This window comes from Lactuca serriola, chromosome 2, assembly GCF_051521515.1.
Source record: "Lactuca serriola cultivar US96UC23 chromosome 2, Lser_US96UC23_V15, whole genome shotgun sequence".
NCBI classification, from domain to species: domain Eukaryota; kingdom Viridiplantae; phylum Streptophyta; class Magnoliopsida; order Asterales; family Asteraceae; genus Lactuca; species Lactuca serriola.
In genome coordinates, this window is record NC_136409.1 from 10275263 (window position 1) to 10347351 (window position 72089).

The 72089-nt window shown below is 35.8% G+C and overlaps 3 protein-coding genes and 1 long non-coding RNA gene across 6 annotated transcripts; all 4 read right to left on the minus strand.

Annotated features, from left to right (window-relative positions):
• Positions 1-2749: 2749 nt before the first annotated feature.
• On the minus strand, positions 2750-12195 carry LOC145085963 (uncharacterized). Of its 3 annotated transcripts, XM_079023669.1 has the most exons (7): positions 9499-12195; positions 8832-9368; positions 6634-7305; positions 4855-5595; positions 3392-4213; positions 3223-3265; positions 2750-3085 (listed from the first exon to the last, which is right to left on the minus strand). In XM_079023669.1, exons 1-6 carry the CDS (start codon positions 12172-12174, stop codon positions 3242-3244), a joined length of 5472 nt encoding a protein of 1823 aa, XP_078879795.1. In that variant the 5' UTR covers positions 12175-12195; the 3' UTR covers positions 2750-3085; positions 3223-3241. The 3 variants fall into 3 exon arrangements, with proteins under 3 accessions (XP_078879795.1, XP_078879794.1, XP_078879793.1); XM_079023668.1 differs by having other exon boundaries at positions 2750-3265; XM_079023667.1 differs by having other exon boundaries at positions 2750-4213.
• A 9776-nt stretch (positions 12196-21971) lies between these two features.
• On the minus strand, positions 21972-23835 carry LOC145089014 (uncharacterized). The gene is made up of 2 exons (XM_079027519.1): positions 22902-23835; positions 21972-22492 (listed from the first exon to the last, which is right to left on the minus strand). Exons 1-2 carry the CDS (start codon positions 23833-23835, stop codon positions 21972-21974), a joined length of 1455 nt encoding a protein of 484 aa, XP_078883645.1.
• Positions 23836-31978: 8143 nt separating this feature from the next.
• LOC145089015 (uncharacterized) lies at positions 31979-34614 on the minus strand. The gene is made up of 3 exons (XM_079027520.1): positions 34001-34614; positions 32503-33952; positions 31979-32287 (listed from the first exon to the last, which is right to left on the minus strand). The coding sequence occupies exons 1-3, from the start codon at positions 34612-34614 to the stop codon at positions 31979-31981; spliced, it is 2373 nt and encodes a 790-aa protein (XP_078883646.1).
• A 12523-nt stretch (positions 34615-47137) lies between these two features.
• LOC145090230 (uncharacterized) lies at positions 47138-49892 on the minus strand. The gene is made up of 8 exons (XR_013701448.1): positions 49354-49892; positions 49160-49225; positions 48974-49089; positions 48484-48560; positions 48356-48391; positions 47718-48264; positions 47556-47635; positions 47138-47426 (listed from the first exon to the last, which is right to left on the minus strand). It is a non-coding gene; the product is annotated as an uncharacterized LOC145090230 (long non-coding RNA).
• Between the last annotated feature and the right edge of the window lie 22197 nt (positions 49893-72089).

Consider the following 72089-nt stretch of genomic DNA (forward strand, 5'->3'; position numbering starts at 1 on the left):
GCTATGATACCGGTTTTGCCTCTGGAAAAGATGATGGGCGTGAAGTTGGATTAAAAACAGGGTTCATAAATGGTGAGGAATTAGGGTTTTATAGAAGGTGCATCGATGTTTGGACCTCTGTGATTCGAGTTAAACCCACACACTTCTCGAAAAAGGATTCAAAAGAAGATTAAATAGATGGATGAATTGGTGTCCAAGTATCCGATTTTGGAGCCTGAAAAGGAGAATGTAACGAATAATATGGGATTATTGAGGGTGAAATTTCAAGCTATTTGTGCAACATTGAATATGAAGTTGGAGTATAAAGGGTACGCGAAATCTTTGGAATTGATTGATATTCAGTTTTGAGGTATGTAAAATGATAATTAAGGAGACTTTTGGTTTGCAGAATGCTTTTTGGATGTAATGGAATCTACCAAAGGAATTAGAATCCAAGGGAATTGATGACGGAAAGGAACTCTTATGTTTAGTCCTAAATCTTTTTAAAATCCAATTCCTCTATTCAAGATTCTTTTAGAAAGTTATTTTTTTTTTTTTTTGTTTGCAATCATTTTGAATAAGAAGTAACAACCCATATTTTTTTTTCTATCAAGTCATGTCTGAATAAATAATGTTTAAATTATTTGAAAAGACGATGGGAATGAAGTGAAATTTATTAAAAAAAAAAGTTAATAATTTAATGTGGAAATCTCATGTCTATGATTCTAAGTATTAGTTAATTCCATGAAATTAGCGGATGAGATCCAACTGCAGTTGTTTTGTTGGATGAAGCACAAGGCATATGTGGGGTTCAGATCCTCTCAAAGCCTGTTCTTTGTAATCTGCAATGCAGATCATCAACAGGGGGAGAACTTTCATTTCATTTATATATTAGAGTTGTTTCTTTTTAATCTGGCATCAAGGACCTATCTTTACCTGTTTTGTTGCTCTGTTTTTTCTTCTTAATTATATTTATGTTGTTACACTTTGGATAGTATGGATAAACGAGTGGGAGGTCTAGTTGATTTGTACACCTAGTCATGTGCCAATTCATCAACATTAACAAGCCCATTGGATGAGGGGAAAAGGTTCATGAAAGACAGAGATCAGGCTGATGATTATTGGTTTTGACATTGTATTGTGTTTAAGTAACTTAAGTAAAGTGAAACAAGTTAAGTTGGGTTAAAGCATAAATAGTCACTTACTGCAATTTTCCATATGTGATTTTAAACTGTCCACTTACTTTTATAAGCTAAACTTTTTCTACTTTTACTCATTAGACATACTGTATGTTAATAATTATTATTTGAGAAAAAGAAAAAACATTTTCCAAAGTTTAAGGAAAAAAATAGTTGTTGGACCAATATAGCCATTATGCCATCTGCAAAAAATCTATGAAACGGTTTTGTTTTGAGGATTTTTGAAATATGGCCTTCTGCGAAAAAGTGGGTTCCAAAACTAGATTTGAAAGGAAAAAAAAAAAAACGTAGATCCCCATCTGCCAAAATTGAAGTTTATAAGTGAGAACTAAAAAAAAATATCATATTTTTCGAATTTTTTTTTGTGTTAGAAGCCTTCAAAAACCATTTCTACTCACTTTTTTAAGGTCAATTCAGTCTCATGTGATTTGTAGCAATTTGATTTTGAATTCTGATGAACCACATAGAGTTATTTTAGGTTTTGAAGCAGGTGATTTTGTGTTTGTAACAGGAAGCAGAGAAGCCTTGATGTAGTGGGTTTCCCACCATTTGATTCACTCACACCAGGTGTTTGATATAATGCCACAGCAAAGGAACATATTAAGAAAATGAGAATCAATTCTTATATAGATAATGTAGACTAATCAAATTTGTTATTAATTTTGCATTTAAATTAGCATATGACCAAAAGAGAAACATTTCTTTTTTTCATATTACTTAAAATGACTCACTTTTTTCATCCCTTTTCACCTTAAACCTCATCCTAACTCAACCTCAAGCAAGTTCTTATTACTAGCATCTCATATAAACCAAACAGACCCTACACATCATGGTTATAGAAACAACATTCTTAACCTGTTTTAATAACATTATCCATGAGATTTATCTTTCACCTTTTGTGTTCTTGAGCTCCAAACAATGCAAATCAAATAATCACCATAAATGCATACATAAACGCTTGAAAACAAGTGCACTACCACACTATAAATCCTCCCTCTTTTATACAAAAAATAAAATAAAATAAATAATAATAATAATAAATGTCATGTTCAACCACTTACACATGATATATAAAATTTTAAATCGAAGAAGCAAAACCTATGAAAATTGTGTAGTAATGCAAATCCTGTAAATTTATTGATCCTCAATGCATGATGAGCATAGCTTGAATAGTTCGATTTATTATAATAAAAATATAGTCCAATTTGTCAATTAACATTGTTATAGGACACTTGTATTTCTCAACTAAAACCTAATTGTTCAGTCTGAAACTCATTCAAATGTTTTGAATTTACTTTTCCAAAGCTACTGAGCTGATATCATTTTCTTATATAGCCATGAACTCTTTACTTACAGTTACTTGTGGCCTTTATACAAAAATTTGCACCGGTTTCTTTTCTTGGTTGGTAAAAAATAGAAATAACACTAAAGTTTAATCAGATTTTTGCAGGTAAGAAATAGAAACTATAAGTAGCTGAAGATGGGAATAAACTCTGCTTCTAGTTACTTTCATGATATATGCTTCCAAGATACCTAAACAGTATGTTGCATTTATTTATATACTATAGTTTCATAATATTTTTATATTGAAAATCTCAAAACTACTTTTCCATATATTTTTCACTTGTTGTTCCTAATTTTCCATACTTGAGTCAAACATTTAGCAACAACCTAATTTAGGTTAACTTACTCATCATCCCATTAACACTATTGATAAACCCATATAATGATACCAACAAATTTGAAATATTAAAATCAACATCCTCAACCAACAAACTTAGATTAGTGAGTAGCTTGCTATTTGATTCATATGTTTTCCCAACATCTTCATAGCATCCATGTTCTTCTTTAATGTCCTTCATATGATGAACAATTCTTTCCTTGAATATTCTTCCCGGCATATAGTCCTTTGGTCATCAACATTCAACAAAGCATTCAATGGGGTATTGGAACATTCACATCATCATGAAGAATACATTCAAAAAGTATGAACTAAAAGGCCATTAATTAATAGGCAACCAGCAAACATGAAAACATAATTCACCTTTAATATTTACTTCACATTAATCAAAGTCTTGTTTGAAATCCTGCATAAAGTACATAAATATAAAGTTGAAAATATAGGTTGCGGCTTTTCACAGTAACAAAAAAACTTACATGAAACTTTTCAAATGTAGTTTAAGAATTATTAAAGCAACAAATATCTGGTTTACCTGTTGTTTGATCTTTATAATAGAGGAGTTGATGTCTTTTTCCCCTGCAGCATAAAACGAGCCAAAATCTGTGTCTATTTCTTTTAGCTGTGGAGTAGCGGAATTTCCCTCGGTGAAGGTGGTTATTGCTGGGCATCTGGAAATGCTCAAAGTATCCAATAATGGGAATGAAAAATCCTCCTTCCCTAACCAAAACCCCTTAAGACGGGGAAGGCTAGCAAGTGTTACAGTTTTTAGAAAAGGTAATGTGATGTCTTTCCTTTTGTCATCATCATCTTCTTCTTCTTCTTCTACAACATCTGCATCCCTGGCTATTACCTCCTCCATATATTTGCAGTTCTCTATACGTAGCTCTTGGAGTTGCAATAGACTACCAACCATGGAACTAGTAAATACATGTTCTAATGAATTACATTCATAAATTTCAACTCTTGTTAGGTTTAGAAACTCAAATGCTGTCCACTGATTGCTCTTCCATATATACCTCAGACAATCTAGACCCCATAACTTCATTTCTCTAAGGTTTGGAAGATTGACAAGAGTAGTGGTAGTTGTTTGTGACGATTCATCAAAACCAATTCCACTATTTCCATTTCTCCCTGCTGCTTCCAATGCAGTTTCAAATACCTCCTCTACCCTTTTACACCACATTACATTAATCTTTACCAGCTTTTGCAGTTGCAGCAACTCACTGGATGGAATAATCTTTTTAACATCATCATTAAATTCCATATCTAATTCGATCAAGTTATGAAAAGACCAAGTTGTCCCTTCTGAAGTAGCAGGGCCCAAGGTGTCACCGTATAAACTTTGGAATGAGGTCTGCAAGTCCAATAAAGAAAACGCCAGAGGCATATATATGTCAAACAAAAACCTTTGAAATGTCATATATGTGCTGTACCAATTTTTATGAATTAATACAAGATATTATAATTATTAATCACAATGGTAATTGTAAGTATTAACTCCAACTAAAAGTTATCCGATGGGTTGCTATTTTTGATCTCATAAAGTAGGTTAGTTTTGACCTTTTGTCCTTGTTGAAAATGGAAAAGCTTGATTCAAGTGACAACATGCTATGAAAATAACAATCAAAAGAAGTAACAGATGAGCCACTAACTCACTTAGAACCATGAAGAACAACAATCAAATGGAGTAACAGGGAAAGATTTCATTGAAAATCATGCTAGGCTAAGAAAAATGATAAAGAAACAAGCAAATCGAGAATAATCATGCTCTTCCAGGTACTAAAAAGCCTGCAATAACAACTTTTGACAGAAAATACCTAAAATACCCTTTCCACTGAAATACACTATTTTACCCTATCTTGCTTTCCCATTTTGGCCTTCTTAGAACAACATAAACTTAGACTGAAACTAGTGTGAATGTGTTTGAAGTAAATTTACTTGGCAGGAATGATATATTTCTTAATTAGATGATGCCAATTAAAGAAATATATATACCTGATGAAAGTTAAGGCCAGATTCTTGATCAAGAGTATGTTTGCCTAATCTTGTGTGTATATACTTGAGTTGGGGAGCTGTGGACCCACCAGCTGTAAACACCATCATTTTTGGGCATTTCTTGATGATAAGTTTATCTAATGAAGGCAACCGGAACTCATTCATCCCCAAGAAGAATCCTACCAGCTCTGGTAGATTGACCAATACAATGGACTTTAGACAAGGAAAGACCACAACCTTCTTAGAAGAAGAAGAAGAAGAAGAAGAAGAAGAAGAAGAAGAAGAAGATGCCCCCTTCGTTGTTGTTGTTGTTGTTTGCTGCTCTCCATATTCATCTTCTTCCTTCTTCACAATCACTTTCATTCCGTAGCAACCCTCTATCTTTAACTCTTGGAGCTGTCTCAGGCTTTCAAGTGCAGAGAATGTGAATATATGTTCCAAACCCCCGCACATGTAGATTTGCAATGTCTTTAGATTGGGAAGCATAATAACATTGTTATTTACTCTTGGAATTCCTTCCTCACAACCACTCTTCTCGTTGTTTTTGTTGCTGCTCGTCCCTAATTGAGTTTCAAATACCTCCTTCATCCCATTGCAAGAGCCTATTTGCAGCACTTGAAGCTTTTGCATTTGTCCTGCTGCATAACATGGAATCACACTTGACAATGCATGGCATTCATATATAATTATCTCTCTAGAGTATTGGCATAAGCTCCAATAAACACCACCTGCTTCAGACAACTGCAACACCACATGGAAAAATGATGTAAAACTAATTAAACTATATACACAGCTTTTGTATAAGAAAGTTAATTCAAAATCTAGCTTTTTATATACTAAATGATACCAGTGCTCTCCACATCAAAAATGTACTTTTGTTTTTTTTTTAATTAATTTCGGGATTTATTGAAGAGAAAATCACTTTAACACCTAAAATATACGAATGCAAATTCAATGAAAACAAGAAAGCACATATTTAACAGAATAACCTTAGAAAAAATAGTTTTGGGTGATATTATATATTGTTCTATTCTACAATATCTGTCACCTGATGACCCCTGATATCTAAAATGTTACATTTAACTAAATTCTGGGTACAATGACCAGATTTTCACAAAAGGTGATATTCTCCTCTCCTACTGGCCAGTACTTGCTAAATACTGCTTTAACAGAAATAAAACTTAAATTGCCTATATTACCCATCAAAAGATGCCATTATCATTTTATTGAACTTCAATAACTGCCCTTACTAGAGTTTCTGAAGTGTAGCAGCTGTGTCATGGCATCCATCCCTCTAGGTAATTATTATCTTAGTATAGTGGGTATAAAATGCACATTAAGACTTGAATATATAACAGGTTGCAATTACAACTATATATATATAAAAAAAAAATAATAATAATAATAATAAACTGTCAAAATAAACATAGTTATGAAAATGGATAAATAATCTAAGATGCTTGATTACAGACTGAATAGAGGTTTCACATAGAATGGAAAACCTAATTAGACATGTGGACCTTTTCTAATTAGAAAAATAAAAAAGAAATGTTATCAGTAAATGTTATGAAAATGATAAATAACAAATAAAAGGTAATACTTGTTCAAATGAATGTAACTTTATATGCCTCCAAATCCCATTCTTGAGTTCGCATGGGTGTGAAATAAAAGTTTAAATCTCTTATTTGTGATTTGGTGATTTTTTTTCATAGAATATTGCAAAGAAAAAAGGAAATTAACAAGGAAATTAAATAAATAATTGAATATGTACAAACATACCTCAAATTGATCAAGAACAGCAGTAGTTGCAGTGGTATTATTGAAAGATATTTCATTGCTCCCCTCATCCTTGGCACCACCTCCACCAATACACTTCAGATTCTCCAGGAAACTTAGAGTGAGAGAATCAAGATGAGGGAACAAGATGGTGGTTGTGTGGGTAGATGTAAATGTAGTCATTTCTTCATCCTCATCATCTCTGTTTGAAACAACTTCTTCAATACCATCACAATATTCTATCTCTACTTTCTTTAGGTTGGAAAGAAGTTCTGCCATGAGAGGTGAAAACAAGTACTTAATGCTTCTGCAAAACTCAATATTTATGGTTGTGAGGTTGTGGAATGGGGATTCTAATTGTTGTTTTGGAAGAGTGAAGAATTTATTCCAGTTGCTGCACTTCCACACATGACTCATGTTTGGCATAAAACTTAGATACAATTCCTGGAGGTTGGGAAGTATAATAGGATGTTGTTGGTTATGGTGAGTTGTTACCAATTCTCTACTTGTTGGACTCTCACTCTCTATCTCAAACACCACCTCCACTCCTTCATAATTATCCAATGTAAGCATACGGAGGTTATGAAAAGAGTGTAGGAGACAGGGTGGGAATACAACATTAGAAATACTGCCAGTGGCTTCTTGTAATGTCTCTTCCTCTGACAGAATATCAGCCTGCCACGCAAGAAATGTAATTAGCAACCTGTGTACTGAATTGTGTTAATGATATATGATTCCACGTCCATTAACAATTCTCTCTTATAATTTTGGATGTCAAAATGGTTATTTTGATTCTAGGTATTTTTTTTCAAGAAAAAGTTGCAAATGATGGAAAATGCCAACAGATTAAAAATAGTTTGATCTTTCACCTTCAAATAAGTTATTAAAAGATGCTAAGGATCCTATGCAACAAGATAATACAAAAATTAAGATGCAACTTATTTTCAAACAAGAATCAGAATTTAGCTTGAAATTGAGTTAATAAGAAAAAGGTAGGTTAATTGAAGGGTTAAGTTTACTAAATTTATCTACCATCCAAGTCACGGTCTCACGGAACTGTTTCCATACAACCTAAATGGGAAAATAACTTGCTAAGGTAATTAATTTTTCGGTATGTTCACATCATGGTAACTATCGTTTTTTTGTACACACCTAAGTAATAAAGTTGTTGGAAGTGTTCACATATGACTATTATGATCGGTTGTAGTAGGTCACATCCTAAATGGGAACACTTTCAACAAGTTCGTTACCTAGATGTGTACAAAAAAAATAGTTACCCAAATATGAACAAAACGAAAAGTAAGAGTAAATTACCTGAATGGTCCCTATGGTTTGGGGGAATTTATGTTTTTGGTCCCTAATTATTTTTTTTAAATCGGATGGTCCCTACTGTTTATTTTTGTTGCGTGTTTGGTCCTTGTCTTACCTAAAAAGACTATTGTGCCCTTATTAATTTATTCTTTATTTAATTTCCTCACATATCTGTAACAAATATGAGCAAGATATCAAAAAATAATAATAATAATAAATAAATAAATAAATAAAATGAAGATGTGTTTGTGTCTTTGAAATCTACTCTCCCTTCCATCTTCATCTACCAGACCCAAGACCCACCTAGACCATTTTTTTTCAAGCTAGTCTCTTTATAATGTAGATTTTTATCAATTTTGAAGAAGAAAATCATTCAACTTGCTATCAAGATCAAGAAAAAAGATGAAACGAACTTATATAGGCACTTTAGCTTCAACTCTCATCTATCTAATTATGCTGGTCAAGTTTTAAGCTGAATCGATTCCAAACTTGAGTTGCTGGTGATATTTGGTCCAAATCATGTTTAGAAAAAAAATTGTTCGTATTAGATGTTAAATCCTTTTATTTTAAATTATTACGGGTTGTGGGATTTTTTTAGTTGATGCTTTTTGTTGATAATTTATTAAATTTGTTATTTTACTGAAAAGTAACTACTGACATTTATAAAGATTTATCAACTAAAGTTAGGTGATGAAAAATTAGTCACATTTATACATGATCTCTAATGAAAAAACATATTTTGTAGTCATTTTATAAATAAATAAGAGTTGGTCACTCTTATACATGACTTGTATTGCTACATTAAGTCATGAAATGGTTTGTCCCTTTTTTATTCAAAAAGCAGGAGCTTAATCATTAATTAAGTAAGAAAGTGAAATTGAAATCCTTACCTGCTCTTGCTCATGGCTACTCTCTTCCGATTCGTCATTTCCCCTGTTTTCTCCGCAGTCATCTATTGAAATCTCCAAAAGTGCCCCCAGATTAAAATTTGTGGTGGTAGGTGTGAATACATTTCTAAACCTCTTACATTTTGTAACCCTTATGCTTTCAACAGATTGAAAGCCATGAACAAGGGGACGAGAGTTATCTCCACCTTTTATCCTCCACACCTCTCTTAGCTTCCCTAAATTCTCCACTTCGATGTTTCTTAAGCTGCTGCTGTTGTCTTCTTGCCCAATTGCACCAGCACAATCCAAGTCAATGTTGAATAACGATTCAATGGAACCACAATTCTTGACTTGAAGCTCTTCAAGATGATGCAGCAGAGATATGGGCTTGTGCGGAAACAAATTCACAAGCTTATCACAGTTACTCACTTTAATCTCTCTGAACTTAACTTCCTCACTCATATTAAATTCGCAAGGCCATATCTCCTTCAGATTCCACATACTACTAACATGCAGTTTCTCTAACTTAGGAATCAGAACCTGCAAGATAATCATTTATTAATAGTCCCATCCAACAATAATACCCCATACAATCAAATTACAATATATTTTGAAAGATTTAACTGAAAAGATCCTTTGTAATGTATTAGCATTAAAAATTTATATTTACCTCTTCCTTCAGCAAACTAAATGTTTCAAACTTTTTCATGGGATATATGCTTGTGAAACCTGGAATGTCGTCAAGTTCCAACTCCATGAGTTGTGGTAGCTCAATTATTTTGACATTATCGCACAAACCCGATAGCTTTGGTAGCCCACACAAAGATAAAAACTTCAGCTTGGGGAATGTAATCGTCTCTTCTTCACTACCCCTGCTACGTATGAGTTCTTCCATATTATCACATTTGTAAACTTCAAGATGCTCAAGCTTTTTTAAAGTGTTTGCAACACCAGGTGTGAAGAGGTGTTTCAACTCTGCACACTTTGAAACGACAAGGACTCTTAAATTGTAGAACGAAGAGGATTGAAGAGGTTGTGAGGATGACTTAACCTCAATATCTTCAAGATCATTCATATCTCCCACACTTAAACATAACACCTCTGTTTTCTTAAACAACTCGTTCATTCGAGCTTCCAATAATTCACCTTTTTCAACAACCAACTTCAATGTGTTTTCATACGAGTGCCTACTCTTTATGGAATCTCCATATAAATAGCGCCCCACTGAGATCTGGAATCGTTGTAGTTTCTCAAATGACATATTCTTTGGTTGAGCATCGTTTTCAAAGAACTCAAGTTCTAATGCATAAATATCTTTTGAACGCTCTGCCATCTCCTTGCAGTTATCATCTGTGAGGCTAATCGCCTTTCGACATCGATCAACCACTGTCATATAGAGCTCCTCCAGTTTGACCAATTTTTTTAAGACACCATTATCTATACGAACACCATAACAATTCGTCAAATCCAGTAGCCTTAGCTTCTTCAACTTTCCGATTGTGGAAGGCAACCGGTCAATGGCAGAATCAGCAAAGCTAAGCACTTCTAGATTCGACAGATTTCCAATACAAGAGCAGTCAAACATCACTAACGAGCATTTATGTAGATGAAACACGCGAAGGTTGACGGAACATTGAGGTGATGAGGGAAGCAATGGATATTTCATTTTATCATAGGATATAACCTCAAGCTTCTCCATTTCTTCATAAAAGTTTTTGGGAAACCTCAATGATATATCTTCATGCATAAGTTTCAAAATGGAGAGGTTTGGAAACTTCAGGTCTGTAGGAAACTTAGACATACCCTTGCATGTTAATGAAAGTCTTTTACAAGAGTCGTGCATATTATCTGCATGCCACTCTAGTGTATTACTATGGTTGACAATGGAAGCATGCTCGACTTTAGAATACATATCCAAAACAAAAGCACGAACAAGATCATGCATCTTGATGCACCTAACATCATCAACTTCCATCAACAAATTTGTATGAATGAGCCGCTCAATGCATGTGTTGAGCCTGGTTCTTGCTTCTCCTATAGTATACACTTTTTTAAATAATTTCAACCCCCATCCATACCTCACCAACTCCTCGGTAAGAATATCAAAGTCTTCGGGATACATTCCACAAAGCAAAAAGGTGGATTTAGTCTCCTCATCTTGGAGATTGTCGTAACTCATTTTAAAAACTCCATTAACAATATTTTCAATGTCATAGTGCTCTAAACGAAGAAGTGCATTCTTCCATGCATCCTTGCTTTTTCCTCTAAGAGTACACGCCATGGTTTTTATGGCAATGGGTAGACCCCCACACTTCCTTACAATATTCACTCCTATATTATGGAGCTCAGGATCAACATCATCCGAAATTTCTATAAATTGGTGGAATAAACTTTGTGCTTCTGTTTCTATTAACATTTTCACATTAAAAGTTGAATTAACTTCAGCTCCCATCTCAGTGCAAACATCTTTGTCTCGTGATGTCAACAACACCTTGAAGTCGACACCTTGATTTGGTAAAGGACTTAAACCAATATCATTCAGATCCACAAACTGCCATACATCGTCGAGTATGACTAGGATCTTCTTACCACCAGAATTGTCCACAAACCATTTACGAAGCTTCTCAGTTCTTGCTGGTTTAGTTTTTTCATTGAGCTCTATACCTAGGTAATCTGCTACAGCTGATTGAATAGCAATGGGGTCTGTTTTTTCCCCTACAACCGCCTCAACTATAAAATTAAACATTTTCTTTTCTTTCACAACCTTTTTCAGCCGATGCATCATTGTCGTCTTCCCCACTCCGCCCATTCCCCATAAGGCTATCATGTGGGATTTGTGGTTAGGATCGAGTGCGTTTAGTGCTTCTGTGAAAGTTTGCTCTCTTGACTGGAACTCATCATGATGATCGGTTGATGGTATTGAGGTGGATGCTTTCGTGGAATCAATTCTTCCTAGAGGAATGGAATGATCATTCCAGATGATGATAGAGTGTTCTCTCATGACACTGTCGATGTCCTCAATTATCTTGGAGGCTCTCTTTCCGACCCCGTGTCTAACCTTAAGATTGAAACAACTGCCAACATCGCTAGGGAAATTTTCCACTTTTGCATTGATCTTTCCTACTTCTTCAAACCAACCCCTGACTTGGGCTGGAACCTCAAGCTGGTTGCTTATGTTCCGGTTCACGTGCTCTTCGACACCAAGTCTTGTAGCATTCAATCCCCTCATTTTGATACCCATTTCCCTCATATATTGCCTGCAGGAAATGAGGTACCCTATGTGTTTCTTAACGGGTACCATGAGAGTCTCGACAACTGGTTTAAGAATGGCATTAACGACATCCATTTCAGGAATTTACTTGTGGTGGCACCTAAATTAGTACAATAGACAAATTAGATAGAAATCTATAATCGGGAAGCAAACTATATGCATCCTAGATTCCTTTAGTTTAGTCGGATTGTATTAGCTTTGGCCCATAAAGTAAAGATGTAATTGGTAAAAATAGTCCTTTCATAATCCAATATGACTATGAAAATAAACTTGTGGCAATTTTAGACATGATAATAACAAAAGTTAAAATTGATTGCAGAGAATGATATTCAATTTTGTTATAATTTAGTTTGGTACGAAGAGGTTGAAAATCATGAAAAAAAAACTACGAGTTTGTTGTTCTTTATAACTATTTAGCATAACTAATTAGTTATTAGCTTGGTATCTTTCAAATTCAACAACCTAAATTTCAAATTAAAACAATTTTCTAGCCAGTTTTAACATATCTCTATCTCATCATCATATATTACCAATACTATATCTGGATTCACTTGCTCTTTCTATTCACCACTTTTCTTACACAATCTCAACTCCATGCAATATCTTATGAATCATCAAGGGCAAAAGTCCCAATCTAGTTTCAATTTGAAAAACATACACAAAAAACCATGGATCGTGTAAAAAATGCTTGTAAGTTAATACATAATTAAGAAAAGAGAATACCTGGACCTTTGCTTTCTTCTTGAAATTTTCTTGTATGAAACTCTCTCAAACTCTCCAGAATAATAGACTAACAAGGAAAAGAGGGAAAAGCAAAAGCATCAAGAATATTTAGACATTGGGCATGGCGGGGGGGTTTGGTATCCTAATTTTTTATTTATTTATGGTCATTTTTGTTAATATTTAAAGGTAAATCATGGATTTTTATTGTCTTAGAAGCATAAAACAGAAATTAAAATTTATTGATTAGAAACTAATAATTAGGCATTAGTAAATGGAAAAGGTCTATGTTCACATTAAGGACATTAATTCAATATCAGATACATTCTATTTAATATTAGATGTGGCTAAAACTATTCATAAATTATAAACAGAAAAATTATTTAAAAGACTTTTTCGAATTACTAGTACAATCCCGTTGCTAATGTGATTCCCCAAATACATAGATAGACTCACAAAAACTATTACATTTGGTTGAAGTACGAATCCTAACTTATGTAAACCCAAAATTATCATAATTTGTTATCAGTAACTATAAATATGTCATATACCGTGCCTTACACTGGTTTTTTGAGCATGCTTTTTTCATTCAACAAAACACGCAATTTGATATATGAGCGTACCAACATTTAGGGTTATGGATTTTACCTTAATAGTGGAAGCTCGATTCCCCAACCTCCAGCTGATTCCTTCACCAATTGAACCTCTAACTTGATACTTCATATCGATTCTTGCTTCAGTTTGGAAGTTACCTTCAAACCTTTCAGGTGCGCGCGTACACACATACACTTTACCCGGTTAAAATGTGAGAACTGATCTACCGAACTAAAATTTAGATAACTCTTACATAAATGGCCCCTGGATATGGAGAAATAGGCAACTTTGTTTCAACCTTTTTTTTGTTACATTGGAGGTCCGTGTGGTGTAGTCAAATTAGGTGATGTTTGTTTATTTGAAGCCAAAATGTCTGCAGTCTGCGGACCACATCTGCAAGTCTCTGCGGTAGAAGAGGTGGACCAAATGTCCACAGTCTGCAACAAGAAGACTGTTTGTTTTTAACGTCTACAGCTCTTGAAATAAATTAATTTTTCAAACTTAATTTCATGTCATAAAGATTAAAAATGCATTTTCAGCTAAAAGAGAAAGAAAAAAAATAAAAAAAAAAAAAACAGGTGGTCTTTTTTTTTTTGGTTAAAATGAGGTCTGAAGACCTTTGAAGACAGTGACACATATATGCGCCAGGATGACCTCGCGCAGACGTTTTTTTGGTCTGCGCACTTTCAAAAAACAAACACTCTGCGAGGGCATATGTCTGCACGTTGTCTGTGCGGCGCAGACAAAAGTGGTTGCACAGCTCTTCACAAAAAAAACAAACAGCCCCTTAACAACTTTGGTCTTTGGTCCAAATAAAATGATTTTTTATCCTTATGGTATTTATCTTATAATTTTTTTTACTTAATTCTGACTTTTAGAAATAATAAAGATAAATGGGCCCACCAAACCCACCTTTACCCCTTATAAACTAGTATTATGCTCATCCGGTGGACACATTGACCAATATTAAAACAACCATTAACAAATTTTCTTTTATGGGGATCCAATTTAAAAAATTTCTCATTTGCTATTTTTTGAGCATATAGGGACCTCATATTCCATGTTAAAGAACTTGGCTTGCACTTCATATCCAAAAGATGGATGAACTTCTCCTAAAATGCTGAAAAATGAATCTCGTTAATCTAGTTAACAAAAAACACTTTTTTGCATAAAAACAATTACAAAATTTATAACATCCCTACAATGGAAGGAATATAGTTTTCATTATTTTAGTTGGAATAGATGGATAGAGGGATGTTTTGGGTACTAAAAAGAAGCCAAAGAATCAAAGAATAAGTAAATTACATTTCCCTTTTTATAGAATAACATGTCGATTAGACATTTCAATGTATTAAAAATGTAAAACTAACGTATTTTAGTCTATATTTTATGATACGATGCCAAAAAGAAAAAAGGAAGTTAGTTTCGCTAAATAGCAACGTACTTTCATTTTTCTATTATTGTGACCGTATGCAAAAAATGGAAAGTTATTTTTTTTCATGCTAAATGACAATGTACTTCCATTTTTCTATTGGTTTACCCGGTTTAATAAAGGCAAAATAGTTTCTTTTAGTGCATTAAATAGCAACACATTTCCCATTTTATATTTCTTTGTGACCTAATGCAAAAAGGATAAGTTTTTTTTTTTTGTTTGTGCTAAATAGCAATGTACATTTTTATAATTTTTTTGTGCTAAATAGCAAGGTACATTTTTCCCATTTATTCAAGTCCGTCCACAATATGGTTTAAAATAAATGTATGTTTCTATATTCTAATAAAAATATAATAACCAAACTACCAAAGATAAGTATGTTAGTGTTGCTCATTTTCATTCCTAATCTATATCAAAAATGTTTCAATCCAGTTTGAATAACTTACAAATTTAAGTCACAATTCTAAATATCTATGCTTACTATATATCAACAATCTAATACAATCATCCTTAAACATAATATTCAGTCGGATACAACATTTGTGTAAACATTTTATCATTTTAACTTTCTTCAACCTCTCCATACCCTTCAATGTAAAAACACTTGTTATAAATTTACCACATTTATCCACCTCCCATACAAAAGTGGACTTGATTATATTATGCAAAAAATCACAACTTTGTTTTCCAATATAAAATCATTAGATAATTTTTTCGGATTAAATAGAACAGAATCATCATATTCATTATCTAATACAACATGATACATATACGCACCATTTGACATTATGTTTTGGAAAAAGTCAATTTTAGTGGCTATACTTTATCAACTTTAATATTTTTTGTAAGAAAAAAAAACTACCCGTAAATCAAGTAAAATAATAAGAAGAAATAGAAAATAACACCATTTGTAGATTACGAATTTTACCCTTGTTGCTTGCTCAGCCAACGGCTTCCACAACCAATCTAATTTTTTAGCCAAGGTCTCAACTTCATTGTAACATCCCGGAATTCAAGTATATCTCTTTGATCCTTTTCTTTCCTCAAGTTGTCAAAATTAGTCCTTGAAAAGAATGTTTGGCTTTTGAGTACGCTGGGCGTAAGGGAAAGTACGTTGCGCGTACTCATGAGTGTATTCTTGACGCGGAGACTACCAAGTACGTTGGGCGTACCATAGTGTACACTGGGCGTACTACGTTCAGATTGAAAGCCTAATTGTGGGAGTGAGCCTTATATAAGGAACATTATGGCCTCACTTTTAGACACCATTTCCAGAGAGCAAAACCCTAAATGTGCCCTAACCCTCGTTCTAGAGCTTGTGTGAGTGTGGTTGAGCTTGAAAGTGTTCTTGTGTGCTTTTGAAGAGAAGGAGGTGCCATTGAAGGAGCTAGAGTTGGAGGGCAAGCTTGGATCTGAACTTTCTGAGGTTGGAGCATCAGTTGGAGGTAAAAAGCTTAGAGCTTTCTCAACCTTTTTGATTTGTGCATTATGGACCATTTCTAGGGTTTTTGTCCCAAAGGTGGAGACTTTAGGAGTAAAGGAGCTCCACAGACCTTGATCTGTCCATATTTAGTGTATAATGTGATTTATATCCATAAAAATCCAATCTTGGACGTTAGGAGTGAGCCATGCATGAGATATGAGCTCCTTGGTGAAGGAAGTGGTGTGATTTAGATGATGATGACCTTTACAGCCATGCAAGGGCATAAAGTCTTCGACTTTATGGATTAGGAGACTATAGGGGGTCCAGATCTGTATTTTGAGCTAAGGTCTTAACTGATTAAGACCATAAATGAGATAAGAAGGAAACTGGGATGTACGCTAAGCGTAAATCCCAGTACGCGGGGCGTAGGGTTCAAGTAGCCCGATATCAACGTAACGGTCGAGTATGCCCAGCGTAGGGATCTGGTATGCGCCGCGTATTCCTTAGGGTTGACTTTAGTTGACTTTAGTTGACTTTTGTTGACTTTTAGGGTTTAGTCAACAAATGGGCTTTTGGACCATTGGAGGGGTAGAATGATCATTTACCCTTCCGAGAGAGCATAGGAAGGGATTAGTCTAGCCTTTGAAAGTCTTTATTAAGTAGAGATATTTTCTGTATATGATTAGGCGGAGGCTAGATCAGTGTTTCGAGTTCGAGATCATTCGAGTTACCCGAGGTGAGTCTTCTCACTATACATTACCTAGGGTGGTATCTATGTGTGGGCCGGAAGGTCATACGTGTTTACTTGAGATTATGTGTTTTGGGATTATGTATGCTATGTGCTATTCTGACCGAACCGGAGGGTCCAATGATTTACGAGGCCAGAGGGTCCTCAACCAGACCGGACCAAAGGGTCCAACGAGCTAGACCGGACCAGAGGGTCCAACGAGCTACGGGACTGGAGGGTCCCGCTGAGACACATTGACCAAAGGGTCGTACAGAGTATAGCCTTGAGTGGCGAATTGTTGTATGTGGTATTTTGGGGAACCCACTAAGCATTTGTGCTTATTATGTTATGTGTTATGTGTCTCGGGTACTTCCGAGGATCGCGGGAAGGCACTGTCGTGATTGTACACACACTCTTGATATTGAGCTATGATTATGGATCCTGGAATTGAATAATTGTGTTGAAAACTTGTTGGTTGTTTTGAGAATTAATGATGAGACATTTGTTTATGAGTTTTTAAATTGAAAATTTTGTTTGAAAAATGATGTCGTTACAAGTTGGTATCAGAGCCTTGGTTTAAGGGATTCAAATACACCTTCAGGCATATCTGAACTCAAACTGAGGATTTGAGAAAAGTTTTCAAAAAGAAACAATTTTTCTAAAAAGAGTAAAAGATTCCAAAAGAGCGGAACAGAGTAGTGTGTATAATCAGCCAACACCCGAATGGTAATTTCCCAAAATACCCTTACGTTATGTGTTATGAGATATTATGAGATGTGTTATGCATGCTAGAGTAGGCTAGGTATTCATATTTAGGACTAGAATGGCCTGATTTGTGATGCCTTAGCCTAGGAGTTACTGCTACTGTGAATTACTTCGAGTGTGAGTAGGTAGCAGAGAGGAGCTTATGAGAGGTCTACTGGGTGGTAGCCTGCACTCAGTGAGATATAGAGTACTTGTGATCTAGAATCCTAGAAAGAGGACTTGGGGTGAATACTGATGTGGTGTGGAAGGTAGTATAGGGCCCGTACTACTGGAAACACCAGACCAATGAGCATTCCAAGTAAGAATCCTTAGGGTACTAAGGAACAAGTAGGGTTTTGTGATGGAGTGCGAGAATACTCGAGCAAGTCTCTGATTTCGTTTGTGTTGCGTTTCAGAGACATCATGGTGGGTACACGCCACACTCCAGAGAGCAGCGAAGTTAGCGATGATAAGATTCACAGGATGATTCACGATGAGGTGGTTGCAGCCATTCGAGTTGAGATATCAGAGATGTTTGGGTCTATCAAGACCACGCTGATTGAGACATTTAACGACCGATATGCTGCTCTTACCGATGATGTTGTTGTTGCGGCCACCGTAGCCGTGGCCGCTGCTAGGCTACAGGGGGTGACTCGTTGCTGTACCGGGAGTTCAGCAACACGAAGACACCAGAGTTTGATGGGACTTAGGATCCGATAGCAGCGATGAGATGGATCTCTGACATTGAGGGATGCTTCTATACATGTTCTTGTCCGGAGCATCTGAGGGTACGGTTCCCGCTGAACCAGCTTCGCTTGGGAGCGAAGGACTGGTGGAAGTTTGTGACAACTGATTTTTCTTCTGCAGAGCTTACCGTGGTGACTTGGGAGAGGTTCACCACTATGTTTCGAGACGAGTACGTTCCCCCGGATGGAGAGGGAACAGTTGGCCCAGGAGTTCTTGTCCCTCAAGCAGGGGACTGAGTCTGTGATTGTGATCACACGGATGTTTCATGAGAGGGCGTTGTTTTGCCCTGAGCACGTGTCTAATGAGCAGGCACGTATGAGCCGATATCTAAGCATTCTGAGGAGAGACATTCGTGAGTTCGTGGCGAATTCGACATACCGAACATTTGCTAAGCTCGAGCCAAATGCTCGGAAGAGGGAGATTAAGCTAGAGACTCAGGCCAGGGAGGAGGCGGAGTCTCAGATAAGGGATAGGAGGTCGACATAGTCTCAGCCGGCGGCCAAGCGGGCAAAGCCCGTTGATTCGAGATTGGGAGGTCAGAAGGGCCACACTTGTAGGAAGTGCGGCAAAAGCCATGATGGGGTGTGCAGAGCAGGTGTGTGTTACAAGTGCGGGAAGGAGGGGCATATCGTGAGGGATTGCCCTAAGGGATTTTTGGTTTGCTTTCATTGCAACCAGACTGGCCATAGGAAGGCCGAGTGCCTGCAGTTGCTTCAGGGATCAGCGCATGTGACATCCCAGAATTTAGGTCTGAATCTGTAAACGGTTAGTTCACCACAGACCCTTTTGTATCTTGACCGATTAAATTTTAATGCATATTTTAATTGAAATACAGTGTCATTTCAAATAAAATAATACATGAAATTATATCATATCTCAAATTATGGAAAATATTGACCGAAACTTAAAACGCAAATTGTAACTTTGGTTAACGACGGAAAAACTAAAATATTGTATTAAACGTCTATAAACAAAGAAAATATTCTAGACTCGTAGTACATGTTTCCCTGATCGTGAATATATAAAGAATGCCAAAAACGGAGTTCATGTGCAAAAGATATGACCGTTTTAAGAAACCACACCCGTATAACACTACATTTATCCGATTTCATAAACCGAATTGATCCGTTAAGGCACTTGTACACCTCAGATAGAATGTTTGAGAGCGTTTATGAACTCAGACTACGGTCTAATATTTTATTTACTACTCGAAATATTTTTAGTAAAATATTTGTAAAAATTAGACATATCAAACCAATTACACGCAAAACTTTAAACACAAATTCCTAGTCTTCTACAACTCGAAAAATTTATACGTTCGGGTTTTTAAAATCTATCAATTGGTAGTATCAGAAAAATTTCCGAAGGTCGGGAATTGGACATGCGAATTGAAACCCGTTTTTAAGGTTAAATGAAATGTTATGCACTAAAATAAATTAAAAAAAAAAAAAAAAAAAAAAAAAAAAAAAAAAAAAAAATTTATGGATGCAGCCTTAAGCTTACGTCTCTCTCTTTCTCTCTCCATATCTCTCCCTCCTTCACTTATTTGGACTCTTATGAAAGTCAACATAGATATAGTTAGGAAATGTCCACGGAGACTTTACAAACTGATCAAAATTTTCATACTCTAATGGTGAAAGAAAAACAAAGAAACCCAACATTTGTCGATCACTCCTCTCAACCTAATTCAAACTTCATATTTTCCTCTATGTATTGCGAAGGGTAGTGTACATAACCATAATCTGACCAAGGCAAAAAAATACCCAAACAATTCCATCCTATCTCTTGTTCTTCTTTCTGTTTGTAACACTCAAGAACACCTCCGGTGGAAGTGTTGTTTCTCATTTTCCGGCAAAGCAAGGAGTCACACCAACATCTTCGTTTCCCATTTCTTATCTGTTGACCGAAGCAAACGAACCACCCACTGCCGCCACCTTTGTGACCACCGGAAAACCACCATCCTAAAATTATTGCGCATACATACAGCCAAGTACCCTCAAAACATCACCACCCACTGCCTCTATCGTTTTATTGGAGCTTCTCCACCGATAACCACTCGAAATCGCCACCCACCACCCATTTCCGGTGAAGAAATCACCCAACAGCTCCCTCCTATGTAGTTCTGCTGTTTCCGTTCACCACCACCCCCTCCCTTACCTCCGCTCTCCGTATCCGTCAAGCATAAGCCAGGACGAAGCAGCAGAAGGTCGCCAGATCACCCCCCTGCCACTCAACGCCGCCGATATCCACTATCGTCGGACTTGCTGCTGCAGATGCTAACCACTCACGACCACCGCCTACCCTCTGTAAGCCCTTCCGCCATCACCATTATTCGTGTTTTAGCCCTTACGAGCAACCAAGACCTAGAGACCCAGCAGATGGGTCTCGTTTCCCTCCATTCGTCTGTATATATAAATATATTTACCGGTTAGACATGTGTTTAAAAACATGCTAAATCTATATATATCGGTTATGAATACGCATGTAAAACATATATCTAATTTTAATATTTGTTATTGTTAAAATAATATATTATAAACCGATTTCTTACGATATGCATGCGTTTAAAAACATTATCTTCCTTGCGAATAATATTTTTTTTACTTATATCAAGCATGTACAAACATATATTTTAATCATTTACGTAAGAATTTTAACAATTATATCTTGAAAACCTTTGTGCATATGAAGAAACATTTTATCTATTTAAGCGAGTGACATACATTTTTACGGATTTATCGAACTTACTCAGATTTTATAGTGAAACTTTACCGTATAACCTAGTTAATGGCCTCTATAGTGAGACAATATTCATTACCTAAGTTTAACCACTTAGTATTCCCATTTAAACCATAACCGTTAATCCGCGAAGCGAGATATGCATGTATAGATCTATACGGTTTGACACCCCCACCTGCGGTTGCTAGCTACAACCTCGACTGATCAATCGAAGCGAGTGATAATTATCTTTAGTATAACTACGACCAGGGCCGGTCCATTGTTTTTTACTACCCGGGGCGAGATAAAAAAATTATGCTCTTATATGTGTAACGTACAATAACAAAAACATATAATCAAATAAATGTAGTAATTTCTAATATAAAAAATGCAGTAATTTTTATAATCAAACAAATAACACAATCAAAATATACAAAAAATCACCTAAAACGATGTCTTCGCGCATTTTTTGAAGCGAAAACATCTCTTATTTTACAATAATCAATATTTTTTAGAAAATCACTTTCAATACTTAAAATTGCTAATCCATTCAATCTTTCTTGAGCCATGGTACTTCGGAGATACGATTTCAAAAGCTTCAATTTTGAAAAACTTCTTTCCGCGGAAGCAACCGTAAGCGGCACCGTCAATAATATCCTATATGCAACCAACACATTAGGGAACATATCCATTCTTCTTGCATACTCCATTATTTGAATAGATATCCAAGGACTTTGACTTTTATATGCTTCATCCGGCAACATTTTCTACAAAAGTTTTAACTCAATGAATAAACCATCTCCATCAATATCATAATCTTCACCATTTTTCAAATTGGACTCAAGATTTAAACAACATTTCTTTAATTCATCATCAACTAAAGAAACTAATTTGGAACCATCAAACAAAAAACCAAATATCGATTCAAAATATTGCATTTGTTCAAATCTACTTTTTAATTGAACAAGAGCCATATCAACAAGAATAAAAAAATAATCTCTTTTAAATGCTTCTTGAGAAGATTGGTGTTCTTTTTCGGTATTTGGAATTTCATCAAAATGTTGTTTTCTTTTTTTATTGCGTTTTTGAGGAAATTCGGGTTTAACTTTAACACTATTTGCTATTTCTTTTGCTTCACTAATAGCAAAGTCAAACCCACTTTCCCTATATTCTTCAAAATAATTAATTAACCCTTCTAAATTTTTTACAGCAACATCAAGAAGCATTTCTTTGGATTGTAACTTTTTGCTTACCAAATTAATTTTGTACAAAATATCATACCATATAACTAAACTTAAAATAAATTCAAAACTAGAAAATTCACCATTTACTAGTGAATCAGCATCTCTACACACTTGTCCATTATCACTTATTATAGATAGTTTTTTTTAAAGCTTTTCTTATTTGATAAAATTGTGTTTTTATTGCTTTAACACATTCAATATGACTTTCCCAACGAGTAGCTGATAATGATTTAAGTGTTAGATCAAAAACAAACTCAAGTAAAACACTCCATCTTTTGGTTGAATTGGAAAAAACATTATAAAGCGTTTGACATGTACCAAAAAAAGTTTTTGCCTTTTGGCAAGAATTTTCCATATCACACAAAACCAAATTTAAACTATGACATCCACAAGGCATATAAAAAGCTCTATTATTTATATCAAGCAATCGTTTTTTAACACCTTGGTGTTTACCTTTCATATTTGCCCCATTATCATACCCTTGACCACGAACATAATTAATATCCAAATCAAGAGATTTTAGGGCATCTTGTAAAACATTAAAAAGACCAAGACCGGATGTATCTTCTACAATTAAAAACTCTAAAAAAAACTCTTCAACTTTTAATGGAACACTTTCCAAATCTACACATCTTATAATCAAAGTCATTTGTTCTTGGTGACTAGCATCCGGAGTGCAATCAAGAATTATAGAAAAATATTTTGCCCTTTTGATTTTTTTTATAATTGCACATTTTACCTCGGATGCTAACATTTCAATTAATTCATTTTGAATTTTATGACTAAGATAATGATTATGTGTTTCTTTGTCTTGAATCATTCGAAAATGTTCTTTCATTACCGGATCCCACTCTGCAATTGATTCAATTACACTTAAAAAATTGCAATTTGAGTTTTCATAAATTTTTTCATTTGTACCACGAAAAGCCAAGTTATTTTTTGCTAAACATTTTACAACAGAAATAATTCTAACCATAACTTCTTTCCAATGTTCAGTATCTTTTTTTATCATTTCTTGAATTTCTTTGTCAATTGTTTCGTTTTTATTTAACCTAATTCGCGTTTCATTCCATGTTCTTAAATTATCCATATGATCGGAACTATTTTCATGTTGTTTTAATGTTTCACTAAGATGCTTCCAATCTTTAATTCCTTCGGTTGTCAAACTACTTTTAGTTCGAATAGTTTTAAACAACTTACAACAAAAACAAAAAACTTTATCAAGTTCTTTTGAATACACTAACCATTTTCTATCAAAAGAATCACCATTTCTTAATTTCCGAATGAAAAAATCAAATGAAAAATGTCTACCAAGTGAATCTTTTAGAAAAATTGTGTTGGTATCAACTTCTCTATTTGGCCCTTTTTCTATTAGTAAATCTTTCATTTTTGAATCTAAATCATCCCATACTCTAGGATCAAAAATATTAAAATCACTTGGTTTATCTTTATCAAAAAAATCATTTTTTTCAAAATCATTGGAAATATCAACCGAATCATTGGAAGTACTAGGTGGAACATTAAAATTATTAACCGGATCATTGGAATTTTGATTTCTAACAAAATATTTATTTAAAGACCCTCTTAATTGATTAGCCTCTTCTTGTTCTTTTCTTTTTCATTTTCTATTTTGAGCACCCGATGGTTGTTTTCGGGGAAACATATTTAAAAATCAGCCAAGAAAAAAGTTAAGCAAAGAAAAAAAATCAATAATTCTAGTTATAAAAGCTAAGCAAAGAAAGATACAACCTGGCCAAAGTTTTCATTATTATTTCCCACTTTGAAGATGCCAATAATCTGAAAATTAAAACATACAATCAGAAATACAAATCCATTTTCAACAAGTACTGACTAATAAGTAATAACACTACAATGAAATAAATATATACCTTTCAAGATTTCAAAATAAACAAAAATCAGCCTCCCAAGTCCCAAGTCCTGATTCACATCACAGAAACAAAAACAAAACTTTAGATAATTCAGAAACTGTGGTTGATGTTCATACAGAAATATAAAAAATCATTAAAAGAAAAATAGAAAACTTACCCTAATAAGTTGAAGAGCACAAAATGAGAACTGAAAAGAGAATTCAGAAACTGTGGTTCACTTCGTTTTCTATTTGAAAACAATTGAAAATTCCAATTTCCAAATCTGCAACTCAAACAACAAATCATAATATTCAATTAATCATATTAAGAAAAAAGAAACAATGATTGAAGAAAACTCATAGACTCACAGTCAATTGAAGAAAACTCACCCAAAATTCGAGTTTATCAGAATGAAGAATAGAAATTGGCAAATTGCAATCAGAAGAAAACTCACGGCTGTGTTTGATTTCTTGCCTTCTTCACTGGTTCGTAGTTCCCTTCGTTTGTTGTCGGTAATTACTAATTAGAAATCATCAAATCAAAAATCAGATGTTGGTTTCCTCGATTGAACGAATAGGCTATAAGTTTTAGAGAAGAATCAGAAGATTGATTGATTGAATAAGAAATTGAGAAGAAGATTGAATAAGAAATTGAGAGGTCAAGATTTATTGATTGAAATTGAATGCATCGGCTGAATCGGTGATGCTCACACAACAAACACGTTGAATCCATTCGACCGTTGGTCGACCGACTCCTAATCTCCCGACTCCTCATCTCCCGATTGCGCTAATTCACTTGGCCCTCAAGATCGCTGAATCAGAATGCGGAATGGCGAATGCCCTAATGCTGACTTGCTGGACTATTGGAGTAATTGGGTTTAATTTTTGGGCCAAAATTATATACATATATTATAACTTACTGGATAAAAAATATGCCCTCATTTTTTTGATGCCCTGGGCCTAAGCCCAACTTGCCCATGTAGTTGGGCCGGCCCTGACTACGACGTCTAATGAAGTGTTGTGCAGGGATTATAATGGGTCACATAGCTCGGTTATAGGACTCACTATAGGCATTAACCAGACTCTTTAACTAGAAACCACGTATTCGGTTTATCTGTTTATCAAGCATTTTTAAGTATGGATTTACTTATGGTTTAACTTTTTATCAAGCATTTTTTTAGTATGGATTTACTTATGGTTTAACTCTTTATCCAACATTTTAAGTATGAATTTACTTATGGTTTAACTCTTTATCAAGCATTTTAAGTATGAATTTACTTATGGTTTAACTCTTTATCCAACATTTTAAGTATGAATTTACTTATGGTTTAACTCTTTATCAAGCATTTTAAGTATGGATTTACTTATGGTTTAACTCCTTATCCAGCATTTTCAGTATGGATTACTTATGGTTTATCTATTTATCAAATATTTTAAGTATCGATTTACTTATGGTTTAACTCCTTATCCAGCATTTTCAGTATGGATTACTTATGGTTTATCTATTTATCAAATATTTTAAGTATCGATTTACTTGTGGTTTAACTATTTAACAAACATTCCAATCACGAAATTACTTATGATTTCTTCCTTTATCAAACATGGTTTTAACCACAAAAGAAATACTTTCTAGACTTATAAAGTATCATTAAGTGGGGCAAGTTGGGGCCTTGATATATTGGACCTTTCAGGGTGATTGCCAGGGTAGGCAAGGTAGCATATCAGCTGGAGCTACCTGAGGAGTTGAGCCAGATCCATAGCACTTTCCACGTAACCCAGTTGCGGAAGTGTGTAGCTGATGAGACGGCAGTAGTGCTATTAGAGGACATTCAGGTAGATGCGAGCTTGAATTACATTGAGAGGCCGATCGCGATCCTAGATCGGAAAGCGAAGGTTCTGAGGAACAAGGAAGTGCCTCTGGTGTAGGTCCAGTGGAAGCATCGGAAGGGGTCCGATTTGACTTGGGAACCAGAGTCGGAGATACGGGAGCAGTACCCCGAGTTATTTAGCAAGACTTCGAGGGCGAAGTCAGATTCTAGTGGGGGAGAATTGTAACATCTCGGAATTCAGGTATATCTCTTTGATCCTTTTATTTCCTCAAGTTGTCAAAATTAGTCCTTGAAAAGAATGTTTGGCTTTTGAGTATGTTGGGCGTAAGGGAGAGTACGTTGCACGTACTCATGAGTGTATTCTTGATGCGAAGACTACCCAATACGCTGGGTGTAGCATAGTGTACATTGGGCGTACTAGGTTCAGATTGAAACCCTAATTGTGGGGGTGAGCCCTATATAAGGAACATTATGGCCTCACTTTTAGCCACCCTTTCCAGAGAGCAAAACCCTAAGTGTGCCCTAACCCTCGTACGCTGATTAAGACCATAAGTTAGATAAGAGGGAAACTGGGACGTACGTTGAGCGTAAATCCCAGTACGCGGGGCGTAGGGTTCAAGCAGCCCAATATCAGCGTAACAGTCACTACAATAAAATTTCGATTTAACTACGGAAAAATTGCGTAGCAAAATGATGTAATTTCGTAGCTAAACCTAAATAACTACGGAAGTTGCTACGGAATTTGCCAATGAGATTCCATAGTAAGATTTCTTGTAGCAAAATGTTTAACTACGAAATTATAGTTCCGTAGCAATTTTGCTATGGCCGTTGCTATGACGTCTATCCGTAGCATTTCAACTACAACACACTTCCATCACAATTCTGTAACAATGAGTTCTGTAGCAAATTCCGTATCTATTTTGTTCCGTAGCAAATTCCGTAGGCATTTGGTCCATAGCAAATTCCGTAGCTATTTGGTCGTAGCAAATTCCGTAGCCATTTGCTCCATAGCAAATTCCGTAGCTAATTGTTCCGTAGCAAATTTTGTAGCCATTCGTTCCGTAACAAATTCCGTAGCCATTCATTCCGTTGCAAATTCCATAGCAAATTTTTTGTAGTCAATTCCATAACAATCGTTCAATATCATTTTTTCTATAAAATTCGGTTATTTAATTTGACTTATTATATCAATTTACAAAAATACAATTAATATAAAACCAAAAATAATAAAGTATTTCTATAGAAACTAAAAGAAATATCCAATAAATCAAAATATACATATTTCAAAATTAAAAATCGCTACAAATTTAACGTAAAACATTATTCGATACATAATATTCTATCATTATTTAATAAAAGTTTTGACTTGTTCACTCAATGTGTTAATGACATTCATTGCTTGTGCAAGTTGTTGTTCAAACTTTGCTTGAACATCCACATTTTTCTCTTGAAACTCCACATTCTTTTTCTGAGCATCCTCATATTTTTGCTGAACATCCTCATATTTTTGTTGAATATCCTCATATTGTTCGCGTTGTGTCTCAACTAACTTCTTCAAATTCTCAATCTCGACTTTTGTCTCGGCATTGTTATCCTCGTATTGTTCGCGATGCATTTCAGAAGATCCTTTACTAGAACGAATGCGCTTTCCATATGAGCCAACTCCATATAATCTCTTTTTTCGATCATGTCCCCCAACAACATCATAAAATAGTTTGTCCTCATCAATTTCCTCTCCTATTGCTTCCAAGCGATCACATCGTTCCATAAAATCATCCTATAATTTTATAATTGTGTTGAGATAAACTTATACAAAAAAAATCAAAAAAAAATTTACATGAAATTATTAAAAATAAAACTTACATGAATTTTTTTAGCTTTGTCAACTAAAAAAGTCACTCCATCGTGATTCTTAGTGTGTGTATACAAGAATAGTTCATGGTGTGCCGGATCATGTCCCCAAAGCTTCTTCTACATATATACAAAAAAATCAATATTAAAGTAGATTGCTATTTTTACATTTAGGCTTAGATATTTAAAAATGAAAAAATAGCAACTTACTTTTAGGCTAAACCCATTTAAAAATCAAAATGGAACTAGATTGCTATGATACAAAAGTAAATGAAAGTAGATTGTTATTTTTTGCATATAGGCTCCACTCTTTAAAAATGAAAAATAAAGTAACATACTTTTTAGGATTAGTCCTCTTAAAAATCAAAATGGAACTAGAAAAACTATAACATACAACTAAAAGAAAGTAGATTGCTATTTTATGTATTTAGGCTTAGTCCTTATAAAAATCAAAATAGAACTAAATAATGGTATTTCTAAACGAAAGTAGATTGCTATAATATAAAATTAAATGAGTACTTACTAAATCAGAAGCAATCTTGGAATGAGAAGCCGATCCACCGGTATGCGTATAAAGGGCTTGTCCATTAGCTACACCTCTACGCCTATTTTTTTTTGTTTTGTTCTGATTTCTTCTTGAACTCTTCAGTATTCCATCTTGCAGTCCAGGATGTCCACACTTATGATGTTACATTAACAGGTTTTTTTTAGAGTCGGTTTTTTCCATTTGAGCTTATATTGTAGATATATTGTCTATATCTTTCCTTTGCCTTATTTTCCCAACAAGCTTGGACTAACGGAGTTTTTGCATCATCCCAATAGCACTTTTTCTACAATACAAAATATATAGATGAGTTTTTAAGTTAATGAGTACCTAATAATTGCATAAACGAGATACATACATGAAACTCGTCCCAATAAAGAAGTTTTGTCTCGTCGCTTAAAGTTGCCCAACTATACCCGTTTAAATCAACTCTTTTACCAAAGGATTCATAGATAACGGAAGAACATGGGCCCGAAGGAAATAACCTACAAAAGAAAAAATTAACATTGTAAAAATCATGAAGCTCAATGTTGATAAAAATGTAAGAATTTTAACTTACTCCTTATCTCGCACTCCAATATATAGACGCCCATCCAGTCCTGTAGATCCAAGTAAATACTCTTGATGTTGAACGCCAACAATTTCCTCAACCGATTCACTACAATTTGTTGTGGATGTAGGTACAGATGATGTAGTAGATGCAGGTGTAGATGATTGCATAGATGTAGGTACAAATGATTGGGTAGATGATGTAGGTAAAAATGACTGGTTGGATGATGTAGGTAAGGATGATGAATGTGTTGATGATGTGGCACCCATAGTACCAACATGTGAAACAAATGTTGGGGCAGATACAATACCAACAGATGATAATGTGGTACGAGATGATGATGATGACAATGCTGGTGTAGATAATGTTGGTGTAGATAATGGGACAGATATATTACCAACAGATTTTTCATCATTGGTACGTTTGTTTATGAAACGTACACTTGTATGTTGCTTTCGTTTCAATGTGTCTCTTAATAAGAATTGTGACATCTTTCCTGAAATTTTAAAAACTTAAGAAGTTATAAATATGTTAGATCACAAATATTATAGAAATAAAGACTATTTGAGTATGATAAATGACCGTTTTACCCTTCACCAACTTAGCACATTATAACATAGTTCAAAGGAATGTTAGGAAGGGAAAAAGGGGTGTCTAGATAGTATACACAAAATGAGGCCATTACTCAAATCATTTTAAACAAGAGTGCTAATACACAAAAAAGATATAGGACCAAAAATTCAAAATTATCTATAAAATATTTTGAATTTTATCTAAGATAAAGTTAGAAAAACAATAAAAATTTGAACCCAAATGGAATGATTTCTATGGTTGCACAAAAACTGCAATTAAAATTACTACCAATCAATAGGTTTGTTTGTTGGTAAAGAAAGACCTTTCCTATAGTACTCCCAATCAATCGGCTCTGGCTCCTGCATTATCCAACAAGAAAAATCATTAATTGATATATCTAATAAAAGGGTAAATGCTGATTATAAAGATATTTCTTATAATTGAGATGCGAACAGTAGAATTTTATCTATTGTCATCACTTTGTTTGTTTTTGCAATGTTATTCATTACTAAGTAGCTACCATGTTTAGTTTGTTCATACTTCATTCATACAATACTTCCTTCATGCATACATCACTCTTCCATAGAAGGAAACAAAAGGCTTTAAATTTATCTATCAAGCAATGTGATTAATATACCATAATAACACCATTCTTAGTGATTTATCTTTCAGATGGGCGAATCATTTTAAGAAGATAAGAAACACCTGCAACAACATGAAGCCGACTGTTGGGCACACCCGTTTTGGCAAGAGCTCTACCATGTTTATCCAACAATACAAAACAGGGAACAAATATTACCTGGTCAGAGTGTTACAAGATGTTCTTTCCTACATCTCGGAAACAATTGTTAACTTTTTAGTTGGTGAATCTGTGAAAAGGTTTAGTTTGAATGTTGTGATAGGGATTGATCTAGTTATAAAATTGTTGGAATCATTTGCTGAAAACCAAGCTTCTCTTGTATCTGAAGAAGAAGCTATAATGCTTTGGATTACAGAAAAGTAAAATCCAAAGAAAAAAATCCCTAGACTCTTTAATTAAGAGGCTCAAGGATGTCAAGTAACACCCTGTGTCTACTCTACTTGCTTCAAGATTCCAAAAAGTTTGTGTAATATTATAAACACATTTTTTACTGACAGGTTGAGAAAAAAATTTGCTTATCAGAACTTGTTCAGACCATTTAAAATATATTATTGTCTGCAAACTATTCTTCAATTACTAAAAGTGAACTTGTTCACAGAATCATGGTCAATAACGTTGACATCATAGAAAAAGGTATGTAAATCATCTTACGTGTCTTCATTTTCAACATTATAATCAAGTTTTGTTTGTTTGAACAGGAGAGATTAAAGATCAGATAAATGTTCTTGTAAACAAGTTACGAGACAGATTTATAGTAGGGATCTTTTGTACAAATGAGTAATAATTAAATTCAATGATTTGAATTAATATTTGTGGGAAAGTCTCATTTTAATGCAGATTAATGGCTTAATGAAGAAACTAATATACTTGTTGCATATTTACAGTATCAACAAAGGGTTCTATTTGAAGTCGGTTACTAGAAAGCTTATGTAACCACAAAATTAAGAACTCACGAGGAGACAATAAAGAGGAATTGCAAACAACCATGTTATTTGAAATTTCACTTCAAAAATCTAAAATCAAAGTATATCAACCATGTTATTCTCGTCCGATGTTTCCTAATTGCAAACAAAAACCAAGAGCAGGACTGCATATACGCACCCAAACACTTACAACATTATCGCAATGTCTATAATTACAATAATCAGATGCTCATTGTACGATTAAAAAAATAGTAAAAATCGACATCGCTAACCTCAGTTATTTGAACTTGAAAGTTGAAACGAATTGAGGCTTGCGTATGCACAACTGTGTAGGCAAATTATCACCGGAATTGCCTCCTACAGGCGATGATCAAATTGATGATGAAGTTAATAATGTTCACGAACAGTCAGAAGATGTTCGACGAAATGTCACAGAGGGATTGGAGAGTGGAAATAATCGTAAGACCTCTGAATCCCTGTGCAGCTTCATCCAATTCTTTGCAAATTTAACGTGTTAAAGAGAAAAATCGAGAAACATAAACAAATGAGGAATGAAGAGAGAAGACAACGTAAAAACTCACATAGTTTTGAAACCATGTAGCAAAGTTTTCATCCACTTCAACAGCAAGATCATCTTCACTTATATCCGGATTTAGGTCTTTCAATGACTCTTCATACTTCTTGTACATTACCATTTAAATTGTTTAAACTTTTGAGATTAAATAAAAACTGACTTAAATGTTGTTCATAATACTACCTAAGGTAAGGTTGCATCTTCTCTTCATTAACCAATATGTAAGAATGTGCTGCATTGAATTCCTCATCAGTCAGACTTCTACTTTTGAGTTTCCCATATGGGCGGCCAGGATATGAAAATATAGTTAATTTTTCATTGTTATCTTCATCTTCAAATCCCCCATCATCATTTCGAGGCACCTTTCTGTTACGTGTATGAACACTAGGCTCAAAATAGTGAGACCAAAAGTTTGATGCTTCACGAACTAAGCATGCATTGCAAATCGACCCTTCCACTCTAGCTTTATTTTTCACATCTTTTTTCAACTGGTGAAGAAATCTAAAGCATAACATTTGATATGTTAACCAAGAGTGACAACTTACAATTTTGAAATATAATGTGATTTACAAAACAAACCTCTCAAATGGATACATCCATCAATATTGCACGGGACCGGCTATCATTGCTTGATACGGTAAATGTATCGGCAAATGCTCCATTGAGTCAAAGAAACCAGAGACAAAGATGGTGTCTAATTTACAAATAATGGGATCTCAGCTTCAATCCTTTTCATGTCTTCTGTTGTAATTACTGTTGAAGTTAAGCTTTTGAAGAAAAGACTTATCTCAGTAACTGCTTCCCACACATTTTTTGGCAACATCTCGTGGAATGCAATCGGCAACAATCTTTGCATAAAAACATGGCAATGATGACTTTTCATTCCAAACAGTGTACATGCACTCAAATCTACACACCTCCCCAAATTTGAAACATAACCATCGAGGAAACTCAAACTCTCTACCCATTCACATACGACTTTCTTTTGCCTCTTCTCTAATGCACAATATGCTCTTTGATTTTGATCAACTCCTTTTCTCTTCTTACAATAGAGTTTCAGATCATCTCTTGCATTTGCGTTGTCCTTTGTCTTCTTCTTAACATCCATTATAGTGTAAAACATATTCTCAAAAAAATTCTTCTCACTATGCATAACATCAAAATTATTTCTAATGAGGTTTGTTTTCCAATATGGTAAATCCCAGAATATGCATCGCTTTTTCCAACCACATTTTCCACGTGATTTATTTACTACGTCGGCATTAAGTTCAGTCACTTTTAACAAACCAAGTTCTTCAATTTGCCTTATGGTTTCTTCACCATTCATACTTGGAGGAGGACCTTTTATCTCTACACGATTCTTTTTGAACTTATTTGTATCTTTTCTATATGGATGATCAGTGGTGAGGAATCTTCTATGACAATCAACCCAAGATATCTTCTTACCATTTTCAAGCCTAAAAGCTTGTGTATGTTTCCCACAATATGGACATGCTAGCTTCCCTACAGTTGCCCATCCTGATAACATTCCATACGCCGGAAAATCGCTTATTGTCCACATCAATGCAACTCTTAATTGAAATTTTTTTTTCAAAGAAACATCATAAGTTAAAACACCTTCTTCCCATAATTGTTTGAGTTCTGCAATAACTGGTTGAAGGTAGACATCTAGCTTTTGCTTAGGGTTTGTAGGTCCAGGCACAATTGCAGTCAAAAACATGTAAGGCTCTTTCATACACATAAACGGTGGCAAATTATAAGGTGTTATAATGACAGGCCAAGATGAATATTGTTTTCCTGAAGCACCATGGGGTTGAAACCCATCTGTACATAGGCCTAATCTAACATTACGTTTTTCGGCTGCAAATGAAGGATGGTTAATATCAAAGTGCTTCCATGCTTCAGAATCAGATGGATGACACATTACACCGACATGGTGGCCATGATTATTAGCATGCCATCGCATGGAAGTGGCTGTTGTTTGTGAAGCGTATAGTCTCTTCAACCTTGGAGTCAAGGGGAAATAATGCATCCTCTTGAAAGGTATACGCGAACGTGTGGACGAATTTCTAGACTTTTTGTACCTCTGTGCGTTGCAAAATTTGCACCGATCAAGATCTTTGTCACCCCTCCAATATATCATACATCCAGACCTGCAACAGTCAATCAATTCCACAGGTAAACCCAATGCTTATATTAACTTTTTGCTCTCGTATAAACTATCAACCATGTTATTCTCCTCTGGTAACCAAACTTTTATCAATTGACAAATGGCATCAAAACATAACTCATGGATGTGATATTCTGATTTGATATTCAATAGTCGAGCTATAACAGATAGTTGTGTCGCCTTTTTACAACTAGGCCACAACTCTCTATCGGCTGCCTCTAGCATATCAAAAAACTTCTTATCTTTTGGATTTCGCTCCTCATCAAGAGTTCTAGTCATGAAATCAGGACCCGCTGCATCCATAACCATTTCTCTATAAGTAGTATCATGGTGTTCATTTAAACTCGTGTATGTATCATTCATCCCTAAGGAAATACTATCCAATGATGTTTCTCCATGTTTATCCCAAAACCCATAATTTGGAACAAAACCAAACTTGTATAAGTGATATTTTGCCTCATCAACTGCTTTATATGCTTTGTTATTGCATTTTGTGCATGGGCATTTAATTTTATCTCCATCCATATAACTTTTCTTAGTAGAAAAAAACTCGATGAATGTTTTCACACCATTAATGAAAACATGAGAAACATGACCACGATTATCAAGTCGTTCATACATCCAATTTCTATTTCTATTGATCATTTTATAATATCTGTACACAAATATCAAAAACCAGGTGTAATCAGGGAATAATAAAAGATTAGGAAACAAACATACTAACCTTACTTCTTGAAATGAAAATATTAATCTAAGAAAATAACATGCAAGTATTTAACTCCATATCCTCGTCAAGATAGAACAACCTACTCTCCAAAAAGTGTGTAATATAACACCTTACTTGTAACAGCCCAGATTTCCAGGTATTATTCATTCTTATATTTTTAGTATTTTGTGAGGAGACTCGGTGAGTTGGAGCTCAAACTCGCCGAGTAGGATCGCGATTTGGACAAGGATTCGCGTCTGGACTCGGCGAGTCCAAGGAGTGGACTCGGCGAGTCCATGCTGTTTAATGAAACCCTAATTCCCCGGTTTGGAGTGTATTTAAGGGCACTTTATAGCCTCCCATTTGCGGCTACTAGTCCCTTGAGAGAAACCTAAGAGAGCTAATTCGTTTTGGGAGAGAGGAAGTCACTTTTGGGCCTTTGTATTCCTTGTTTAGCAAGAGGAAGGTGGCAAGAGCAAGGAGGAGGGGAGATTACAGCAGATCCAGAGTCCAGAGGCTTCATTTTGAGGTAAGGGTTCGAATCTCCTTTAGTTATAGGGTTGATCTTTAGAGCTAGGGTTTTATACCCCTTTTTGGAGAGTGATTACGTGAAGCAAATGGTCCCTCTTCGAGTTTGTGCCTTGGATCTGGACTCAAAGAGGTCCAGAGACCTTAACCAATGGAGCTTTTGGGTTATTATGGAGTCTTTGGACCTAGGTGGTTATTTTTAGGACAAAATATCCTTTTGATGCCTTGTGGGGGTTAAACAAGCATCAAGCTTCGAACTTTACGTAACATTCATTCTTGGGAAGGCTAGATCTAGGGTTTGGGAAAGCAGATCTGACCTCAGAAGGTCAATAAAAGTGTGTGCATGGCATGAACTCGCCGAGTTGTTCTTGGGACTCGGCGAGTAGGGTTGGGGTTTCACGTAATATGTTCAGTGAGTGGACTCGCCGGGTTGGGGGATAACCCAGTGAGTCAGGAAGAGTTAATATGGGGATGAGTCAAGCCGGAACTTTCCGAGTTGTTCTTGAGACTCGGCGAGTTGAGTCGTGGTTGCCCTGCGATTCAAGCCAGGTGGAAACTCGTCGAGTTAAGGGAGTACTTGACGTGCCAAGAAAGATCTGAGGGAGTCAATGAACGTGTTAGACTCGCCGAGTTGCTTTGGTGCACTCGCCGAGTCCGGTCAAAGTTGACCGTTGACCAGAGTTGACCAATGTTGACTTGATAGGTCTAGTCAACCTTTTGTTGTAAAATTGTTAATTAGAGATATATTGTATTATAGGAAGATTATAGTGCGGAGGATCGAGCACGAGTGATTCCAGGGATTTGCGAGTTATCGAGATACACGAGGTGAGTCTTCTCACTATACTTTACCTTGAGTAGGTAACTAGAGTTATGTGATACAGTGCTTGTATGTTATGTATGTGTTATGTGTTGCGCTGCATTATTCTATGTGATTTATGATGTTCATGTTTACAGAGTTAGAACCTGAGGGTTCACAGAGTTTGGGTGCACGGACCCATAGAGTTATAGCCTCGAGTGGCTAATATGTGTTATATGTGGTATTTTGGGGAAGTCGCTAAGCTTTGTGCTTACAGTGTTTGGTGTTATTTGTTTCAGGTACTAGTGACGACCGTGGGAAGGCGCCGGCTTGATCAGTACACACACATGGGATTTTATGTTATGAGATCTTGGGATTTTTGTATGACATGAATTGTATTTCAAACATGGGTGTTTTTATGAATATTAAATGAATTATGTTTTTATAAAAATGCGAAAAATTATTTTGAAATTTACGGTGTTACAAGTTGGTATCAGAGCCTTGGTTTGAGGGATTCGGTACACCTTCGGGAGTATTTGAACTCAAACTGAGGATTTGGAAAATATTTTCAAAAGAGAACCAAATTTTCTAAAATAAGTAAAAGATTTTAGAGAAACCCAGAGTAGAAACGTGTGTACGATCAGTCAGCGCCCGAATGGTGAATTCCCAAAATACCCTTATATTATATGTTTATGAGATTGATATGATGTATTCTCTTGCTAGAGTAGGCTAGGTATACCTATTAGGACTAGAGTGCCCTGATTTGTGATGCCTTAGCCTAGGGTGAGGTGAGCTGCTATGAGATGCTTGAGAGTGAATAGGTAGCAGCGAGGAGCTTATGAGAGATCTGTTAGAAAGTGATAGAGTGCTTGGATTTTGGGATCCGAAGAGGAGGATTTGGGGTGTATACTGAAACGGTGTGGACAGTAGTATTGGGCCCGTACTATTGAAAGCACCGGGGCGGTGTACAGTTCAAGTAAGAACCTTCGGAATGCCAAGGATCAAGGAGGGAAGAGTTATCGAGTGTGAGTATGCTCGAAGGGATTCTAATTTATCGTATGTTGTATTTCAGAGGTAGATCATGGTGAGGACACGTTTTATGCCAGAGAGCAGTGGGGCTAGTGATGAGAAGATCCGCCGGATCATCCACGAGGAGGTGGCTGCGGCCATCAGGGTAGAGATACCAGAGATGTCCAGGTCTATTAAGACCATGCTGATTGAGACTTTCGACGAGTGTTATGCTGCTCTTTCTTAGGCTGCTGTTGCAGCGGCCACTACAGCTGTTGCTGCTGCGAGGCTATAGGGTGGTGATGCGTTGCTATTCCGGGAGTTTAGCAACACGAAACCGCCAGAGTTTGATGGGACCCAGGACCCGGTGGCGGCTATGAGGTGGATTTCAGACATGGAGGGGTGTTTCTTCACTTGCTCATCTCCTGAGCATTTGAGAGTCCGGTTCGCGCTGAACCAGCTTCGCTTGGGAGCGAAGGACTGGTGGAAGTTTGTGACAGCGCACTTTTTGACTGCCGAGCTTGCAGCAGTGACCTGGGAGAGGTTCACTGCCGTGTTCCGAGATGAGTACGTTCCCCGGGTGGAGAGGGAGCGTTTTGCCTAGGAGTTTCTGACCCTCAAGCAGGGTACTGAGTCTGTTACGGTGATTACCAGGATGTTCCATGAGAGGGCGATGTTCTGCCCTTAGCACGTGTCCACTAAGCAGGCACGCATGAGCCGATATTTGAGTATCTTGAGGCGATACATTCGGGAGTTCGTGGCGAACTCCTCGTACCGGACATTTGCAGAGCTTCAGGAAAATGCCCGGAAGAGGGAGATTAAGCTAGAGACTCAGGCCAGGGAGGAGGCGGAGTCTCAAGGGAGGGATCGGCGACCGACACAGTTCCAGCCGGCAGCCAAGCGGGCCAAGCCCGCTGATCCTAAATCTGGGAGCCAGAAGGGACGCACTTGTTGAAAGTGCGGCAAGGGTCATGATGGAGTATGCAGAGCTGGATCTTGCTACAAATGTGGCAAGGAGGGGCATATGGCCAAGGATTGCCCCAAGGGGTTTGCAGTATGTTTTCACTACAGCCAGACCGGACACCGGAAGGCGGAGTGTCTGCAGTTGCGGGGATCAGCTCAGGGAGCACCTTAGGGATCTGCCCCTGCCGCCATCAGAGCTACCGAGAGTCGGCCAGTGAAGGCCGAGGTGCCGAGGGCACGAGGGAGAGCCTTTCAGTTGACCGCGGAGGAGATCCGCGCAGCGCCCGATGTCATGGCTGGTATGTATTCTTTCGTGTATTTATTTTGATAATTGAGATATTATGCTTATATTATGTTATGCATAGGTACTTTTCTTGTGAATTCTGTACCTGCCTTGGTGTTATTTGACTCGGGTGCGAGTTGGTCTTTTGTATCTTTGGCTTTTAGTCATCATATTAGTGTTAGTCGCGAGGCACTGAGTCGGCCTCTGAGAGTTTCCATAGCTGACGAGAGGGCGATATATGCCACAGAGGTGATCCGCGGGTGCATACTCGAGATTTTCGGTGTTGAGTTCCCGATTGATGTGGTTCCTATTGCGATGGGTGATGTCTGTGTCATTGTGGGCATGGAATGGTTGAGCAGATTCGGTGCGGTTATCGACTGCGAGCGACAGCTGGTGACCATACGAGACCCTAGTAGGGGAGTTCTTACGATGTACGGCGAGGGTACCCGTTCTGGATCAGTGTTTTGTTCGGCCGCTAGAGTGAGGCAGTGTCTACAGCAGGGTTGTAAGGGTTTTGTGGCGTACGTGATGGATACGCGGGTTGACTCCGAGAGGCCGAGGTCAGTGGAGGAGATTCCGATAGTGCGTGAGTTCCCAGATGTCTTTCCAGAGGAGTTGCCGGGTGTGCCTCCCGTGTGGCATGTGGAGTTCAGTATCGATTTGGTTCTGGGAGTCGCGCCTATTGCCAAGGTGCCTTATCGCCTTGCACCTTCAGAGATGCAGGAGTTGTCGTCACAGCTTCAGGAGCTGTTGGGAAAGGGGTTTATTCGGCCGAGCAGCTCGCCGTGGGGAGCGCCTATCCTTTTTTTAAGAAGAAGGATGGTTCACACCGAATGTGCATTGATTACCGGGAGTTGAACAAGCTGACGGTCAAGAACTGTTACCCGTTGCCGAGGATCTACGATTTGTTTGATCAGTTACAAGGAGCATCTTGGTTCTCCAAGATCAATTTGAGGTTTGGATACCATCAGGTGAGGGTGCGAGATGAGCACATCCAGAAGATAGCATTTAGGACGCGTTATGGGCATTACGAGTTTGTGGTGATGCCTTTCGGGCTCACCAATGCCCCAACAGTGTTCATGGATCTCATGAACCGAGTGTACAGGCCGATGCTGGATCGGTCAGTGATTGTCTTCATCGATGACATCTTGGTATATTCGAGGTCTAGAGAGCAGCACGAGGAACATTTGAGGGAGATCCTCAGGGTTTTGAGATCGGAGAGGCTTTATGCCAAATTCTCCAAGTGTGATTTCTGGTTGTGAGAGGTCCAGTTCCTGGGACATCTCGTTAACTAGAAATGGATATTGGTCGACCCGGCCAAAGTTGAGGCAGTGATGAGATGGGAGGTGCCGAGGTCACCCTCCGAGATCAGGAGTTTTCTAGGGTTGGTCGGTTATTATCGGAGATTTATCAAGGATTTCTCTAAGATCGTAGTGCTACTCACCAGATTGACCCGGAAGGGTGTAGCTTTTTCATGGGGCCCCGAGCAGCAGACCTCCTTTGAGACGCTTCGCCAAAGGTTATGTGAGGCCCCGGTGTTAGCCATCCCGGAGGGAATGGAGGACTTTGTGGTGTACTGTGATGCATCGATCCTGGGGATGGGAGCGGTGCTGATGCAGATAGGGCATGTGATAGCATACGCATCGAGGCAGCTGAAGCCACATGAGACGAGGTATCCCACCCATGACCTAGAGTTGGGGGCAGTGGTGTTTGCTCTCAAGATTTGGCGTCACTATCTGTATGGGGTTCATTGTACGATATACATGGACCATAAGAGTCTGAAGCATTTTATGGATCAGCCCAACCTAAATATGCGAAAGAGGAGGTGGTTGGATGTGGTTAAGGTTTATGATTGTGAGATCCTGTACCATCCAGGCAAGGTTAATGTGGTAGCCGACGCCCTGAGTCGCAGGGCGGAGAGCGCCCCATTGCGAGGTGTCTGTTTGCGTTTGACCGTGATGGCTCCGGTGTTGGACACCATTCGTGGAGCACAGGCTGAGGCAGCGAGATCGGAGAACCAGAAGAAAAAGTGAGTTGTAGGATTAGTATCAGAGTTTGTTACCGATGGTCGGGGACTTATGACATTTCAGGGGCGGATTTGGGTACCGTTTGTGGGAGGAATGCGTACCATCTTGATGGAAGAGGCTCATCGGTCGAAATTCTCGATCCATCCTGGGGCCACTAAGATGTATTTGGATCTGAAGAAGGAGTATTGGTGGCCCTGTATGAAGAGGGATGTTGCGTGGTTTGTTGAGAGGTGCTTAACCTGTCGTAGGGTTAAGGCCGAGCACCAGAGACCGCATGGTAGGTTGCAGCCATTGGAGGTTCCCGAATGGAAGTGGGAACAGATTACCATGGATTTTATCACCAAGTTTCCAAGGACTGCGAGGGGAGTCGATGCAATTTGGGTGATTGTGTACAGATTGACGAAGAGCGCTCACTTCCTTGCTATTAGTGAGAGCTCCTCCGCAGAGAAGTTAGCAGAGATGTACGTGAGGGAAGTGGTATCTCGGTATGGGGTGCCGATCTCGATTGTCTCAGACCGGGATGTACGTTTCACTTCCAGATTCTGGAAAAATTTTCATGAGGAGCTGGGTACTAGACTGCATTTTAGTACCGCATATCACCCCCAGACAGACAGACAGAGTGAGCGGACGATTCAGACACTCGAGGACATGCTTTGGGCATGTGTATTGGATTTCGGGGGAAGTTGGGATACATACTTGCCCTTGGCAGAGTTTTCTTACAAAAACAGCCATCATTCGAGCATTGGTATGCCACCCTTTGAGCTGTTGTATGGGAGGAGGTGTCGGACCCCCATTAGCTGGGGAGAAGTCGGACAACGTGTTATGGGCAACACTGAGATCGTACTTCAGACGACAGAGCAGATCCAGCAGGTCAGACAGAGGTTATTGACTGCTCAGAGTCAACAGAAGAGTTATGCGGACAGACACCAGTCCGAGCTTGAGTTTCAGGTCGGCGACTTTGTGCTCCTGAAGGTCTCTCCTTGGAAAGGAGTGATTCGATTCAGGAAGAGGGGCAAGTTGGGGCCCCGATATATTGGTCCATTTCGGGTGATCGCGAGGATAGGCAGGGTAGCCTATCGATTGGAATTGCCAGCAGAGTTGGGGCAGATTCACGACACTTTCCATGTGTCACAATTGCGGAAGTGTATAACCGATGAGTCGGCAGTGGTTCCACTAGAGGATATTCAGGTGGATACGAGCCTGAATTATGCTGAGAGACCAGTGGCAATCAAGGATCGGAAAATCAAGGTTATGAGGAACAAGGAGGTACCCTTGGTTTTGGTTCAGTGGCAGCATCGGAAGGGGTCCGATATGACTTGGGAGCCGAAGCGTGAGATGCGCGAGCAGCATCCGAAGTTATTTGCAGAGCGAGACTTCGAGGGCGTAGTCTAGTTCTAGTGGGGGAGAATTGTAACAGCCCGGATTTTCAGGTATTATTCATTCTTATATTTTTAGTATTTTGTGAGGAGACTCGACGAGTTGGAGCTCAAACTCGCCGAGTAGGATCGCGATTTGGACAAGGATTCGCGTCTGGACTCGGCGAGTCCAAGGAGTGGACTCGGTGAGTCCACGCTGTTTAATGAAACCCTAATTCCTCGGGTTTGGAGCCTATTTAAGGGCACTTATAGCCTCCCATTTGCGACTACTAGTCCCTTGAGAGAACCCTAAGAGAGCTAATTCGTTTTGGGAGAGAGGAAGTCACTTTTGGGCCTTTGTATTCCTTGTTTAGCAAGAGGAAGGTGGCAAGAGCAACGGCAGGGGAGATTACAGCAGATCCAGAGTCCAGAGGCTTCATTTTGAGGTAAGGGTTCGAATCTCCTTCAGTTATAGGGTTGATCTTTAAAGTTAGGGTTTTATACCCCTTTTTGCAGAGTGATTACGTGAAGCAAATGGTCCCTCTTTGAGTTTGTGCCTTGGATCTGGACTCAAAGAGGTCCAGAGACCTTAACCAATGGAGCTTTTTGGGTTATTATGGAGTCTTTGGACCTAGGTGGTTATTTTTGGGACAAAATATCCTTTTGATGCCTTGTGGGGGTTAAACAAGCATCAAGCTTCGAACTTTACGTAACATTCATGCTTGGGAAGGCTAGATCTAGGGTTTGGGAAAGCAGATCTGACCTCAGAAGGTCAATAAAAGTGTGTGCATGGCATGAACTCGCCGAGTTGTTCTTGGGACTCGGCGAGTAGGGTTGGGGTTTCACATAATATGTTCAGTGAGTGGACTCGCCGGGTTGGGGGATAACCCAGTGAGTCAGGAAGAGTTAATATGGGGATGAGTCAAGCCGGAATTCGCTGAGTTATTCTTGGGACTCGGCGAGTTGAGTTGTGGTTGCCCTGCGATTCAAGCCAGGTGGAAACTCGTCGAGTTAAGGGAGTGCTTGACGTGCCAAGAAAGATCCGAGGGAGTCAGTGAACGCGTTAGACTCGTCGAGTTGCTTTGGTGCACTCGCCGAGTCCGGTCAAAGTTGACCGTTGACCAGAGTTGACCAATGTTGACTTGATAGGTCTAGTCAACCTTTTGTTGTAAAAGTGTTAATTAGAGATATATTGTATTATAGGAAGATTATAGTGCGGAGGATCGAGCACGAGTGATTCCAGGGATTTGCGAGTTATCGAGATACACGAGGTGAGTCTTCTCACTATACTTTACCTTGAGTAGGTAACTAGAGTTATGTGATACAGTGCTTGTATGTTATGTATGTGTTATATGTTGCGCTGCATTATTCTATGTGATTTATGCTGTTCATGTTTACAGAGTTAGAACCTGAGGGTTCACAGAGTTTGGATGCACGGACCCATAGAGTTATATCCTCGAGTGGCTAATATGTGTTATATGTGGTATTTTGGGGAACTCACTAAGCTTTGTGCTTACAGTGTTTGGTGTTATTTGTTTCAGGTACTAGTGACGACCGTGGGAAGGCGCCGGCTTGATCAGTACACACACATGGGATTTTATGTTATGAGATCTTGGGATTTTTGTATGACATGAATTGTATTTCAAACATGGGTGTTTTTATGAATATTAAATGACTTATGTTTTTATAAAAATGCGAAAAATTATTTTGAAATTTACGGTGTTACACTACTTTCAATTTTTTTCTATTAAACATCCTAATTTTAAGTTCTTTTCCTATAATACATCATACTTTGAAAAATTGTTAGTTATGCCCTTTGCTCTAAATATAGAATATCTATACAAGTTACTTGTTGCTGCCCTTAAGAGATTAGCTATTACAGACAACTTCATTTGATCATCATTTGTACTATAAACAAATATTTAAAAACATAAAGATTACAAGTATATGCCATTAGTCATATCCAAGCAAAAACCACGTAAAAGCAAGAAAGATATCAATAATAACAACACCATTGAATCTTCTTAAAATAACTATATGTTTCACAAGGATAAAGTAGTTGCAAGAATGTGCAATATGAAACTAATAATAATAATAATAATAATAATAATAATAATAATAATAATAATAATAATAATAATTAATTGTCGTTTCAAAGATGATGAATTTAATTGTTCACTCCTAAATTCATCCCATGATATTGGCTTCACTCATAAGGTCTTTTATTGCGGTAGAGACTTTTATGTTTTGAAAAGTAAGAATTTTAAAGCAGGCTATAAATTTGTGTCTATTACCAAATTTGGGCCGAGAGTATGCCATCCAGGATTTTACTTTTCATGGAGAATTTTAAAGTAAGCCCACAAATTTGGTGATTTTAACCTATATATTTTACCAAATTTGTGTCTATTGAGGATTTTTGTTGTACATATCATTCTTTCAGTACTTCAATCCACATTTTTTTATTAAAGAAAATTAAAACTGAATGTTATGCTATATCTACTAACAGCATAATAAACACTTGTCAAATTTGTATTTTGATAAGTATGGACTTCAAAATGATTAATGTGGGAGCCGAACTAGCCTCGGGGGCATGGTTTTATCACATTGACAAAATGATCCTACTTTCTATAAATTAACATAAAAATATTCCTTCTTTGTTTATTGCGTGTATACATTTTTTTAAAATAGTTACCATTATATTAAGGTTAAACTGAATCTCATGATTTCAGATGGTTAATACTTCTAAAAGTCGTGTTTTATCAAACTTCTGTTTTTGATTGATAAAACTAGGATTCTTTATCATGTTTCAAATCATATCCACCTGGATGGACTTTTAGTCTTTTACTGTGGTGGAGACTTTTATGCCTAGCCAGGGCTGGTCCAGACGGTGGGCAACCCGGGCTACCGTCCAGGGCCCACGACTCCTGGGGCCCAAAATTTATATATATAAAAAAAATATTACCAAAATGATTTTTAGGGCCTAAAGTTGGTTCAAACTCAAACTAACTCAAAAGATAAACAATTTTGCTTGCTTTTTATTGTTAATTGAATGTGTTTATAGTCAATAAAAAAGATTTTTTTAATCTTTATTATATTTATCTTTAAAGGGCCTTTTTTTTTTCTTTTCGCCCCAGGCCCCATATACACTTGGAACGGCCCTGTGCCTAGCAATATGTTAGTTTATATACATGACAGAGAAGCCAATCATGGAGACTTTGTTTCTAAACAGAATAGTGCTTTAGCTATGGAATTTTCTTCCTAATTAACATGAAAAAAACAGATGCTTACAGTGATACAAGAATACCAATAAAATCGTTTAGGGTTTGGGGCAGTACTTGAAATCGGAATGTTGTGAGCAGCGACGACGTGGCTACGCAACGGGCGGCAGCGGCAGCAGGTTGAGAGAGAGAGGAAGAGATCCGATCTTGACCATTGTCCGACAATGGATTTGAACTCAACAAAAATACCCCTAATTTGTGAGGACGTAAATTGGGGATATTGAATTTACTAATTTGCCCCTAATGAAACATTATTGAAACAAACTCAAACATTATTGAAAAAAACTTTATGCGGCAATTACTTGACCATTTTTTTAACTAAAAAGTCAAAATAAAACATTTTAATTCTTTTTTTTTTTAGAACAGCTAGTACAATAGAGGGTAAATAAATTTTGATTTAGAGGTAATAATTTTCAAAGTCGGGATAATATTATTATAAGAAAATTAGCAAATGTATGTCATCAAAATCTAAAAATTGAAGCTAAAATATTTATAATGTAAAAATAATTGTGCATTTTTGTTTTTGTTGTTGAGTTTTCAAAAATAATTGTGCATTTTTAATATATCTTTTCAAAAATCTTCTATATTTTGCTACGGAAACATATTCCGTAACTATTTCACTACGAAATTTTCCGTAGCCAAATACCTATGGATTTTGATTTCGTAGTTATTTTGCAAATTCACCTTTTTTGTAACATATTCCATAATAGATTAGCTACAAAATTTTATTTTGTAGCAAATTTCCTAGCAAAATAGCTATGGATCCTAATTCCATAGCTAACTTGCTACGGATTTTTATTTTGTAGCCATTTTTGTAGCCAACTAGCTACATACATGGATTTTGTAACAAGTTTCATAGAGAACTAGCTACAACCAAAAAACTTGTAGCATTATTTGTAGTAAACTAGCTACAGATTTTAATTCCGTAGCAACTATTCAAGATTTAGCTACGGAATGCAATTATGTAGTCATTTCCGTAGCAAATTAGTTACAACCAACCATTTTGTAACATATTCCGTATTGAAATAACTATGAATTTCGATTCCGTAACAACTTTACGTAGCTATTTAAGATTCAGCTACGTAATGCAATTCCGTAACCATTTATATAGCAAAATAGCTACGACAAGTCGTTCCGTAGCATATTCCTTAGTAAAATAGAAACGGATTTTGATTCCATAGTAACTTTTCGTATCTATTTAGCATTTTTCTTGTAGTGGGTCGAGTACGCCCAATGTAGGGATCTGGTACGCGCCGCATACTCCTTAGGGTTGACTTTAGTTGACTTTTAGGGTTTAGTCAACAAATGGGCTTTTGGACCATTGGAGGGGTAGAATGGTCTTTTACCCTTCTGAGAGAGCATAGGAAGGGATTAGTCTAGCCTTTGAGAGTCTTTATTAAGTAGAGATATTTTCTGTATGTGATTAGGTGGAGGCTAGATCAATGTTTCGAGTTCGAGATCATTCGAGTTACCCGAGGTGAGTCTTCTCACTATCCATTACCTAGGGTGGTATCTATGTGTGGACCAGAAGGTCATATGTGTTTACTTGAGATTATGTGTTTTGTGATTATGTATGCTATGTGCTATTCTGATCAGACTGGAGGGTCCAACGATTTACGAGGCCAGAGGGTCCTCAACCAGACCGGACCGAAGGGTCCAACGAGCTAGACCGGACCAGAGGATCCAACGAGCTACAGGACTGGAGGGTCTCGCTGATACACATTGACCAGAGGGTCGTACAGAGTATAGCCTCTAGTGGTGAATTGTTGTATGTGGTATTTTGGGGAACTCACTAAGCATTCCCGCTTACCGCGTTATGTGTTTCCAGTACTTCCAAGGATCGCCGGGAAGGCACCGGCATGATTGTACACACACTCTTGATATTGAGCTATGATTGTGGATCTTGGAATTGAATAATTGTGTTGAAAACTTGTTGGTTGTTTTGAGAATTAATGATGAGATATTTGTTTATGAGTTTTTAAATTGAAAATTTTGTTTGAAAAATCATGTCGTTACATTCATCTTAATGCTACTACAAATGTTGTGTTGAATGATACTAAAAAAGAGTAATAAAATGAAAAGGTAAAAAATAATTTATACTTAAAAAGACAAATAAAATTGTAATATATGATTATAAATGTAGGGTGTACCCTAAGCATTCATTGTCCAAATCTATATTACTGTTACATATGATGATATGAACATATACCCATTAAAGCAACGATTTATTATATAAATTGCTTACCACTCCGACTATTACAGATATATCATCCATATTTCCACTTGCACAGAAACCATATAACCATCGGTACTTATCCTACTTCCACTTTCAGCTTTTAGAAAGTTCTACAAGTACAACACAACATCCATGAAACTATGTATAACCACTAATTTCTAAATGCCATTAGTCAAAGATGAGCCAATACTTTTGCTATCACTCAAATCAAAGATTTGTTCCATCAGTCACTTATTCTCTTGAAAATTGTGTTGGATCCACATCCTTTTCATCTCACCTACCACAAGAAGGATCATGAATTGAAAATCAAATGGTTGTATGCAATTGGGGAAAATGTTTACTATTAACAAATTTAAAGTTTTCAGCTCCAAAAATGCTTAACATGACAAAGGAAGCAATATTATACCCAGAAACACCATCTGTAACAACAGTAACTCCACCATTGTAAGTGCTCGCAAAGAAAGCGTCTTCCCTACCTTTTGCAACCTTGAAAGAAATTAACATACACAAAATGATCCAATAGGGAACAAAATTGATTTCATACCCACTGTAAGAGGAACATATATACCTTTTTGGGTTGCAGAATGAGTTGAGTTCCAACATGAATAGACAACTGAGGCTAACAAATTTAACAAACAACCAAAATTTGATATATAGACTCAACTGCCTGAATTGTAGCACCCATGGCAAGATAACTGTAAGAACGTGGGAAGGAGGTTGAGATGATTTTACTATAGGTGAGTCCAACAACAAAGTCAGGATCTTCTGGTTTACACCAAGCAACATAATACCCCGAGCCCTAAATCTAAATTGGATATCCCATGCAACATATTTTCTGCTCCTCCAGATGATTTTACCATGATTTTACCAGATAACTTCCAGTCATCTAATTCCACTAATTCATTCTTCCACCATATGAAAAAACAAATTGATAGATCGTACATATTTTACCTTCCTTGAATCTAGTTGGTCCTTGTAAACAGTTCCAAATCAACCTTCTCCTATCAAATTAGAAATCATGAAGTTCTGTGTAGATGCATCAAGCTGACAAAATGTATAAGCATCTGACTACTCCATGCCAAACCTTTCACTCATATAATCCACACCTTTTCCATCTGCACACGAACAAAACAAATTCCAAAAAAACCTAATCACTTGATTTTTTATAGATCTTCAAAAGAGATCTATAAAGTTTGATAATCCTACCAGTAACATCTTTATAGTTTCTCCCATTCCCATTAGCTGCAATTAGAAATAAATTAATTAAGAACCCCAATACGGAACTAAGTGAATAATATTGAATAACAATAATTATGATAAAACCAGCTACAAACCAGGAAACTCATCCGAATCCAAATCTCCATACACCATTAATGTAGAAGGTCCACAAGGAATGCTGAAAAATAGGACCCTAGAAAATAACATAAAAGGGTAAGTGGGTAATTGAGACTGTCATATACATATTATTAAGTGTTAACCACTCCACCAAGAAATAATAATTAGTATATGTAAATGATCACAAATTTGTAAACAACTTTCAGAAGGAAGGGAAGAATAAAAACTCGACTTCAAAGCATGAACAATAAAAAATAATCAACAAAGTTTATAAGAAAGTGAAAATCCAAACTTACATCTCTCTCTCTCTAAATGTGTGTGTGTGTGAAAGATTGAGATCACACACTGCTCAAGATCAAACACTTCAAGCCTATCATAAGCAATCATAATTATCTTCAAAATTGGGGTTTTAGTTTACTTCTTGTCCAAGATCAAATCAAATGTTTTTTGTTTTATATCAGAATGTATTTGCCTTTGTATATGATATACCTTGCTAAATGGAGAGAAAGCCTCTTTTAGTGATTTTTCATTCAACTAACCATCACAACCCTTCAATACCCACATCCAAGAGCTAAAAGGTTCACAAGAATAATTATATAATGACCCTGAAATCACCACTATTTACTGTCAAATAATAATTTGAAGAAAAACACATGTTGGTAAATCGGGGAATACCTGAAGTGAAGCTCAACCCAGTGAATAAGAGGATACATGAAGTGAAGTCAACTACTAGTTTAGCACCTATAAACCAATCAATCCCATATCCTTCATTAGGTTCCATGATTTCATGAACATAACCAAGCAAATTCACTTGAAATTTAAAAAAATTTGAAAGCAAGAACCAGAAGCAAAAATATGTATTGGATTACCTTAAGATCGATGAATTTAAAGAAAACAAAGTTGATGCGTGAAACATTATACAAATGTTTGCAGGTTTCCATGTGTGAAAGCAATTTTATTATTTTAGTCAGGGACCATCAAACCTAGCCATGCGTCTTCCACTTTGATTCAATTTTGAACTTGAAATCTCGCTAGATGTTTGACTAAATGTCCACACAAATACAAAAAAAATCGCATAGAAATCCCCATAAAACCTACTGGCTATCTTCGTCGTTCTCTGCACCTAATTTTCTGTTCATCGATTAAGTGATAGTCGTATCATTATATAGGCCCGATTTCTAGGTCGTGGTTATGGAAGTTACCGAGTAAAAAGCCTTCGTATCGTGATGATTGAAGGAGAACTACGGTGTCTTTGGAAGGAAACTGAAAACTGATAATCGTGGGAGGAGAAAACGATAGATGGTGAGGACGTGGGGAGAAGAAGTCGGAGAAGACGCAGAACCGCTGCTAGCGGTTGTGCAACTTGAGTTATTATGGCCGGGATGAAAAGTTGGAGGAGTTTGAATGGCTGTGATTTTGATGACGGTTTTCACTCATCGTCATCCATAGTATTAATAATTAAAGTATTAATAATTAATAATGTTGTAGAGGGTTTGAACTTCCTTAAAACCCATTTCTACCCTATTTTGGCCAACCATGCCAAGGATAGGAATGTACTTCCTTAAAACCCATTTCTACCCTCTTTTTAGCATCTTGACACCAAAGCATGGTAGTGCTTCCAAATTTTGCCTAAACATTTCTTTTAGGTAGTGTTTTCTCTCGTTAGTTTGAATTTAGTTCAATCCTCAATTTCTCAATTTCAAATATGTATAACTTTCTCATACGGACTCCGTTTTAGCGGATTCCTTTGCTCATGCATTCTATATTGTTGTGAGTATTTGTTTTTAAACAAATATGCATTTAAACCTCATTAGGTTGTACTTTTATAATGATAAACATCGTCTATAGGCTAACACCTTAATAGTACAACAATTCCTCCCAAAGCAGTACGACCTTTCATGGTACTATTCTACTAATAGATACAAGAGTTATTCTAATACAACCAAGTGTTTTGAGCGGATATATACACCCCGATTTACTATTACAAATTCACAAAATGGATGTTATATTATCTATTGATTTTCATTTTTTTTTTGTTCAATAAGTATGCAAATCCATATATCTGACTACATTGTAATTTGGAAAAACGTGAGGTCACAAAAAAATGAATAGATTCTTCTGAATATGGGTTAATCCTAATGTAGACGAGGATGGGTGGTTGAAGAATCAAATGTTTTTCAGATTTGTGTTAATTTCATTTTTTGATATATTTGTTGTCATTTTAGTTTATTGCAAGTGTTAGGTATATTTCTTTTAACTTTGGGTGGTGATCATTGGTTGAATAAGTGATGGAGGTGGAGTATCGGGAATATGCATGTTATTGCTAAAAATATATAAAGTACATTGCTATTATCGGTGAAGAAATATAAGAATGTTGCTATTATAGGTAGAAAACTAGAAGTACGACCCTGTTTGATCTCTATTTGACCGAGTTTTTTGGATGACTCGGTTGGCAGATGGCTGACTGGGAAAGAAAGAACGGTTTCCAATGCTACCCTTAAAAGTTTGGCGCCTAGAAAAGGAAAATGGGGTAATGGGAAACGAACCCATGACCTCATACTCACAAGGCAACATCATTACCACTATGCTAGAAGCTTTTTTTTTTGTTTTATTCGTTCAAACGTTTATTATAATGTATAATGCTGATTAATATCAATATTAATTTTATTATTATTATTTTATTATTATTATTATTATTATTATTATTATTATTATTTTGCATATAAACGTAGAGAGCATCAGGGCAAAATGGACATTTTGCATCGGTCAGCAATAATGTCACATGTGTAATAAAGCAATATGGTTTCTTACTAAGTCAGAATTTATTACTCAGACATATATTTCCCAGTCAGCATTTTCTTAGCCAGCAACTATGAAACGGGGCATACATTTTTTTATCGGGTAAGGACCTACACCGTAACAAAATCAAAACCTAGGGACAATCTGAATGAATAAAACAAGATATGGACTAAAAACAAAATTTTGACAAACTAAATGGACAATTTCAATAATTTGTTCTTTTATTATTTATAAAATGTCCACTATGTAGCTAAATTTTTTGGTTCTTTCAGAAATATGGGCCCAAGTCAGGTTTTCCACTGTTTGGGCCAACCTTGTTTTGATAAAATTATATTAAAATTAAATTTCATCAATAATAATAATGATAAAAATACTGATCACTCAAATCCATCAAGAAAAAAAAGCCAAGCATTGTGTCTTTATTCTTACCTAATTTTTCTTCCTCGCCAAAATATATTAATAACATGAGCGGATCCAAATGACGTTCTAGTATTTAGTTGAGAGTCCATAGGCCCATCAACAATTAGTCAAAAAACCTTTTTTATATGACCAATTGACCACAATTCTAGGAAGCTATACAAAGCCTACAGACTCCAGATTTGATGAGTTTTTTCGTTCTCTCACGTCTCTGTCTCACCTATATCTTTCTCTCTGAACTCTGAATATCCTATCTTCCGGTCTCTAGTTTCAAGTAGGTTAACCTAATTCTCATTGTTTAATTTTATTTAAACACCAAATTACTTGACTTACTTTAGTAGTTTTGTGATGTTTTATATCTAAGATGTAAGTTATATACCCTAAATTACATGACTTAATTTTTGGGATAAATTCGAGCTTTTCATTTTTGTGACATTAAGAGTTTTTCAATTTTCTAAACTCTAAATTAAGCATGATTATCCCTATAGTTCATATGAATTTACTTGTTCCGAAACATGTTGGATTAGTGTCTAAGTCCATAACTATTTTGGTATGTACTTGACCCGATGGTGCATGGTCCTTTTGGGTTGCCTTCACCAAAGCAACTTGATTGGAGAAATAAATAAAGAGAGAGAGGTTTTTATGATTTATTAATATGTTATAAGAATAATATATTAAAGGAGAAATCATATTTGTTTAATTAATATTGGTCAATAATTAATTAAGAATTAATTTTGTGATCAAGTGTAATTAATTAAACTAGAGGGGCTGAATTGTAATTATGTGATAGTTGCAAAATAGGGCAATGGTTATCCTTGTTAAAGGATGGACGAATTCAAGGATAAGGATATCCTTGAAATCGTTCAAGGCCAAGAGATAAGGGTTTTTCTAAGACTTATCTTATGGTTGCTTGATGGGCAAGTAACTAGATAAGGATAAGGACTGAAACCCTAATCTCAACCCTATATAAAGACCCCTAAGGCCTTAGAATTCGTGTACTTGATCCCTAGAGCATCTAAGGACGAATGCCTACCCTTCTCCTCTCTCTTTATACCTTCTCCACTTGCTTATGGTGTTTGTAAGCCATTAGAGGAGTGACACTTGTGACTCTCAGCTTTCCAAGGTCAATTCAAGGAGGAATTAGATTGTTATTGCTATATAACAATCAAGGTATGTTCTTAAACCTAATTACATGTGAATTCTGATTTCCATATGCTAGAATTAGGGTTCAAAGTCTTGGATTCAAAGTATGTACAATAGAGAAACCTAGATCCAAGCTTTAGGGTTTGTATGAGCACATAGGATGTCTTATGACCAAAACCCATCAGTGGTATCAGAGCCATGATTGGTTTCTATTGTATTGATGCTTGATGTAATTGAAAATCGAGTTTTGGCCTCACTGTTCGACCTGACTCGGCGAGTCACTCTTGGACTCGGCGAGTCAGCCCTACTCGGCGAGTTCCAGAGGGTGACTCGGCGAGTCGGTGCGTCAGACAGTGCTTATCTCGGGATTTCTTGTTGTTTTTGCATTGGGATAATTACCTTATCATGTTAGATTAATATTAATCCGATTATATGATATATTTGACTATATTTTTAATCTAATTGAAGATATTTATCAATTAATAAGATAATTGATTCCATATAAGATAATTGATTAATTATTTTAAGTAAATTGATAAATTATTTTGCAAGAAATCATCAAATATGGATAATTATGTGATTAAATGTTAATTTGAATTATTTGTTATTTGATCCTTGTTGTTGTGAAAAGTTTCATATTTGGCCCTTTAGGTTTTATAGTTTAAATTTGAACCCCAAAAGTTTTGTTGTTTTGAAATTTAAATAGTTGAAACCCTAATGTTTTGAAAAAGGTTTCAAAACTTGCCCTCAAGTTTTGGAATTTAAATTTTGATTAAATAGTTTAATTTTGATGCATATTTAAATTCTAAACCCTAATAGTTTGAAATGTTTCAAAACTTGCCCTCAAGTTTTAGAATTTAAAACTTGATTAAAAGTTTAATTAGGAATGTTAAATTCTAAAACTCTAGTATTGTTTTGAAAAAGTTCAAATCACACCCTTATGGTTTATTAATTAATTAAGGTGTATAATTAATAGAGGTTTAATAAATCCATAAATGTTTAGGTTTACAATTTAATTGAATTAAAGGTATAATTGTTAAAATTAGACCACCTAGTATTTTAAAAGTGTAAAATACATCCTATACTATATATAACATTAAAAGTCTAACATTATATATATGTATGAGTAAAAGTCAGTCTTACCGTTAGTAGGCCTCATTCACAAAGCTAGTCTATAAGGGGTGTTTAAGGAAATTGCCTATAAAATGGCGATTGAATGGGTATCCACTCTTACCCACCGCACTCTTGACTAGTGGAGGGTCGTTAGCCGAACGGGTAGGATGGGACAAAACCTTCCATTATAAGTATAATGAAGTATAAAAGTAACTAAATGTTTTCATAAAATTCCCAATCTTAGTTACTTAGGCAAAAGTGAATTGATGCAATTCCATGAAATTACACTTTGTGCCCTTGCAAAGACGTTAGTGGAGCGTGTGTGGTTTACCAGCACACTAAATGGGTCTAAGCAAAGGTAGCAAAGGGTGACTCAATGTTTGTCATAGTTCGGTGGAGCGTGTGTGGTTTACCGGCACATCGAATAGGTGACTGTAACATGTGAGGGCACCATGTAGTTTGCATGGTTATTCACACCCGCTTTGTGATCCTCGGCATCCCAGTCACAAACAAGAGGGGCATATCGAGATATAAACATGCCATTGAAAGTTCAATGTATCTCAAAGGATCTAGGAGTTTTCATAGATTTAAAACTTAAATTTCTTTTTCGTTTTTCATGGTGGAAATTAGTGAATCGTCATTCACTTTCCTTCAAATATTCTGCAACTAGATTACGGCATCCCTTTTCTAGGTTGTAGCGTATTGTGTTGGGTCCTAGCCTTGGAATTTCATTTGGGTGATTTACCAAGGACTCAATCTATCAACTAACTTGAATTCGTTTTTCTCCCGTTTTGTAGATGTCAAAGTTCGAAAACTATGGTCCTCTCAAATCCCGTGGAACAAGCATTCCACATGAAGATGATATTCCACGATTCGATCGAGGAACAAGAAATCATGCTTCACTTCCTCTACCTCCTCCAATTATTCTCCCTAACCCACAAGTTCAAAGGCTTGAAAAGTTCAAGATCACTCAAGCCCTTTTGGCAAGTAAACATAAAGAAGGAAAGTCCATGTGTGCACACGTCCTAGGGATGAAGTCACACATTGATAAGTTAAGAATGTTGGGATCCGTTGTCTGTGAGGAAATGGCTGTTGATTGGGTTCTTCAGTCACTTCCCAACTCATATAGTGAGTTCGTAAGAGAGTACTATATGATAAACTACGACGTGACCCTTATAGATCTCACTTATATGCTTATTGCTGCTGAATCAGCATTGATTTGGCGCAATAGGAAAGCAAAGTTGATTGGTGAATCTGCCTTCAAGACCTCTATGGATATAGACAATGTCAATGAAAGACATGCAATGATCGAAAAGTTTGATCATAAGACAAAGGCGATGTCTGAAATAGTTCCATGTCCTGTTCCAAAAGAGTCGATTTGCTTTTATTGCCAAGAGAAGGGGCATTGGAGACGAAGCTGCCCCATTTACCTAAGAGATCTAAGAGATGGGAGAGTCAAAACGTATGGCTCTAAGATAGGTAAAATCCATTAACTAACTCTTTTAAGCTTATATTCTAGATTCTTAATACATAATGTGATAAGATTACAATTCATGTTTTGTAGGATCGAAGAAAAGAAAGGAAGCTTAAGGGAAGAAGTGAGCAGAATCTAACCGTGAAGGAATGGATTTCGATCGCATTTCTCAAAGATTAGATTCTTGAGCAACTACTTAGAGTTAGAATTAGATTGCTAAGAAAGATGTATTAGCATAAGTTTTTCAATGAGTTGCATTGTAAGGACAAATTTTTCCGCAATAAAATATATTTTGATTTTAAATTTTATTTATTTATCCTTGCAATGGCGTGTATGAAAAATTGATGTTAAAATGTTTCTATTATTAGCAATAATGGATTTGGTTCTTATTTATGGAAAGTCGAGAATTTACCAAATAGGGAGAGTTTCTCATCGCCAAAGTTTCAATTGGACAGAAATTTGGAATCATGCAACTTGATTGCACGATGAATGAGAAATTTCGTATTTGGAAATTAGACTGATTCGTTGACAAAGAGTCAAGTGAAGGACTAGGAGATCGAGTACACAAAGTTGCGTATTGATCAAGTCCACCATAAGAGTAACAAAGATATTCGTCATGATTTACTAAAGGCTTAGTAAATATGATTATACATACAAGATTAAGTGTAATTCTGAATTGATTAAAGGGTTTAGATCAATAACAGAACGAATAAGAAGAATCAAGTAGGCAGAAAGATAAAAGTTTCTCCATTCTAAGAAGAAGGGAGAGTACCTTTTATGCTTTATGATAGGTCTTAATGATTAAGAACCATATCTCAATTGATCCTCTAAGTGAGTCTTAGTACAATTGTATGTCTAAGAAGAGGAATCAAGAATTGAAGAAATGGTTAAATCAATAAGTCAATCATACTTCGTTCCAATAAAAAAAAAATCTTAAAGTTAAGATTGTGACATTGAGTGAAAGGTATTAAGAAGGTTTGTAACTTTCATTAAATGTGGAAAGTTGTGATGTCTTGGATAAGACAAAGACCAACTAGGACCAATTTATGAAGTGTTTTGATAAAAGCTACACTAACTCTTGAATATTTGTTTGTCAGGAAATGGTTTTTGACAAGAGAATCTTATATGTCAAGGAGTCAGTGGGAGTCTTAATGGTCTTGAAAGGTTTCAAGAACAAATCAAATAAACCTTATCGATCATCACTAGCACACGAGTTGAGGTTTACAACCTATCGTGTTGACATTATTTTGATTCTGTGCCAATCCAATCGAGTTAATTATGCATGAGAGTTCTATGAGTTATCATTTTGAATGCATAAAAGGCAAAGCACCTTAATCAATGAAAGGTACATTGATAGGAAAGGGTGAGCTGCTTAACTACTTGGAAGACATGGTGGGCAGTTGTGCTACCATAAGGCAAGAAATCAAGATTAAGAAAGTTCGATCCATAAGTGTTTGAATTTTTCGTAAACTTTGGTTTTGACAAATTCACATGGATAGGAACAAATACACTGTTTAAATCTAAGTGTCATAAGATTTCCTCCTTCATGAAAATGATTGTGAGAAAATGCTTTCACTAAGAAAGATTTTAAGAAGATAGTGATTGTAAAATTGCATTCTCAAATTCGATTATGGTTACGGCATCCCTTTCCATAATTTGAATTGTGAGGTTTGGCAATTAGTCTTAATTGTTTAGACACACATATGAACTATCGAAGGCAAATGTGTATAAGTTCAAGAAACCTTGATAAAAGATTATCAAAGCACTAAGTATTAAAAACATGAACTTAAGAAATTCAATAAGTATTGTTTTCTGAAAGTTAAGATGTTTATGAATACATGTCGAAACTAGTGGGAGCATAAGTGTTATGTTTTATAATAATCATCATGATAGTGGGAGCATAAATGTTATGATTGTATGATTATTAAGGAAAGTATTGCAAGGTTAGCAATATTAATTATAGAAAACATGAGTCATACTTTGCAAAGTCGCAATAGTTGAAGAGTTGTTTTGCTATAATTAAGGGAGAGAATATTTTGCTTCATTTCAAATCTAAAGGTTTGGGTTGAGAAATGTTAATAAAATTTAATCAAAGGTACAAAGTGTGTTCTTAAAATTTCGATTATGATTACGGCATCCCTCTTCACAATTCGAATTTTGAGAACATAGCAAATAAAACATTATGCGTCGTGTCCCATACGCTTCGGGTATAGGATCAATTGCAAATGCTTTAATGTTTGACCATTCTAAAATTTTCCAAATGTCGAGCGTATTTAGAGGGAAAAGGGACTAGAATTGGTTTTGACTAAAACAATTAAACAACTATCAAAGGACAACCCAAAGTTCGACGAGGATTGGTCGCTTGTGAGTAGTTGGAAGTATAGTATTGGAAAATATGGAAATGTTTCCATATTGGATGGACCATATCGACATCATTACGAATAGATAAGATTCTATTAAGAATGAGTTGTCATATGGAACATATGGAAGTGTGTCCATATTGGAAATTGAATATTGAGAAATCTATGACTAGATTAGAAACTTCTATGCAAAAGGATGTTCAAAAATGTACTTTGAGTGAGAGACATCACGTCTATGGAATTGTCTTGTAACAATCTCCGATAGAGGACTTTGTAATATCATTGGCAATTGTCTTTGTGACTTTGGTGCAGTGACATTATGAAAGGATAGTTGCGTAGAACGTTAGAATCTAGCATATTCTATAAGTAGCAAGAATTTGATATTCTTTGACTTATGAAAAACGGATTTGGAGTTGTGAAATGAGAAGGATTGGAAATGTGTTCAATGTGATCTATTTCACAAAGTAAGAACCATAGGTAAACATTGTGTGCATGCTAGGAGCATGGGACAAGTGTTGGAATTCAAGTAAGAAGTTGATTAACCGAAGCGACAAATAATGAGTAATCGATATGGTGATAAATAAAAGGTGTTTAATTTATACTCAAAGGTTTGAGGCCATATGGGATTAGTATTATTCTTGTGTTTCACTTTGAATGTTTTGACTTCCAGAATAATTGAGTTTATTAAGATTAATCGAATTATTCGAACAGGCCACAGTTGTTCATATGTTGGAAGTAGATATGAATGAAGACTGTCTTGAATTGGTGTGTGGATTGTCTAGAAAAGTATTAAACATAAGCAAATGTTTGTTGCAACGTTCATGAGTGCTTACGAATATGATTTGAGCATTGGATTAAACCCACGCTCACTTGGATCACTCCATGAATTGTATCACGAGTGATTGGTGAGACGATAACATCTTATATTCTTGAAACCGAGATGTGTGAGTTGTATCTTGCAAATCGGTTGCACATTGATAATATGTAAACGCACCAGTAACTTGGTGTTATAAAACATATTGTTGTGTGTAATTCGGTGCGTGAGTGCAAGCGAGCATTGTATCAAAGTTTATCCATTCCTTTTATTCAAAGTAGGATAAAAGCGATATCTTTGGGCCCCTCGATGGTTTAGTGATGACAAACGTAAATGCTCGGCCGGGCTAGGGCTAATTTGATTTGTTCAATTAGTCAGTCGTCATAAATCGGAAATCGAGATATAGTACAAAGAGAATGATTTGAAATCATATGTCATATGATATCTAGAATGGAGGAATATATGATCCCTTATCTAAGGACACGCGTATTTGATATGATCAGAGTTGACAGCGGCTTTGGAAAGCTACGATTGCAGATCGGGATCCGAAGTCATACGCAGAATAGTTGTTAGACTTATCCAAGTGGGAGACTGTTGGATTAGTGTCTAAGTCCATAACTATTTTGGTATGTACTTGACCCGATGGTGCATGGTCCTTTTGGGTTGCCTTCACCAAAGCAACTTGATTGGAGAAATAAATAAAGAGAGAGAGGTTTTTATGATTTATTAATATGTTATAAGAATAATATATTAAAGGAGAAATCATATTTGTTTAATTAATATTGGTCAATAATTAATTAAGAATTAATTTTGTGATCAAGTGTAATTAATTAAACTAGAGGGGCTGAATTGTAATTATGTGATAGTTGCAAAATAGGGCAATGGTTATCCTTGTTAAAGGATGGACGAATTCAAGGATAAGGATATCCTTGAAATCGTTCAAGGCCAAGAGATAAGGGTTTTTCTAAGACTTATCTTATGGTTGCTTGATGGGCAAGTAACTAGATAAGGATAAGGACTGAAACCCTAATCTCAACCCTATATAAAGACCCCTAAGGCCTTAGAATTCGTGTACTTGATCCCTAGAGCATCTAAGGACGAATGCCTACCCTTCTCCTCTCTCTTTATACCTTCTACACTTGCTTATGGTGTTTGTAAGCCATTAGAGGAGTGACACTTGTGACTCTCAGCTTTCCAAGGTCAATTCAAGGAGGAATTAGATTGTTATTGCTATATAACAATCAAGGTATGTTCTTAAACCTAATTACATGTGAATTCTGATTTCCATATGCTAGAATTAGGGTTCAAAGTTTTGGATTCAAAGTATGTACAATAGAGAAACCTAGATCCAAGCTTTAGGGTTTGTATGAGCACATAGGATGTCTTATGACCAAAACCCATCAAAACATCCCAAAAATACAGTCCAAAATTTTTGTTTTAAATCATTAAGGAAACCATGATTCATTGAACATCATAATAAAATGATGCGTTTTATACAAAAGAACATCCTATGTGCTCAAACAAACCCTAATGCTTGAATCTAGGTTTCTCTATTGTACATGCAATTCATCCAAGACTCAAGAATCCTAATCTAGCATATGAAATTTGAAATTAACATATAAGAATAGATCTAGATGATTACCTCTTCAAGAATGGATTGAATGTTCTTGGCTTGGAGCTTAGAGTCACAAGTGTCACTCCTCTAATGGCTTACAAACACCACAAACAACAGAATGATGTAGAAGAAAAGGATGAGAGGCAAAATCGGGTTCCTTAGGATCAAGTGTAGCCGATTTCCCTAGCCCTAGGGGTCCTTATATACTTTTGTTGTTAGGGTTTAGGTCATTTTTACACTTTTAAAATAGGGTTTAGGTCATTTTTGGTCACTTAACTTTTGGTTTTGTGTTTATTTGATCACTTAACTATTTTTAAGTTTTAAAAGGTCATCAAAATTTTGACTTTGTGCTCATTTAGTCACTTAACTTTTGGTTTGGTCACATTTAGTCACCTAACTTTTAGATTTGTGCTCATTTAGTCACCTAACTTTTAAAATTATGCTCATTTAGTCACTACACTTTTAAAAAAAATTAAAATTTTAGTGACTAAATGAGCATAATTTTAAAAGTTTGGTGACTAAATGTGATCAAAACAAAAGTTAAGTGACTAAATGAGCATAAAGCCAAAAGTTTGATGACCTTTTAAAACTTAAAAAGAGTTAAGTGACCAAATGAACACAAAACCAAAAGTTAAGTGACCAAAAATGACCTAAACCCTTTAAAATACTAGGTGGTATAATCTGATAAATTACACTTTTAATTTAATTAAATGTAAACCATATCACTATGGATTTATTAACTCTCTTTTAATTATACACTTAATTAATTTAATAAAACATAAGGGTGTAATTTAAACATTTCAAAACTTAGGGTTCAAGAATTTAATATTTCAAAATTAAACTTTAATCAAAATTTATAAATTCCAAAACTTGAGGACAAGTTTTAAAACTTTTCAAAACTACCTAGATCAAATTACAAATAATTAAATTAATCAAATAATTGGTAATTATCTAAATTTGACCTAATTAAATTTCTCACAAGATAATTCAAAAAAAAAAATTACACATAATTAATATTTATCCTATAAAACAAGTAATTATCTTAATTTTGACAATTATCTTCTATTTTGGTAAGGATAATCACCAAATATTGATAAAATTCGGATTTTATTAATGAAAAACGTTTTTGGTAATTATCGCAAGCCAAAATAGCTCAAAATCCCGAAATATCCTCTGTCTGACCTTGGACTTGCTGAGTCAGGTCGGGCAGAGGGCAGAAAAACGATTTCTAGCAAGATGAACATACAAGACATCAACACAATAGAAAGCAATCAAGGCTATTGTGACAACCCGAAATTTCCATTTGTACGAACATTATCTATTCAATAGAAGCTAGTCCAATTTCTGTAAATTTCAGACTTGTCCGAACAAGTTTGTGTACATTAGGGTTTACGTTTCCGGACATATCCGGAGAATGGATGCTCCTGTAATCGTGAAACTTGAACATTGTAAGTTTCACAATGTTATAGTCCGACTTCCGGAATAAAAATATTTTCTGTCAAAATATTCCAGGACTATAAATAGTTTTCTGAACTAAATTAATTCATTCTTTACAATTCCAACTAGAGAAAAGCCAATTCTCTCTGACGGATCTTCGGGTTTTCATCCCGGATTGTGAGTCTACTTTCCTAAACGTGTTTTAATACTTGTTATATGCTTTATAACATCATTTATATGTCCAAAACACAAGATCCGTGAGTTTACCGCCCAAGAACGTTCTTGGGGAGTAAACTCCAAAACGGAGCCAAATGGCTTCCTAGTCCCGATTCCTTGTTAGACAACTTGTTTAGGGGTTAGGGTATGATCTTTATGGACCAAAAAGCAACCAAAATCAACAAAGTTAGAGGAGTTTACGGCCAAAGAACTCTTGGGCCGTAAACCCCTTTTTAAGGGACAAACATGCCCTAACTTGCCTCCTTGAGCCTTAGGACTTTAACCACTAATACTTGTGCTTATTTTGGACTTGAAAACACTTCAAAATGATAGAGTTTTAGGAGTTTACGGCCAAGGAAAGGATCTTGGGCCGTAAACCCCTCTTTCTTGTGTTAAAAATCATTCCAAGCACACCTTAGGCCTTAAGACAATTTACCTTGCATACTTGGGACTAGAATGGAGAGTAGAACACATCAAAACCACTCCTTGAAAGGAGTTTACGGCCAAGGAACATATCTTGGGCCGTAAACTCCAAGTGATGCCCTAAATGTGTGCATCTTGTCCCCATTAGCCTTAGATAAATTCATGGAAGCCATCCTTGATGTTTAAGAGCCTCAAAACAATTAAAAGCCATCACCCCATAGGAGTTTACGACCGTAAACTCTAGGGTGAATGGACTTTAGGCCATAAACTCCACTATGGAGTATTCTAGAGCCTTAAACTACTTCATGTGTTATTCCAACAAAGCTAGGAGTGTTCTAGGATCAAGATAGCACCATAAAACACCCAAGACCACCCTTTGAGGAGTTCACGGCCATAAACCCATGAGTTTACGGCCGTAAACTCCAAGGTGTGGGGTTTGTTGGGTGGTGAACTCCTATACAAGGCCATTTGATGTTTCAAACCCTTTTGCCTTGTCCCGTAGCCACTTAGATGCAACCATTTGAACCCTAAACACTCATAAAAGTGTTTACATGTTTCCTAAGTGTCTTAACTTATTTATTTAAGTTATTATTTGTCTAATTAGCTATATATATGCTTATTATATGATAACTAGGCTCGTGCATGTAAACAAGTCTCCGTTTGTCACCTAGCACGGTATCCGACACTGCAATTCAAACGACTCACCACAAGTGAGTTCATACCCCTTGAATCAACCTTTGAAATGATTTTAATGTTTTAAATACTTTATGGGGGGGGGGGGGGGAATACAAGTCAAATACTTATAGTTATTGCTGCAATCACATGTGATTGCATTTAATCACATGTGATTAATAACTAGGAAAACAACGATTTTTACCACTGTTCAAACTGTTTCACTTCAAATGTTTTACAAACTCTTTTTACTTATCAAATGCCTTTATTAAAATTTGTTTTACTTCTTATAAATTGCATGCCCATATATGCATATATATATATATATATATATATATATATATATATATATATATGTATATATATATATATATATATATATATATATAAGTAATGTGTAAAGGGCTTAGGAAGGCCATCCGCCCTATTTCTTTTTCACGCACTGAGATGTGGTCTGGTGGGATTTCGGGTGACCATCCGAAGGTCGTTTCAATATTAGTTATATATCATATATACATGTATAGACATAAAAGTACTTCCGTATTCATATTTATCAGTACATCAATAGTTAGTTACCATCGGGGTAACACAATACATATACTAGAAACAATACATATACAATAATGCTAGAAACAATACATATACATATACATATACTAGAAACAATACATATACAATGATGCTAGAAACAATACATATACATATACTAGAAACAATACATATACAATGATACTAGAACGAGAAACAGTACATATACATGAATACTTTATTATTGTGATTTAAATCGGAGCATGACTTAACTGTCATGGCTCGAGTTGTAGCCAGAATTCTCTTGAAGGGAGAGCGTGAGTTTGCGTATAGATCTATACTGGATTGACAATCCTACACCTTGCTGCTAGCTACAGCCGGACCTGCAGGTCTGCGGGTGCCAAACGTCATTCCGTTATTACGACCATTCATTTGTCGTTGTTACTAGTCGATAGTATGGTGCAATTTATCACGTAATGCCTTAATATAAATCCGGTTTAAGGTAGTTAGTACAACAGTAGTTCTTATAATACAAGGCTACAGTACTACCAAAATTTACCCATTACATATTTTTAGTGATAACCTCACTTATACGTTTATGTACAAACTATATTTTGTTAAATGATAGTTACATTTGGGAAATTACACACTTTTACATCAAATGAGCATACAAAATAGTTAAGCCTTGGTAGAAGGCTACTTTAATAGAAAATATAGGTTTTTCTGAGAGATTCAAACTTTTACAAACAATTGCAAATCTTTACGTACATTTTACAAACTTATACTTTATACATGTTCAAACATTTGGATGACAAATACCGACACAAAAATACTTATGAACTCACCAGCTTAATGCTGATAAACTCTTTCAAAATAACTTGTATTCTCAGGTCATCAGTAGACAGGTACCGAGGCCAGCTTTTGAGAAGATGGAGCGCATTTAAGACTCATCTTATTATTTTGATATACGTTATTTTTGGTGTCTATACTGTACAGAACACGCTTGTATTAAAATTATATATTTAATGCAATGGATGATGTTGTTTGCTTATTTACATTTACTGTGTTGTGATACTTACATGACGTCCTCCGCCCTAGAACGTTTCCGCCGTTCTTGGTTTTGGGGTGTGACAGCTATGATACCACTGATGAGTTTTATACAAAAGAACATCCTATGTGCAGATACAAACCCTAATGCTTGGATCTAGGTTTCTCTATTGTACATGCAATTCATCCAAGACTCAAGAATCCTAATCTAGAATATGAATTTCGAAATTAACATATAAGAATAGATCTAGATGATTACCTCTTCAAGAATGGCTTGAATGTTCTTGTCTTGGAGCTTAGAGTCGCAAGTGTCACTCCTCTAATGGCTTACAAACACCACAAACAAGAGAATGATGTAGAAGAAAAGGATGAGAGGCAAAATCGGCTCTAGGGTTCCTTAGGATCAAGTGTAGCTGATTTCCCTAGCCCTAGGGGTCCTTATATACTTTTGTTGTTAGGGTTTTTGGTCTAAAACCCTAATGGATAGCTTAGGCCTTAAGCAGTCCAAGGAACCTTCTGGAATAAGGCCCCTATGGACGAAATTTGATGGCCTAGCCTCCTAAATTTCGTCCACCCTTATTCCTTAGGGTTTCCCAGCCCAAATTCAACTATCATACATTTGACAGTTTTAGTCCCCTTTATTTAACTAATCTCTTTTAACCACAAAATTAATTCTCATTAACTCTTGACTAATATTAATTCAAATAATATTATTTCTCCATTAATATATTATTCTTACAATATATTAATTAATTATAATTAATACTCTTTCTTCATAAATCATTCTATCAAGTTGCTTTGGTGAAGGCAACCCAAAAGGACCATGCATAATTAATTCTCATTAATTCTTGACTAATATTAATTTAAATAATATGATTTCTCCATTAATATATTATTCTTACAATATATTAATAAATCATAATTAATCCTCTTTTTTCATAAATCATTCTATCAAGTTGCTTTGGTGAAGGCAACCCAAAAGGACCATGCATAACTGGGTCAAGTACATACCAAATGTAGTTACGGGCTCAGACACTAATCCAACAGTCTCCTACTTGGATAAGTGTAGTAACTATACTGCATGTACAACCCGATTAGCAATCGTAGCTCTCAAAGACGCTGGAGAACTCTGATCTTATCAGTAACCTATCCTCTAGATAAGGGATCATATATTCCTCCATTCTAGATATCGTATAAACTGAGACATGGATTTTAATCATACTCTCTGTTCATGTGTTGTTTCCTGATTTCCGATTTATGATGACTGACAATAGACTACAATTAAACACATCAACTTAGTCCTGGCTTTGCCAAGCACTTAGGGTGTCATCACTAAATCATCAAGGGGCCCACATATATTGCTTTTCTCCCACGTTGGATAAAAGGAACAGATAAAATTCGACTCAAATGGTCGCTTGTACCTACTCATCAAATCACACACAACAATATGTTTTATAACACCAATTTACTAGTGCGTTTACATATTATCAATGTGCAACCGACTTGTAGAATACAACTCACAAATCTCGGTTTTAAGAATATAAGATATTATCATCTCACCAATCACTCGTGATAAAATCCATGAAGCGATCCAAGTGAGCGTGGGTTTAATCCACTACTCTAATCTTATAGCAGCACTCATGAACTCTGCAACAAACTTGCTTTATGTCTAAACACTTTAGACAATCTACAGACGGATTCATGACAGTCTTCTTTCATACCTACTTCCAGAGTATGCGCGACTGTGGAGGATTTGAATAATCTTATTATTCGGGAAGTCAAAACATGCAAAGTGAAACACAAGAATAATACTAATCCTATATGGCCCCAAACCATTGGGTATAAATAAAACATTTTATTTAATCTCCATATTGATTACTCATTATTTGTTGTTTCGGGTAATCAACCTCTTACTTGAATTATAACAACAGTTGTCCATGCATCAAGCATGCACACTATGTTTACCTATGGTCCTTACTTTGTGAAATAGATCAAATGAACACATTTCCAATGATGCTTATTTCACAATTCCTAATCCTAATCATTAGTGTAAGAATACAAAATTCTCGCCACTACTAGAATATGTTAGAATCTAACATTTTATGTCACGGTCCTTTTGCAATGTCACGTCGCCAAAGTCACAAAGACTTTGCCAATGAAATTACAAAGTACTCTATTGGAGATTGTTACAAGACAATCCCATAGATGTGAAGTCTCACATTCAAACTACATTCCTTTGAACATCCTTCTTGCATAAAAGTTTCTAATCTAGACATAAATTCTTAACGTCCAACTCCCAATATGGAAACATTTCCATATTTTCTATATGAAAACTCATTCTAAATAGAATCTTATATATTCATAATAATGTCAATATGGCCCATCCATGACTATAACTCCAACTGTTCCACAAGCGACCAATCCTTGGCAAACCTTAGATTGTCCTTGACAGCTGTTTAATTATTTTAGTCCAATCCAGTTCTAGTCCCTTTTTCCCTCTTAATGCCCTAGGCATTTGGAAAATTTTTAGAACGGTCAAATATTACAGCATATGCAATCGATCCTATACCAGAAGCGTATGAGACACGATTTATAATGTTTTACATAAAGGCATGATACTTTATTAGCCATTTTCCATAATATTCCTATTTGCCACATTCTCACAATTCGAACTATGAAAAGGGATGTCGTAATCATAATCGAATTTTTGAGAACGCAGTTAATATATTCTTGACTAAATTTGATTAAAATTTCTCAACCTAAGCTTTTAGATTGGAAACAAAGTATAACATTATCTCCCTTATTTATAGCAAAACAACTTTTTTAACCCCTGCAACTTTGCAAAGTGAAACTTTTATTTTCTATAATTAATATTGCTAACTTGCAACACTTAAAATAATAATCATGCTCCCACTAACATGATGATTATATCCATTCCAGCATAACATTTATGCTCCCACTAGCTTTAACACATATTCAAAAACTAGCTAAACTTCTAGAAATCATATCTTATTGACTTCCAAAGTTCATTGTTTCAAATACGGTATCCTTTGATAAGCTTTTATCCAAGCTTCTCAAACTCATACACCTTCCCTTATATAGCTTACCTGTGTGTCTAAACTATTTTAGAACTTATATTACTAAGTCCCAAATGTTCAGACTAATCACCAAATCTCACAATTCGAACTATGAAGAGGGATGTCGTAATCATAATCAAATTTGAGAATGCAATTTACATAATCGCTATCTCCTTAAGATCTCTCTTAGTGAAAGCGTTTCCTCACAATCATTTTCATGAAGGAGAGAAACCTTATGACACTTAGATTTTATGGTGTATGTGTTCATATCCATGTGAATTTGTCATAACTTTAATCATAAGATAATGTTTGTGACAAATCCAAACTCTTATGGAAAGAACTTCTTCATGCTTGATTTCATGCCATCAAGGGTCCCACCATTGCTTCCAAGTTATTTAGCAGCTCACCTATACTAGTCGATGTACTTTCATTAAACAGGGTGCTTGCCCTTATGCAGTCTATTGAGAACTTGTGGAACTCATATGCATAGTTTGCTAAACCGGAATGACATAGAAACAAGAATACGTCAACATGATAGATTACAAATCTCAAGTCGTGAGTTAGTGTTTAATAATCGGTTTACTTTTGATTAGTTCTTGAAACTTTTCAAGATCATTTAGACTCCTACTGACCTCTTGATATATAAGATTCTCTTGTCAAGAAAACATTTCTTGACAAACAAATATTCAAGAGTTAGTACGGATTCTTATCAAGATAAACAACATACACAATTGGTATTGGTTGGTCTTTGTCTTATCCAAGACATCACAATTTACCAATTTCAAACGCGCAAGAATAAGGAAAAAAATTTTCTACTTCACATTTGATGAGTGTGTTAGAACTTCTTACGATGTTTCACTCAATTCACAATCTTGGAGTGCGATTTTAAGACTTGATTTTGGAATGAATGATGTGTGTAAATTCAACTAGTTTTATCCCTACTTTTTATTAATAATTTGAGCACACAAAGGCAGTGAACCTGTCTTTAAGTGGTATAGATTGATAAGTGAGGTATCGAACTCAGGAAATGGAAAATTAAACTAATAGCTAATTTTAACTAAAACAAATAATAAAAGTAAAGGGTTTTTCTCTAGTTTTGCAAGACTAGAAACTTAGAAAAACTAAATTAACTAATTAACTAAAGCAACAACTATTCACCAAATTTGATAAAGATGTTTCTATTTAGGTTCAACCAATTCACTCCTATGGTTATTTAAGTTTAAGGTAGATTAATTGCTATTGGTTACCAATTATAATAGTTAGGTTCATATTCATTACTCCTAACCCTTAGACAATTAACTAATTTAAGCGTTGATCAAGTGTTTAAACTAATTAATTCCCTAGATTAATTATTTGGATTAAATAAGATTTGTAATGGTTAATTAAGTTATTAATTCAATTAACCTCTTGTTGATGGTTTCTCAAACAAGCTCACACATTAATCTTCCTATTTTCTTATTAATCTTAGTTTCATAATCATTACTTCTAAGCATATGGTTTAGCATTCACATAGACATATGAGGTTAACTATTAAGTGATGTTCATGCAACCTAATTGCCTTCCAATTAACAGAAAATAGTAGTGATTAATACATAAGGTTCTTTAACAAACTTAATTTAATAAATCACCAATAGACAATTAAGCAAAAATCAATAATTAAACCATAGGAGTTCTTTGGTATTCCCCAAACAGAAACAAAAACGAATTTAGCTCATAATTGCAGTAGAAACAAACATAAAAACAAAGTTTACTAAAGCAAACATGTTCAATTCCTAAGTCTAAGTGGTAGAATTAACCTAATTGCTTGAATTCTTCCAACTATTGAACCTAGGGTTCCTTAGCGCCTTCTGAATCTCTTAGTCGCAGTTAATCCTTCAAAAATCGCCAGGAGTCCCTTCCCATGAAATAAGGATTCGTCTTTTATAGATATCCCAAAACAGGGTGTACTCGGCGAGTAGCAGAATCAACTCGCCGAGTAGATCCATACTTATCTGTCTTGAATTAGCAGTCGTATTTATCTTCTGGAATATCCTCGTGTACTCGCCGAGTAAGGTCGATCTACTCACCGAGTATATCTCCTTCTTTCACTCTTTAATCTTCAATTGCTTTCCTTTTCTCCTTTTTGCTTCCAAGCATATCTTTTGGACTGAAAACACAATTCACAACATTTTAAGTACCTTTTGTCCACATTATTCACATAATTAATAAAAAATAACTAAGAATATATGCTAAATAATTAACTAATTATGCACATATCAATGAAGTATGACTCACCCTTTTGATTTAACCATTTCAACAATTTCTGATTTCTCTTCTTAGCCATGCTAGTTCACTAAGATGATCAATTGTGATATGGTTTTATAATCAACAAGATGATCATAAAACACGATACAAAAGTACTCTCCCTTCTTCTTAGATCGGAGAAACTTTTTATCTTTCTGCCTAATTGATTCTTCTTATTCATTCTGCCATGCATTGAAACTTTTCAATGATTCAGAATTACACTTAATCTTGTAAGCATAACTACATTTACCAGACTTTTAGTAAATCCTGATGAATAATCTTATTGTTCTATGTGGTGGGCTTAACTAGTGCACAACATTGTGTACCAGTTCTCCTAGTCCTTCATTTGACTCTTTGTCAAGGAATTAGTCTTAAATTTTCAAATATGAAGGTTTTCATTCATCATACAATACAAGTTGTATATTTCCAAGTTTCTGTCCAATTGAAACTTGGGCGACAAGAATCTTTCCTTATTTGGTAAATTCTCGATATTTCCACAAATAACATAACTAAGAATCACATCCATTTCAACATTGCTAAAACTAGAAATGCACAAACATCAATTTTTCATACATGTCGTTGCAAGGAAATAAATAAATAACACAAAAATCAAAATTTATTTTATTTATAAAAGGTGCGGAAAAACTTGTCCTTACAATGCAATTTAAATGAAAAACTACGCTATTACATATTCCTAAGAAATCTATCATAACTCTAAAAGTAGCAGCTCCAAAAATCCGATCATCGAATCATGTGATCAAAATCCATTTCTTCGTGACCAGACTCAACTTACTTCTTCCTTTAAGCTTCCTCTCTTTTCTTCGATTCTACAAAACATCAAAAAATGTAATCTTATCACATAATGTATTAAGAATAAGAAAAATAGGAACTTACAAAGTTAGTTAATGGATTTTACCTGAAGTAGAGCCATACGTCTTGACTCTCCCATCTCTTAGATTTACTAGGTAGACAGGGCAGCTTCGTCTCTAATACCCCTTCTCTTAGCAATAAAAGCAAATTGACTCCTTTGGAACAACACACGGAACTACCTCAGACTTTGCCTTTCTCTTATGGTCAAACATTTTGATCATGGCATGCCTTTCGTTGCCATTGCCTATGTCCATGGAGTTTTGGAAGGCAGATCTACCAATCAACTTGGCTTCTCCAGTGCGCCAAATCATTGCTGATTCAGCAGCAACAACCAAATAGGTGAGCAGCAACAAGCAAATAGGTGAGATCGATGAAGGTCACGTCGTGGTCTATCATATAGTACTCTCTAACGAACTCACTATATGAGTTAGGAAGCGATTGAAGAACCCAGTCAATAGCCAGCTTCTCACAGACAACGACTCCCAACATTCTTAACCTGTCAATGTGCATCTTCATCCCTAAGACATGCGTACACAGCGATTTTCCTTCTTCGTGCTTACTTGCCAAAAGGGCTTGAGTGAGCTTGAACTTTTCAAGTCTTCGAACACGTGGGTTAGGGAGAATAATAGGAGGAGGTGGAGGAAGTGAAGCATGATCTCTTGTTCCTCGACCGAATCGTGGAATATTATTTTCATGTGGAAAGCTTGTTCCAAGGTTTTGGGAAGACAATAGTTGTCATACTTTGACATCTACAAAACGGGAGAAAATTCAAGTTAGTTGATTGAATGAGTCCTTAATAAAATACCCAAATGAGATATTAAGGCTAGGACCCAACACAATATTCTACAATTTGGAAGAGGGATGCCTTAATCCAAATTGCAGAACATTTGAAGGTAAGTGAATGACGATTCACTAATTTTCCACCATGAAAAACGAAAAAGAGATTAAGTTTTAAATGTATTGAAAACTCCTAGATCCATTGACATTCATTGAACTTTTCAATGGCATGTTTAAATCTCGATATGCCCCTCGATATGTGATTGGGATGCCGAGGATCACAAAACAGGGTATGAATAACCACACAAATATACATGGTGCCCCCAATGTTACAGTCACCTACTCGACATGCTGGTTAAAAACACACGCTCCATCGAATTATGACAAACATCGAGTCACCCTTTGCCACCTTTGCTTAGTGACCATTTAGTGTGCCGGTTAACCACACACGCTCCACTAACGTCTTCGCAAGGGTACAAAGTGTAATTTCATGGAATTGCATCAAATTCACTTTTGCCTAATGTAACTAAGATTAGGAAT

What these genes read in the sequence shown, in the direction of transcription:
- LOC145085963 (XM_079023667.1), bottom strand. Translation starts at nt 12,174, where the DNA reads ATGGATGTCGTTAATGCCATTCTTAAACCAGTTGTCGAGACTCTCATG. An exon ending in GTAGCCATGAGCAAGAGCAG is followed by an intron (nt 7,306 to 8,831) that starts GTAAGGATTTCA and finishes CTTGCGTGGCAG; the next exon opens with GCTGATATTCTGTCAGAGGA. An exon ending in CTGGCCTTAACTTTCATCAG is followed by an intron (nt 4,214 to 4,854) that starts GTATATATATTT and finishes TTGGACTTGCAG; the next exon opens with ACCTCATTCCAAAGTTTATA.
- LOC145089014 (XM_079027519.1), bottom strand. Translation starts at nt 23,835, where the DNA reads ATGAAAGATTTACTAATAGAAAAAGGGCCAAATAGAGAAGTTGATACC. An exon ending in TAATGGGGCAAATATGAAAG is followed by an intron (nt 22,493 to 22,901) that starts GTAAACACCAAG and finishes TTTTAAGTTTAG; the next exon opens with TTATATGGTATGATATTTTG.
- LOC145089015 (XM_079027520.1), bottom strand. Translation starts at nt 34,614, where the DNA reads ATGATCAATAGAAATAGAAATTGGATGTATGAACGACTTGATAATCGT. An exon ending in AGTTTATACGAGAGCAAAAA is followed by an intron (nt 33,953 to 34,000) that starts GTTAATATAAGC and finishes TGACTGTTGCAG; the next exon opens with GTCTGGATGTATGATATATT. An exon ending in AAGCTGAGATCCCATTATTT is followed by an intron (nt 32,288 to 32,502) that starts GTAAATTAGACA and finishes TTTCTTCACCAG; the next exon opens with TTGAAAAAAGATGTGAAAAA.